We start from the raw sequence: 72089 nt of genomic DNA, 5'->3' as shown, positions 1-72089 counted from the left end.
CTATTAGTGGTTTTATACTAGATATATAAGTGACATTAGTCATAATTATAGGGGAAATTCTGCCCAAATTTCAGTAGGCCTAAGAGACTGGTTGAGACAGTTAAGGTTGTTAATGTGTTGCTCTTTGACCACATGAAGAGCTTTCTTACGTTTGAGGACGAACATTATTTTAAGGGAGGGAGAATGTAACAACCCGATATTTTTTTCGAGTGAATTTTAGAATTAACCTCTTTATTGTGGTTTGCTTAGTTTTAACCATTCACCTTCTGATGTAGGTAAGTAAGACATAAATATTTATATGTATACAGTTTAGATATTTATAGGTACAATAAGGTATGAGATGTATTATTACATATATATATATATATATATATATATATATATATATATATATATATATATATATATTGCGATCAGTGGGCTGAAGGAGTTGTTAGTTAAGTGCAATTGTTTAATTAATAATAAATGACTTGAGTAGTGGGCCAAGCCCATCACCCCTCTATTCACGTAATTTCCCTAGAAGTATGTGGAGAAACCTATTTATTTTACCTAGTCTACAGATTGGCTGGAAAAAAAAAATAAGAAGAAGAAGCAACTGCTATTTTATTTTACGTGAGGGGAAAGCCAGGAACATCAAAAGAATAGAATCCCCAACAATTTCAGGTACTACATTTAATTCCTTCCATAGCTTCACCTTTGTGATAACTAGTGTAACACCCCGCATCTTGGAACTAAGTCTAGGCTCATATCATTAAAGTTCTAGTGGGTTGATAGGCCTATTTCGGGCAGCGATAACTCCTTGATCCGTTGTGAATCTGGAAGAACTTCCTTGGTGAAAGTTGTAGCCCTATTAACTAGCTTTCCAACGGTATATTATGGAGATTAAACGGACATCTGTGCAAAGAGTTATGCCCATTTGACTGAGGCTTATTCGCTGGAAAATTCGTCTACGTTACGGTGACGTTACGGACCGTAACTCGTGTTACGGGCCGTAACAGTGAGCCGTAACATGGACAAAATTTCCAGAACCTCACTGGAAATTCACTCCAGGATACGGTCCCAAGATACGGTCCGTCCCTTCGTGTTACGGACCGTACCTTGTGTTACGGACCGTAACAGTAGACCGTAACACAGGGAAAATTTCCAGAAACTTTCTGGAAATTTTCATCAAGATACGACGCCACGTTACGGTCCGTACCCTGTGTTACGGGACCGTAACATGGGCGTGTTTTGGTCCGCAGTTGAGTTTCGGGTCAACTGACTTCGGGAGGTCATAACCCTATCGTAAGTTGAGAATTTGGGAAAACTCAAAGAATGAAAGTTGTAGAGAATTGAAATACCTTTCCAACCATAGGTTGTGAGTTCACAGGCGACGTCGGGGTAGGGAGATATGGACGTTTTAAGACAGAACAATCCCGACCCGTTTTCAAGTTGGGTCAACCCATTTTCCCATTGGTATATAAAGAAAATGATTACCCTAGCAGCCATTATTTCCCTCATTTTCAGATTTTTAGAGAGAGAAAAAGAAAGAGAGGAGATCTAGAGAGAAGAAGTGGAGAATCAACCAAGTTTAAGGCCCCGAATCCCAAAGTTCGTGAAGGATAATTTGTAGTACAAGTTGTGGTCGTCATTTTAAGCTAAAAATCGGACTTGGGGGTGTTGATTTCGTGGTGACTACCCAAAAGGTAATATTTCTACTCCCTATTCACTTGTAGTTGTGAATTGATGAATTCTTGGGAGGATAATAATTGGGTTTGTTGAAGATGATTATATGAATTATGCTAGAATTGTTGGATTGTTGACTTGGGATTGTTGTATTCATATGGTTGGTGAAAAAATGATGTTAATTACATCTAATGAGATTGTAGAATTAGTTAGAAGTAAAAGGATGGGGATTTGGTGAAGAAAACACCATTAATGAGGGTTATAAAGCTTCATGCCTATTAAGTGTTTGATAAAATGCTTAGATGAACAAAACATGGATATGGTTGCTAATATAGAATCCCTATGACTTGTATTGCTATAGATTGAAGTTGAAGGGATTGAAAGACATTGTGATACGCTCAAAAGCGGGAGGTTAAGGTATGTAGAACTTCCATCCACATGTGGGAATCTCTACGTTCTTCCCCATGATCCGTTTCGTAAAATCCATGAAGTTCAAATCCTAGGGCATTAAACCCAACATATTGGTAGCCCGTAATTATGTATTTATGTACATGAATTTTGTATCTATATTCGTTATTGTATTCCTAATTTTCCATTACGGTTATTAGGAATCCTAGCTAAATCCATGAATCATGAATTCTTCCTCATGCGTTCTCATTATGTTTATATGAAACTTTATGATTTCATTCGGCATGTTACAAGTATGTTTTCAAGACAAGTATATATATATGATTTCGAATTATTGTTATTTGCTCATGAACCAAAAATATGTTTTGTAAGACTATGACAAGTTATCTTATGAAACTATACAAGCAAGTTAAGATTCATGAAAACCATGTACAAGCAAGTTATGATTCATGAACACTATGTACAAGCAAGTTATGATTCATGATATACCATAGGCAGCAAGTGCCACTATTTTACATGTTCATGTTTTGGGAGTTGCATTAATTACCGAGGAGGGCTTCAGATAGCCTGAAACTACGTAGCCACCGTAGGATGAGGATCGCTCCACCCATGTCCCGACGATCTCTCATAATGACTGGATCCTTTCATATTTTTTCAAATCTCATGTTCCCTGGCAAGGACTGAGTGTTCTGCTGGCGGGACGCAAGCACCAGACCATGGATCGGTTATAAGTTATTGCTCTCCCTACTTATCATGTTTTACTAATGTTATATATATACATATGTACTCATGCTCATGTTCATGTCCAGGTTTTCAGTTTCAGTTCTTATCATGTTATTCCCTGTCCCATGTTATTTATTTCGGTTGCTTTACAGACCAGTACATTCAATGTGCTGACGTCCCCTTTTATTGCCCGGGGGCCAGCATTTCACGATGCAGGTACAAACTTACAGGACGACGCATCTGCTCATTAGGATCTGCACGTACCAGCTTATTGGTGAGCCCCATCTCATTCGGGGTTTACTTAATTGTTGTTTATGATTAGTTATGCATCTGAGGTATGCTGGGGGCCTTGTCCCAGTAAGTATGTATTCCAATCAGACTCATGATAGAGGTTTCATAGACTAGACGAGTCAGTTATGTCATGTCAGACATTTGGAGTCGTATAGCCATTTTGGCTCACTCATGTTTAAACAAGTATTTTATTAAGTATTATGACTTACCATGTTTTATAAAGGCTCATTATGCATTCATGTTATATTCCGCTTATGTTATGTATTATAATGATTCAGCAAGCCATGTGGTTCGCTCGGTCATATACAGTCAGGCATCGAGTGCCGTGTTACGTCCAGGCCATGGTTCGGGGCGTGACAACTAGTTTATAGTACTTATGGTGGTAGTTGATAATTAAGTAATGAACTTAGGGTATATTTAAGTTGTTTCCAGAGAAAACCAGAACGTGGAAACTTTTTTTTATTCTATGTTAATTTTCCCAATTGTCAAAATCTGCCAAATTAAGATGATTGAATAGTTGTTGTCAAATATATTTATTTATATATAGGAAGGCTATGTTTCATGAATGAACTAGGATGGGTAGTACAATTATTTCTTTATAGAATAATGCCAAGAATTCTTCTTTGGGGGACAATATGATTATGGGAGACATGACTGTACTTATTAGGCTTTGGGAATAGGAATATTTTTTTTATAGTGGGCAGTACCTTCCTAGATTATATTTCTATTTTGTACAGTAAATTCATTTGGCAGTAGGAACTATCGTTGAGTGGTATTATAGACTTGGACTTTATAATTTCGTGTGTTAATACATGATGGGTAATTTAGCAGAATCTCTATCATATGTTGCTGAGTATCATTTTTGAGGTTCTCTTTTTGTGTCGGTAAATAAGGGGTTAGTTGACTACTAGCAGGACAGTTAACAGACTTTGGACTAATTTGGACCCATTATTTACGTTATTAAATAGATTGAGGCTATTGGAGATCGTTTGAAGAGATTTTGGCGTTTGAAGAAAGGTTTGCGTTTCGATTAAAAGGCAAGTGAGGCTTAAACTCTTAGTTTACTTGCTTTTCATAAAAAGCATATGGTTTGTGTTGTATGTATGCATTTAAACCGTTTAGTTCGTGTGAGTGGGCAAGCATGATCTAAATTGGATAATTTCCAAGTTTCTAAAGTAATGACCGTATGAGTCCTTTAGCATAATTTCGCTTAAATAGATACTATTTATGTAAATGTAAAGTTTAGAAGTGGTATTGAATGGATGTATGTTCCACTTATCATATCTTCAGAGGGGCATATTTCCACAGGTCCCATTGATGTTCGGTGAGAGATAGATGCTAGAATTTTAAGTAACCCGGGTAAGATGGGGGTAAATAATGTCCTCTCCGGAAGACGGGGTAAGGCATAGACAAATACGTACTATGTCCCGTGAGCATACATTCAGAGTCAGTGTATTACATGTATTGAGCATACGGGGTAAGACATAGACAAATACGTACTATGTCCCGTGAGCATACATTCAGAGTCAGTGTATTACATGTATTGCTCGTCCGGGTAAGATGGGGTAAATAATGCCCTCTCCGGAAAACGGGGTAAGACATAGATAAATACGTACTATGTCCCGTGAGCATAGATTCAGATTTAGAGTATTTCGTGTTTTGCTTGGTTGTGCTTCATGATTTTAGCTTTAGCTTCAGTGTTTGTATATATTTAATATACTTGTACTGTGTAATTGCTTTTATGCATTATCAGGGATTTCAAAGACTTGCCCCAGGGGTAAGCTGAGAGTGTCGATGATCTTGCGGGGTCTTTTAGACTCACACTTGTTGATGTTGTATGTGTGCAGGTGTGGTTAACGGTGACCAGGTAGCCGATACTTGATTCATTCCAGCTTTGTTCAGTCCAGTTCAGTAGAGGTGAGCCACCATTAGATCATGGCGGCCTCTTCTTCTTTAGTTGACTTAGTAGTATTCCGAGCTTCGTCTCGTACTTTTCTATTCAGACTAGTAGTTCCATGACTTAGACATTTTATGGGGTTTATGGGCAAGACTCAGTATTTGTAATTCGCTTCCGCACTTTTCGTTATATTATGAGACTTTGCGTATTATTCATTTTATTCGTTAATTTTCGCATGATTTGCTTAGAGGGTTCGCCTTATGGGTAGAAGCTCGTCAGGTGTCCGGTCAAGGCCTGAGTGTCAGATTTGGGTCGTGACAGACTCCTTGTAGAGTAAAATGATATAGACTTTATAGTTAAATATAAAATGGGACCAATCGCATAATTTTGTAACTCATTTAACAAATAATTTGGCATATGGAATGCATGCAATTTTCCTAACATGTGTCAGCCATATTGGCTATTGCATGTTCTTAAGTTTAACCAATATAATCGGTGCAAGGTGGATAGTTTATTAATCACGTCAAAATTATGTAAGTTTGGGTTTTACATTTTCTTATCGGGAGGGTTAAATGGATATAAGACTTATTATCTTAAAATTAATTTTTAATATGACGGCATGCAAAATAGGTATTTTGTTTTTATTTTCTGAATCAAAAAGCAATAACTTTGATATGTTATTTCCATAAATTAGGTGATTAAAAAAAACAGTAAAGAAAATAGGACCTCTGGTAACAAAAACAAGAGAATGAAATGAAATACAAAGAAATTGTAAGATAACATACTAGATATTTCAAGCATATTAGGATAGAATATCATAACAAAAAATCAGTTCAAAACTTATTCAAATTGGTAAACAAACTTATTTCTCTTTCCAATTTCATATATATCCAGTGAAAATGTCAATGCAAGCTAAAGAGAACAATTATCCAATCTTATCTTTGCGCATATGAAATTGCTTTAGAAAGCGGGTTGAATTGATCATAGAAACAGGGCTAAGTTCGAGACTTTTTTTTTTTTTTTTTAAATTAAGCCACTTTCCTGGTGGGGTCAGGCAGACCCTACCATATATATTTATCAAAGTCAAATGCACAAAGAATGAGTTAAGACATAGCCCATTATTAAATTATCTCGAGTCCAATCTAATATCTGGACTAGTTGAGCGGGTCACTAATATCTGGACTACATTTGTCACCCCTACATAAAAGGATATTAGCAAGTTCACATTAGTAACTTTTTATCATACCGCAAAGAATTTGAATTATCATAATATTATAGTAGTAGCTACCTTTATCATATATAGTAGTAGCTACATTTATCATATATATATATAGAGAGAGAGAGTAACATAACGGTACACGCATGGTACTGATTTATTAGTGAATAACGAACTGCAAGGAAATCAAGCGTCCAGCTTATTTCAACATGAAAAGTAACATGGAAAAGCAAATGGAGACCAACAAAATAAACACAATAAGGAAACTTGAACAGACAATCATCGATCAGCAAGCTTCAAGTGTAACGTCAGCAGATTCAATAGACTAATTCGCCCCCTAACCAGGACTTAACAAGCCTCAAGCTTGATCTCCGCACTGTCAATGGAGATATCACCTTTCTTTGGAACCAGAGTCACCGCAATAGTATCTTCATCTTCTAGACCAATGTCCTCCAACAGTTTAGTGATGGCCAGCTGGAAAGTAACACTCGCAGCATGAGACCCGACTTTATGAACATGCATGTGGCAAGCTAGTATAGCTCCCCGCAAACTCTGCCTTGTCAAGCTCGTCTGCATTCACGTTCTTGTCCACGTTGAGGAACACATCGAACCTTCTATACTTTCTATCATGATATTGTATCTTGTTGAAGGTTAGCATCTCCTCTTGTTCATTTTTCTCCTGTTGAGTCCTTGACGAAGCCGGCCTATTAATGGAAAAGGAAATGGCTTTGTCCAGCTTCACAAGTGGAAATACCTGGCTGGCTGGTGGAAGTGAACTTGTATTCACTTTCCCTGTTGTGGACTTCCTTATTGGCTTAAAGTTACTCCATGGGGTGGGCATTGGCGCGTAATCATACCCCATCTTTTTAGTGTCCAAACAGTCTCGGACTCTCACACGGAAAGGGTTGCGGTTTTCGTCGTAGAAAAAGAACTCTGAGTTCAACCAATCTTTCTGTGTCAGGTCCCTTCTTTTGCCTCCTATTTGTTTCCACTCGTTCCACATCCGGTCCACATTGGCGTGGTGACAATAGAAAACCGGGTCCAAACCAGCTGAATAAAAATTACCCATGTTCTCACCGTGTTTCTGTCTAGGATTATCACCGGTCCAGATGTGGACAGGAGTATGAGGAATGTTTTCAATAGTTCCCATTCTTGGACTGGGGTCGGATCCCAGAGGGTAAGGCGCACCAAAAAACAGCAAGGGACATGGAGCATTAGTTATCATTTGACGTTACATTAGAGTTAAGTTGTTTGTCATCATCTGGAGTTGAGTTGTTTCGACCTCCTCACCAAAATGACCAAGATCGATTACGGTTCCGTTGTGGTGATTTTGGTTACGTTTCTCGTCGTAAATGGAAGAACCTTCACGATCGAACATGGGAGGCAAACGCATGCCCTTTGGATGGTCCCAGTTCCAATATGGCAAACCAAAAGTTGGGTCATTGATTAAAGAGCCCAAAATTCTCTCATAGAATTACAAGTACCATCGATGAAATGGGAAGAAAAGCCAAGAGAAGTGCACTTGCAACTCTTTGCCACCAACTCTGTAAGCACCGTTACAATAAGCACAATGGATATTGGCTTGTTGCTTGAACCCAAGTGGATCTGTTGGATTTATGTCAAGTTCCCTCATCCGTTTAGTGGCCAAATTGTACTTGGCAATATACTCTTCATCAGCAGCATGAGCAGGCGGACGGATGCGGAGCTTGGTCATAGAAGGGAACTTGTAATATGGAACTTTGTCCAAATCATCTGGCTTTGGAGGGCAACAACTGTATTCCACATCGTCTGTTTCATCTATATGGGCTATACTACAAGAGGTTAGATCAGAGTATAGGATTAGCAGTGGCTAATGGTACAGCATTGGCAACACCATAGAGACCTCCTAAACCAAGAAGCACATTTCTCCTATCAACTGAATTTGTTTCACCGTTTTGGTCATTGTTGGAGACCTTGCATGAGATTTTGAAGGTTTGCTTACGTTTCCCGTGCAAGAAAAGTTGAGAGGGCTTTGAAGTAGAAGCTAAAGAAAACTTTGTGGATGATGTAAAGGGAGTGTTGAGGGTTTACTATTGCATACACTTGCCATGGCTAATTAGTTTTGGTTGATGTATAATTCTTAATGTTTCACCTTGCCTTAAGTAATACTGAGGCTCACCTACCATTCGGGATGCGGTAGGTGGAGGATTAAGGCTAATAATTGAGGGGAATTTTTTAATTGTATATCATTGAGTTTTTAATCGTAGGAGATCTCTAGTAGTTGAATCTAATAAGTAGAGTACTTTCTTAAACAGAAAGATAATTTAATAATAATATTGGCGAAAATCTTTTTGACACTTCATTGAACACCAATATTAGTCAGGATTTACATGTGGTCCACCCTTTGGACATGGATAGCTTTGTTGTACCTCTACACATCGTGGATTTTCGCGTCGTTGTAAGCAAACTAACTTGAATTCGGAGAGGCCATGATACCACTATAAAGTCAAGGAAGACTTTTAATAAGTGTTAGACAAGTATTTAAAGGTTTCGGGATCAAGCAAATCGAAGAAATTAGGTTCGTTGAAAATTTAGAAAAACTTGGCAAAATGTTTTACGGAAATTTTGGTCCACCTTTTCAGGGGCATATCTCCTAGAATATGAGGAGGTACGGAATCCATAACCTATGTAAATTGCAGTTCCGCGAGTCCTCTTTCCAATGCAACTGACAGATTGCATTTCTGTGAAGTATGGAGGAAAATACGGCCCGCACAATAAAGTACGTCCCGTAATTTTTGGGCGTATTTTGCCAAAAATTTCCAGAACTTAAATTTTTGCCTCCCAAAGTACGTGACACTGTTCATCACGTACTTTGAAGTTCGTGATGAACAGTAACATGTACTATTCCCGAGATTTCCAGAAATTGAGGCGGTGGATTTTTTTTTTTCCCAACTTTTAAATACTCATTTCCACGACTTGGGCCTCAATTTTCACCCAAAATCAAACCCTAATTTCTCTCTAAGCTCCCCTTAACACCCATAAACACACCAAATCATTCTAAATCAAATCAAGAATAGATCAACCTTGAAAACCTGGTTTAATTTATGGAATTTGGGTGTTCTTGCTTTCACTTGGAGTTGTGGGGATTAAGTATTGGAGCAAGTTGTATGAGTTGAAATTCTTCAAATACAAGGTATGTTCTTCATCTCATCTCTTGTGTTAAATAGATGTGAAGGTTTAGCAAGTCTAAAAAGTGGAAAGAGTTATGGGAAAAAGTTCAAATATGAATATTGATGATATTTTGAGTGTAAATTAACTAGAGTTATAATTGTTAGCATAATATGAGTATAATCTTGTTATGCGGGGTAGTAACGATGTTGAGAAAGTGTTGTATACAAAAGTACAAGGGGTTGTATTGAATTTGGTTTTATGGATTGTTTATGGAAAGAAGTTTTAGGATGGAATTGAGTATTATTGACACCCAATTTTGTCCCACCTTTCCTCCGAAATATCTATTTACACTTCTAGTATTTTTGGGAAACTTCAAAAATAATTATTTATATTTTACTATAAGTATTAACTTTTATTAATACCGGCGTTTCATTATCCTGTTATAGTCACTACTGTTATTATCTTTTATTTTATTACCGTTACTACTACCACTGTTATTATTATCATCATTATTATTATTATTATTATTATTATTATTATTATTATTATTTTTATTATTACCAGTATTTTTATAATTCGCATTTTTATCATTTCAGCATTTTTACCAGCTTATGCACACGCATCGCATTTATTTTCGCGCAATTAAATAATAGCGTTTACTTACTGTTGAATTTCAAATATATTATCGCACGGCTATTACGACGTCATTTTATTTTTATCTGAGTACTAATAAATACATACTTTTATATTAGGGGATATTTTAGCACACTTAGTATATAATTAATTAAAATGGGTCTTTTATTTAAATTTAGAAGCCAAACTATTTCTTTTATTCAGCCCATATTTTAATTCATCAAACCAATCCCATAAAACCAACCCACAAATCATTTTAATATCCAGCCCAACATTCTATTCATCTACCCGACCAGCCCACATTTTAATTCACCCCAGCCCACATTTAAAATCGACCCAGTCCATTAAATCTTTTAACCCGACCCGGCCCAAGCCTCTTATTTCACCCAACCTAACCCTAAAACAAAACAGATCAACAGATCCGCCTCCCTCCCCTTTTCTCTCTCTTCCCGCTCCTCACTCCCTCTCTCTTCATCGACCAAAATGGCGATTCCACAGTCGCCTTTCACCGCCTCCAGGCCATGCATGGCCAAATTCAGTAATAAAATTAATGCCTGTACCCCCCCCCCCAATCCGGATTCAACCATGGAGAGAGGTTAAATGTTTGTTTTCTTCTTCGTCCTTTTCTGTTTTGCATCTGAAAAACATTAATGAATTTTGTTCGATCGTGAACCCATCGTTTTCTTATCAATCCCTTTTTGATTTTTTGAGTACGAGTTTTAATAGTTTTTGTTCTCTTCTTCAAGGTCTCTGACTGTTGTCATAGTAAAACCCTAACGTTGTTGACCGAAAACCCCCGCCCAAGATTTCAAAATCCCAGCCCAAACCCTAATTTGTACCCTATAAATAGTTTCTAGTTGAGTCGTTTAAGGGAGGTTTTTTCGAGTGGCAGAAATCCCCTTAAAAATAAGGACTCTGAAATCGCGAAAATTCCCCTAAAAAAAGAGTTTTGTTTAGCCGCCCTGAACCCCTAAAAAATATTAACCCACTGTTTTCTTAATATTCGAGAGTCGATTCATTTTTACTTCTCATTTTTTGCTCCTGTTATTGTTTCGTATCCGAGTCTACGCAAATTCGGAGATTTGAAGTGTTCGAGGGTATATCGAAACACCCCGCATCCTGTTTGCTGCACCCGAAGAAGGTGAACTTCTTCCCTTTAGTTATTTTATGTTCTGTTGGATCTTTATTTGTTGTCCCGTTATGGTTGCTGTTTGGTTTAATTTCCAGTTAATAGTGGTTTAAGCATAATTAATGTGCATTAGTTGCTATTTCTAGTATCTTTGTTAATAATGACTTAAGCACGATTAATAGACATTAATTGTTGTTATTAACAAACTTGTGATTGTTAGTAGTTTAACATGATTAGGTATTTTAAGCCACTTGTTTTACATTAGTTACTTGTTAATATTAACATCGTCCAGTTTAATATGCTTTTCATATGCTGCGTTAGTTTATTTCCTATCAATAGCGACTCGACATGATTAGGTTGTCTTTGCTCACTTTTTAGTTAATTGATGTGCCGTGAAATTAAGGCATATTCGATGCTAATTCCTTAAGCTTTTGTGACTCTTCAAGAACTTTTGTTGTTACTTTTTGTGTATTTATGTTGTTTTGTAGGATAAGATGCCCGGAGAGCATAACGGAGCATAATGGAGCAAAACGGAATAAAAATGGAACAAGAAGCACGTTCTGGCAGCTCATGCTAGTAGCACTTGCTGCAGCATGTTGAACATGCGAGCAGCATGTTGTGCAGCATGTGCTGACAGAGAAATTGGCACAACATGCTACGGTTTTGGCACAACATGCGACTCGCATGTTGCACCTGCGACACAACATGCGAGTAGCATGTTGTGCACGTAGGGCATTTTTGTCCAAATTTTGTTCCCGTTTTGGCACTTCTATAAATAGAATCCTAGGGCTTGTAAAACTCATCTTTTGCCATTTTCATACAAGTTTTGGAGACTAGGTTCCTACACCACACTTGGGGATTGAAGATTTGAAGTTTTGATAAGAAATTTCTTAACCCTTCACTCATTTCTTCAATTCCTTGCTTTGTATTGTATATCTAAGTGTGTAGAATTTTATTTCATAACTTTAATCTTGTTTATGAAAATATTCATTTGCAAAGTTGGATGAAACCTCTTGTTATGCTTATGTATTGAATGATCTTTATTGCTATTGAAATGGGTCTTTGTTGTTTTAATTAATCTTGTTCTTTAATGTTTCTTAAGGGATTAGCTAACCCTAAGACTCGCCCATTTACTCTGATTGAGCTCTGAAGAGGAAATCTAGGTTGGGAAAGATTAATTAACAAGAATTTGGGTCATTAAACCCATCTAATAACTTGAGCTAGGAATAGGAAAGTTACTTGAGATTCAATTGGTCGTGCTTGATATCACACTCTAAGGCTTGGAAAAGCTTAGAGTGAAATCCATTGATTTGGTTGGAAGACTTTCAATGAGATTGTAGAAACCATTATCTATTAACATAAACCCGCTCTTAGTTGTAAAATCGTAAAATACGTTGGATCGTTACTTGAGTGTAATCTCTTATTATCCATGCTTGTGGTCATTGATCATTTTACTTGCTTTCTAGGTTAGTTTACATTTCCGCATTAGTTATAATTTTTTCCAAAACCAAAATATTATCTATCGTTTGGCTTTAGCTTAGTTGGTGAAAGTTCCTTACTTTCTTAATCGCCTAGTATATTGTTCCCTGTGGGATCGACCCCGACTCATAGTTGGGTAAATTATATTGCGACGACCGTGTACACTTTCTCTTTGAGGAGTGGATTTGGACGTTACCAATTTTGGCGCCGTTGCTGGGGAACAATTTGGCGTATTTGAGTTAGTGTGGGATTTAAGCTTGCTTGCTTTGGTCCAAACTTGTGAATATTTATGTTGTTGTTTCGTTGCTTTATTTGATTTTTATATAAAAAAAATGGCATCATATAATGAAAATTGGTCGGATGGTAGTTTGTCATACTTTGATGACCCTTGTCTTTATTGTGGAGGACCACACTTATGGCAAAATTGTTTTAATTCTCCCGGGGGAAGATTGTGCGCACAATCCCAAACCTATGAGTGGAGTATTTGTGATAAGTGTGGTGGTCAAAATGGTCATTGGGATAATTGTGCTTATTTGTCCTTCCCTTCCCCGAACCCTCACTATAACTACTCTAGGTTTGATTTTGATAATAGTAGGGATATGGAAGTGGAAGAAGCCTCAAATGCTCAAAATGAGAGGATAATGCTCATGTTGGAGACCATCCTTGAAAAAGTGGAAAAACAGGACTTAGCGGTTAAGGACTTGAGGCAACGTCTTGATGACTTGAGGCAAGCAATTAATTGCAATGACAAAGCTATTCACACCTTGGAGGATCAAATGAAATTATTGGTTCAGACTCATAATGCTCAACAACTTGAGGGTGTTGAAAATAGACAAGAAAGTGGCCAAAACATGAATTTCTCCAAGGGTGGATTTTTACAAGCTTTGAATGACTCTCAACTTGAAGAAGGCCTTGACAAAGTGGAAATTATGAGCCAAGATTGGCTTATGACTCAAGCTCAACAACTTGAAGCCTATGGGGATCATCGTGAAGGCATTTCGAGGATGATGGAAGAATTTTTAAAAATCCATGTTGAGCAAAGTCAAGAGTTGAAGAAACTTGAAATTGCTATTCGTGACTTGAAAGCCGAATTGAATGCAAAAGTTGAGGTATGCAATACTCAACATCAAATAGTCATGGATAGTAGTTTTAAGTTGGTTTCCAATGAAAAAGTGGTCAATATTGATTTTCAAGAACTAATGATGAATTGCCAACTGACCAATCCAAAAATAATGCAAGATGCCGAGATTGAAGAAATGATACTAGAGTTGCATAAAAATGTTCATCAAATAATTTTTGAAGACTCTAGTTCATTTTTGGGTGAGGATGTCAAAATTCATACAAATTTAGAATTTGAGCGCGTTGGACCTCATTCTAGCCATTTTTCAATGTTGTGATTGGTGAATGATATGGAAGTTGAACCAACCAAGCCTATGGAGAATTTTGGAGATGAAAATCAAAGCGTTTTCATTTTGAAGTTTGCTATGCCAAGAAGACAAAATGGCATGCCTCACTTACGGGCCAAGAAGTGCAAAATGCGATACCCGAAAGTTGGCCTCCTTGTTTTTCTACCACCGCCCCATGAGTGTCATCATGATCTTGATTCAAAGTTGGGGCGCAAATTCATATCTTCTAAATGGAAGGAAAAGTGGTAAAGGTAACCGTCGTGCCGCGATGTTAGCTTAAGCGCTTGGTGGGAGGCAACTCATCGTTTTCAAAATTTTCTTTTTTAGAATAGCTTAGTAGATTATTTTTTACTAATCCACAAAGTTTTAGAATTTTTGGAGTGTTTTGAGCAGGTCAGGTTTTCAGAGCAGCCCCAAACCAGTAGTTGCTGCTGACATCACCTGCGATTCGCAGGTCATGCCTGCGTTTCGCAGGTGCTGACAGTACACAAAAAAAAAATCAGGTGACATCACTTGCGAACCGCAGGTCATGCCTGCGAGTCGTAGGTGCTGACAAAAAAATAAATAAAATTAATTGCCCTCAAACTATTTTATGCTTTGTTTTGATTATGTGCAGTGAGGACACTGCAATGTTTGTAGTTGGGGGTGGCATGTGGTAGCACATTATATTTTGGTTATGCATAAATTGTGCCCTTACTGGGCTTTTGTCTTATATATGGATATTGTGTGCCCTTGCCGGGTTTGTTTTGTGACTATTGGTATGGTTGTGAATAAACGTTGTTACAAATGGAACTTGCTCAAATTTTTGAAGATTTTTTTTTGTTGGCATGTTGTGGATTAGTCACTTTTATTAGTTTATTTTCTTTCTTAGCTTCTTTAATTAGTCTTGTATTTTAGGTGTAAGTGATCCTTTGAGGAAAAATTGTGAAAACTCTTGGCTTGTTTGGTACTAATAGAATTAGTCTCTTGCATGTGAAGCATTTAATTGAGCATACCCCTCCAAGTGGAATTTTAAGTGAAAAGAGAAGCAAGATGCATAGAAGGAATGATTTTTGTGACAACGTTTTGGCTCATTTTGTGACTCTTTACCTACTAGTTGAGTTTTACTTGGGATGATGAGATATTGCTCTATTTGTTTTTTCTTAGGAAGTAAAATTGATCCATGTTGACTAGTTTATATGCCATGTGTGGTGAGTGTTTGTTGAATAATTCTTGTGTTTACTTTTATCATCTAGAACTTGCCCGGTTAGTCGTTCAATGCTAATTTTGATTATGTTGGTTGGAGAGATGACCTTGGGCTATCTTTGTGATTTTTGAAAAAGCCTCTTTAGTCTTTCTAGCCTACCATTGCATAAATAATATCACTAGTAACCCCATTTGAGCCTATGACCTTTTATTTGATTGTCACATTACAAGCCTTTACCCTTTTTGATGAAAAGTCTCTCTTTTGAACCTTTCCCTCCTTGAACATGAAATTGTGAATTTGAGGCCAAAAGCCTAAGTTGGGGGTGTTAGTGTTGCTTGAGAGTGGTGAAGGTTAGTGTTGTGGAAAAGTCAAAAGAAAGGAAGAAAATTTGAAAAATACAAAAAGGTTGCAAACTTTATGTGCAAAAAAATGTCTCTTTGTGAAAAAAAAAATTAGAAATCAAGAAAATGGTTGCACAAAAAGAAGTTGGAATAATTGGGGAAACTAGCATGCAAAGGAAGGAGTGATGTTTTGAAATGAAGAGGAAAATGGATGAAAGGTTTTGTGTAGTGTTCAAGGAGGGCGTAGTCACTTGTATCCCAAATACTTATCTTACCCTTCCCTAAGCCTACATTACAAGCTTAAAAAGTCCCTATGTGATCTCCAACCGAATGTTATTGAGTTAGTGATGATTGAAAATAAGGGCAAACTTATGGTGTGATATTTGTTAGCACTAGAATTTCTTTGTTGAGTGTGAGTGACTTTTTATATTTGTCCCTTGCGTTGTTGCTGTGAATATAGTGGTTTTGGGACTTTCTTTCTTGTGAGGGCATATGGATTACGATATATTGGTGATGTTGAAAAATTCAAAGTTGAGTCAACTGAGCATATCTAGTAAGCTAGTGGTTTTGAGTCACTTATTGAGGCTTGAGTGTTGTTGCTTGATGGTTTTAAATCTCTATTGCATTCTTGAAATTATATTTTGAAATGAGGGAGTTCTTTGGTTGAAGCTTCACATGCTTGTAGCATAATTGTTGGTACCAAAGATTTTTGTTTTGGTTTGCTTGAGGACAAGCAAAGACTTTAAGTTGAGGGTGTTGATGTGCCGTGAAATTACGGCATATTCGATGCTAATTCCTCAAGCTTTTGTGACTCTTCAAGCACTTTTGTTGTTACTTTTTGTGTATTTATGTTGTTTTGTAGGATAAGATGCCCGGAGAGCATAACGGAGCATAATGGAGCAAAACAGAATAAAAATGGAACAAGAAGCACGTTCTGGCAGCACATGCTAGTAGCACTTGCTGCAGCATGTTGAACATGCGAGCAACATGTTGTGCAGCATGTGCTGACAGAGAAATTGGCACAACATGCGACTCGCATGTTGCACCTGCGACACAACATGCGAGTAGCATGTTGTGCACGCAGGGTATTTTTGTCCAAATTTTGTTCCCGTTTTGGCACTTCTATAAATAGAATCCTAGGGCTTGTAAAACTCATCTTTGGCCATTTTCATACAAGTTTTGGAGACTAGGTTCCTACACCACACTTGGGGATTGAAGATTTGAAGTTTTGATAAGAAATTTCTTAACCCTTTACCCATTTCTTCAATTCGTTGCTTTGTATTGTATATCTAAGTGTGTAGAATTTTATTCCATAACTTTAATCTTGTTTATGAAAATATTCATTTGCAAAGTTGGATGAAACCTCTTGTTATGCTTATGTATTGAATGATCTTTATTGCTATTGAAGTGGGTCTTTGTTGTTTTAATTAATCTTGTTCTATAATGTTTCTTAAGGGATTAGCTAACCCTAAGACTCACCCATTTACTTTAATTGAGCTCGGAAGAGGAAATCTAGATTGGGAAAGATTAATTAACAAGAATTTGGGTCATTAAAGCCATCTAATAACTTGAGCTAGGAATAGGAAAGTTACTTGAGATTCAATTAGTTTTGATTGATATCACACTCTAAGGCTTGGAAAAGCTTAGAGTGAAATTCATTGATTTGGTTGGAAGACTTTCTATGAGATTGTAGAAACCATTATTTATTAACATAAACCCGCTCTTAGTTGTAAAATCGTAAAATACGTTGGATCGTTACTTGAGTGTAATATCCTATTATCCATGCTTATGGCTTGCTTTCTAGGTTAGTTTATATTTCCGCATTAGTTATAATTTTCTCCAAAACCAAAATATTATCTATCGTTTGGCTTTAGCTTAGTTGGTGAAAGTTCATTACTTTCTTAATCGCCCAGTATCTTGTTCCTTGTGGGATCGACCCCGACTCATAGTTGGGTAAATTATATTGCGACGACCGTGTACACTTTCTCTTTGAGGAGTAGATTTGGACGTTACCATTAATGCCTTTTAGTATTAGCCTGATTAATGAACTTGTGTTAGCATGTGTTTGTTCAACTTAATGTTGGTAAGAGTACCATGATGGTTTTTGTGATGTGTTAACTTAGTTGATCATGCATTCTGAGATTCAAAATAGTAGTAAAATGTTTGCTAATTGTAATTCTCCATCCTCTCTTTTCAGTTTATATTTTTGCTATGGTTTTATTATGTTTGTGATATTTGGTTTGTAGTTTTAAGCTCCTGTTTCTATTTGTTTAAGTTAGTATCAACAATACAACAACAATAACAACAACAACAGTATACCCAGTTGAATGTATAAATTAGTATGGGGTTAGTTAACTAGATTCCATGGATGTTTAAGTTTTACATTGGCTATGGTACGAGTATGAAATATGAAAACAGTCCCTTTTCAATGGTCTACTTAATTAGTGATTCTAGGTAAGGGTTCTAGATTATCCTAAAGGGAAGGGGTTAGACATCCTTTAGAATCCATTAAATATGGTTATCGTCCAAACTTAGGTTAATTAATGCCAAAGATGTAAAATACAGCTTGCAAATGTTACTAAGGTTTTAAAGGAAAATATAATAATGCTATTTAAAATAAGACTTATAAATATTGCTAAGGCTTTAAATGAAAAATGCTATTTGAAACAAGACTTGTAAAAAATATAATAATTGGCATAAAAGGAGACTTCAAATGCCATTTAAAATAGAAACTTATAAATGTTGCTAAAGCTTTAAATAAAAATGCTATTTAGAATGAGATTGGTAGAAAATATGACAATCTGCATAAAAGGAAATTTCAAATGCCATTTAAAATAAAACTTATAAATGTTGCTAAGGTTTTAAATAATAATGCTATTTAAAATAAGATTTGCATAAAATATATAAGTAGAAGAAAATGTGGGTTTGTGCAGTGTTTTAATAAATATTTGAGATAACTCAAGTGGCAAGATAATAATTGATTTTTGCGTGTTAGTGGCGTTTTAAAATTCCTAAGATAATAAGAATATGATTCCTTTAACTCAAAATATGAATTTACGCTATTGAAAATCAATTATTCTAATATATTAAAAAAAAGAAATATTATAGATGTTATAAATGATTTTAACATAAAAAAGGGAATGAAATCTATGTGACTAATTGTGAGTTTCTCTCTTAAATTTACTACCCATTATACTAAAGCTAACCCATTAAATTCGCTAAGGTTCATCTAAATTAAGAAAATAAAACAAAATAAAGAGTTAGTCGCATGATACGAATTAAATGCACAAAATAAAATAAAGGAGCAAATTAAATGGGCTCAGCCCATTTTAGGACTGCTGCTATCTGCTGCTGTTGGGAATGGGCTCGGCCCATTTTTAAGACATGCTGCAAACGGTTCATGCCTATTGGGCTTTGGCCCAGAATTTTATGTTTTTCTATTCTTGCTGCGGACAGAGGGCTGGGCAGAGAGAGGAGTCATGTTGGGCTTTTATCCCAACGCCAAATGCGGAAGAAAACGAGTCGCTCGGACTCGTATGCGATAGTCATGCATAAAAACGAAAGAGAAGGATTAGCACATAATCAATAAATAAGACTAAGACGCATATGATGCGAGATTCAAAGAGACAGAAATCCACACGCCATCAGGAAAGAAAAGTAGGCAAAGAATACAAGTAGTAAGTCCAAACATCTACGTCCAATAGGGATACATATTCATACTAAACACTTAAACGAATATAGGTTGCAGATCAACAAAAAATGGGGAAGTGTATCTCATACGTACTAAGTATACAAACTCGTATAAACCTAAGGTGTATAGAGTTCCGAATTTACTTAGTATATTCTAGGTACCCTTTTATACACACTACTTATACTCAATCAAATCATTAGGCATGCTCACAAAAAAAAAATCAACAGAAGCACAGGACATCCAAGAAGAATATAGAAGCAATCTAAAAGGCATCCTAGAAATAGTATACCTCAAATATACAAGTCCCAGTATACCCGAGGGCACCACAAGGCTGTATACTTCAGGTATATCTGAGTATATCATCCTAATATCAAATTCCTAAAGTCATGTTTTGCAACAACAACAAAAACTAAAAGGATCCTAGCAATTCGAACTAGTACATAAACTCAACTGTTGAAAGATAAGGGTATAAACAAAATGCAGTGTCTTTATTTAGGCTCAAGTATTCACGATCTTATTTAGACATATTAAATTAGAGAAGGTGAAACCTATCTGTAAGCAACTGATGAACTCATATAACAGCTAAACGAAACAGAGGACTGAAAAGGGATTGTTTTCATATTTCATACTCGTACCATAGCCAATGTAAAAGTTAAACATCCATGGAATCTAATTAACTGACCCCATACTAATTTATACATTCAACTGGGTATACTGTTGTTGTTGTTGTTGTTGTTGTTGTTGTTATTGTTGTTGTATTGTTGATACTAACTTAAACAAACAGAAACAGGAGCTTAAAACTACAAACCTAATATCACAAACATAATAAAACCATAGCTAAAATATAAACTGAAAAAAGAGGATGGAGAATTACAATTAGCAAACATTTTACTACTATTTTGAATCTCAGAATGCATGATCAACTAAGTTAACACATCACAAAAACCATCATGGTACTCCTACCAACATTAAGCTGAACAAACACATGCTAACACAGGTTCATTAATCAGGCTAATACTAAAAGGCATTAACTAGACAGTGAGCAAAGACAACCTAATCATGTCGAGTCGCTATTGATAGGAAATAAACTAACGCAACATATGAAAAGCATATTAAACTGGACGATGTTAATATTAACAAGTAACTAATCTAAAACAAGTGGCTTAAAATACCTAATCATGTTGAACTACTAACAATCACAAGTTTGTTAATAACAACAACTAATGTCTATTAATCGTGCTTAAGTCATTATTAACAAAGATACTAGAAATAGCAACTAATGCACATTAATTATGCTTAAACCACTATTAACTGGAAATTAAACCAAACAGCAACCATAATAGGACAACAAATAAAGATCCAACAGAACATAAAATAACTAAAGGGAAGAAGTTCACCTTCTTCAGGTGCAGCAAACAGGATGCGGGGGGTTTCGATATACCCTCGAACACTTCAAATCTCCGAGTTTGCGTAGACTCGGATGCGAAACAGTAACAGGAGCAAAATATGAGAAGTAAAAATGAATCGACACTCGAATATTAAGAAAACAGTGGTAATATTTTTTAGGGGTTCAAGGCGGCTAAACAAAACTCCTTTTTAGAGGAATTTCCGCGATTCCAGAGTCCTTATTTTTTAGGGGATTTCTGTCACTCGAAAAAACCTCCCTTAAACGACTCAACTAGAAACTATTTATAGGGTTTAAATTAGGGTTTGGGCTGGGATTTTGAAATCTTGGGCGGGGTTTTTCGGTCAACAACGTTAGGGTTTTACTATGACAACAATCAGAGACCTTGAAGAAGAGAACAAAAACTATTAAAACTCGTACTCAAAAAATAAAAAAGGGACTGATAAGAAAACGATGGGTTCACGATCGAACAAAATTCATTAATGTTTTTCAGATGCAAAACAAAAAAGGACGAAGAAGAAAACAAACATTTAACCTCTCTCTATGGTTGAATCCGGATGGGGGGAGGGGGGGGGGGGGGTACAAGCATTAATTTTGTTACGAATTTGGCCATGCATGGCCTGGGGGCGGTGAAAGGCGACTGTGGAATCGCCATTTTGGTCGATGAAGAGAGAGGGAGTGAGGAGAGAGAGGAGTGGGAAGAGAGAGAAAAGGGGATGGAAGCGGATCCGTTGATCTATTTTGTTTTAGGGTTAGGTTGGGTGAAATAAGAGGCTTGGGCCGGGTCGGGTTAAACGATTTAATGGACTGGGTCGATTTTAAATGTGGACTGGGGTGAATTACAATGTGGGCTGGTCGGGTAGATGAATAGGGTGTTGGGTCGGGTAGATGAATAGAATGTTGGGTTGGGTATTAAAATGATTTGTGGGTTGGTTTTATGGGATTGGGCTGATGAATTAAAATATGGGCTGAATGAAAGAAATAATTTGGCTTCTAAATTTAAATAAAAGACCTATTTTAATTAATTATATACTAAGTGTGCTAAAATATCCCCTAATATAAAAGTATGTATTTATTAGTACTCAGATAAAAATAAAATGACGTCGTAATAGCCGTGCGATAATATATTTGAAATTCAACAGTAAGTAAACGCTATTATTTAATTGCGCAAAAATAAATGCGATGCGTGTGCATAAGCTGGTAAAAATGCTGAAATGATAAAAATGTGAATTATAAAAATACTGGTAATAATAATAATAATAATAATAATAATAATAATAACAGTGGTAGTAGTAACAGTAATAAAATAAAAGATAATAACAGTAGTGACTATAACAGGATAATGAAACGCCGGTATTAATAAAATTTAATACTTATAGTAAAATATAAATAATTATTTTTGAAGTTTCCCAAGAATACTAGAAGCGTAAATAGATATTTCCGAGGAAAGGTGGGACAAAATTGGGTGTCAACAACTTGTCTCTCTTTGACCGGTAATGATGAAAGAATTTTCGAGCAAAGACGTTGACTCAGTAGCTTATTTTGTCCCGGCTAAAGGATTTTGGAGGACTAAGGGTAAAGAAAATTTGAGAGGATTATGGCCGAACTCCGGTAACCGAGTTGCCTACATATCTCAGGTTGCACGAGAATCAGGTCGTGTGTAGTTTTGGGATAAACATTGACACCTTATGAATAACGAATCCCGATTGGTGCGAATCTTTGCAAATTATTGTCCCAGTGTTGAATTATGATGACACTGGGTATTACGGCAGAACTCGAGAATACTGAAAATTGAGTGTGCTGGAATGCAAACGGAATATTTGGAGACGAGTGTTCGAGGTAGATCCTTGACCCTTGTCGGGAAGTCTGATTATCCTTCCCAACAAATTGCCCCAATTCGCTGCCAAAGAAATAATTCCACGTTGCGCTAAAGCTCCTGCGAAACTTAAACTAGATAAAATAGTCAGTAAAAAAATAAATATCGAAAGTAAAGCGATGTAAAATAAACCCATAAAAAGCTGCAATGATTTAAATAAATGATAGCCTTTGCTGAGGCTAATGCAAATGAGGTTCTAGGCCGATGATTCATGGGAATTATGCCTTTTGCGATGATCAATGAGGCCTTAAACCGGGTATGAATATGGGCTATTTAAGCCGAATGATTTATGAGAAATGAGACTTTCTAAGTCGGCATAATGCGGTGCGTTTGCGAGCAATGATGCAGTGCCTTTGCAGGGCACTTGAATGCAATGCATGTGCGGGGCGTTTGCGAGCATTCGCAAGGCATTTGAAAGCGATGCATGTGCGGTGTGTCTGCGAGCATTCACAGGGCATTTGAAAGTAATAAAGCAATGCATGTGCTGTGCGTTTGCGAGCAATGATGTAGTGCCTTTGCAGGGCACTTGAATGCAATGCATGTGCGGTGCGTTTGCGAGCAATGATGCAGTGCCTTTGCAGGGGACTTGAATGCAATGCATGTGCGGTGCATTTGCGAGCATTCGCAAGACATTTGAAAGTAATAAAGCGATGCATGTGCGGTGCGTCTGCGAGCATTCACAGGGCATTTGAAAGTAATAATGCAATGCACGTGCGGTGCGTCTGCGAGCATTCGCAGGGCATTTGAATGTAATAATGCAATGCATGTGCGGTGCGTTTGGCGAGCATTCGCCTAGCATTTGAAGGTAATAATGCAGTGCATGTGCGGTGCGTTTGCGAGCATTCGCAGGGCATTTGAAAGTAAAAAATAAATACTTGTGCATTGATACATTCGAAAATCGTTTTGCAAGACTCAAGCATCAATTTATTGCAAATCTCGAAAATTATTGATATTTGAGAGGCATAATTGTTATAAAAAAGCTCAAACCGTTCGAAGCGCAACCCTTACAAGGCTGTAAACATTACAATATTTCAGCTTCCGCAATTTGGAAATCTGCATCCAAAGAAAATTTGTAAGTTTTTTTTTTTTTTTTTTGGGGGGGGGGGGGGGGGGGGGAGTTGATTCGCGTTGACTTTGAAACTTTGTCTGGACTTGTAACCTCCGCCCATTTCTACGTCTTGGCTAAATAAAACTATCTGATTAAAGGTCATATTATTTCAAAAAGAAGTACGTATAAAAATATGTATATAGTGATATATAATTTCTGCTGTACTTAGGACTGTGACACATTGTGAAACAAAGCGAGCGTCTTTTCTCCAAAGTCTTCCTTTTGCCTGATGACTCTGTTGGCCATATACTCTTTCATGTTTCTCGATGTCGCTTGCGATGATGCCATTAAAAATTGTCCCAGTTTCTGGCATAGGAGGATATTGTTTTGCGATGATACCCCTTAAATTTGTCCCAGTTTCTGGCATAGGAGGATGTTGAGCTTTTACAAATGACAAGACCGAGCCTTATATAGGCTGCCTACGTATCCCACTAAGGGAATCAGGTCAAGCGTAGTTCAAATTACAAGCAAAATAAAATTGGGGTTTTCTAATAATGTGACCGAGGCTCATGTAGGCTGCCTACGTATCACGCCGTAGGAATCGGGTCAGGCGTAGTTCATGTTTTAGAGACGAAAAGAAGTCCCTGAAAGAGTTTGACGATATTGAGTTCAGGTGTGAGGTACGGGTAGAAACGTAAGAATTTGACAAGGCAAAATACATTTACTGTAATGACTAGCATGGAGGATGTGTATGAATGTTGCTCTCATGTCAAGTTGTGGTGATATCGGACGTGAATTAATTTGACGGATTAAAAGATTAAGAAAACGGAAGCGGAAGCAAAAGTTGCTCCCATTTGATGAGAGGTGACTCCTGTTTATGTCTTGTACCTGTAGTCTTAACATGACTGGATAAAATGGTTAGTGCTCAACTATTACATATAAAGTATGATGAATAGTTAAACATGATGCAAACTCCCTTTAGACAATGAGAAGATGCCTTCAGACAATGAAAATGGTGTCTTTGGCTATGATGTCTTAGGGTCATAATACAAGAAATAAGATCCTTAGGCCATGAAATGGTGTCTTTAGGCCATGAAGATGATGCCCTTAGACAATGACGCCTTTGGATGATGATACACAAAGTAAATTTCTTAGGCCATGAAATGTTGTCTTTAGGCTATGAAAATGATGCCTTTAAACTATGATGCCCTTGGATGATGATGCATAAAAGTAAAGTCCTTTGACCATGAAATGGTGTCTTTGACGCCCTCAGATAGTTATAATTATGAGTAAAAAGAGTGTATTTGTTTTGAGGAGGCAGTTCTCAGCCTTAATGTAGAAACATCGAGAGGACGGTGCTCAATCCATGCAAAATATAGTAGAAGGCGGTGCTCAGCCTTATGTAGACTTCAAGAGGGCGGTGCTCAACCCATGCACATGTAGAAGGCAGTGCTAAGCCTTATGCAGAAACATCAAGAGAGAGGTGATCAGCCCATGCAACATGTAGAAGACAGTGCTTAGCCTTATGCAAAAACTTCAAGAGGGCGGTGCTCAGCTCATGCAACAGACAGAAGGCGGTGCTCAGCCCATGCAACAGATAGAAGGCGGTGCTCAGTCTCATGCAGAAACATCAAGAGGGCGGCGCTCAGCCCATGCAACATATAGAAGGCAGTGCTCAGCCTTATGCAGAAACATCAAGAGGGCGGTGCTCAGCCCATGCAACATATAGAAGGCGGTGCTTAGCCTCATGCAGAAACATCAAGAGGGCGGTGCTCAGCCCATGCCACAGATAGAAGGCAGTGCTCAGCCTTATGCAGAAACATCAAGAGGGTGGTGCTCAGCCCATGCAAAGATAGAAGGCGGTGCTCAGCCTTATGCAGAAACATCCAACGGACGGTACTTAGCCCATGCAACATATAAAAGGCGGTGCTCAGCCTTTTGCAGAAATTCCAAAGGGGCGGTGCGCAGCCCATGCAACATATAAAAGGCGGTGCTCAGCCTAATGCAGAAATTTCAAGAGGGAGGTGCTTAGCTCATGCAATAGATAGAAGGCGGTGCTCAGCCCATGCAACAGATAGAAGGCGATGCTCAGCCTCATGCAGAAACATCAAGAGAGCGGCGCTCAGCCCATGCAACATATAGAAGGCGGTGCTCAGCCTCATGCAGAAACATCAAGAGGGCGGTGCTTAGCCTCATGCAGAAACATCAAGAGGGCGGTGCTCAGCCCATGCCACAGATAGAAGGCAGTGCTCAGCCTTATGCAGAAACATCAAGAGGGCGGTGTTCAGCCCATGAAACATATAAAAGGCGGTGCTCAGCCTTTTACAGAAATTCCAAAGGGGCGGTGCACAACCCATGCAACATATAAAAGGCGGTGCTCAGCCTTATGCAGAAATTTCAAGAGGGGCGGTGCTCAGTTTTATGCAGAAATTCCAAGGTGGCGGTGCTTAGCCCATGCAATATATAGAAGGCAATGCTCAGCCTTATACAGAAATTTCAAATGGGCGGTGCTCAGTCCATGCAACATAGAGAAGGCGGTGTTCAACCTTATGCCGAGACTTCAAGTGGACGGTGCTCAGCCCATGCAACACATAAAGGCGGTGCTCAGCCACTTTTGATGCATGTCATTTGCAATATTTCTGATGATATAGAATGTTTGAGAGGTTGTACCTGTCATTCCATTTTCATGGCAAATATTGAGAAAATATATGGAGAATGATAGGTTTACTCATTTTCCTTGTTGATTTGAAGGATACGCGTTCAGATATCCGATTTCTTCCCTTTCATTCTTATTTTCGTTCCAACTTACCATAATACAGGATATACGAAGTACAAGGGGCGAACCAAGGAGAGGTACGCCGGATTTAACGGCTAAATCATACCAAAGGAGGTGACTAAGTTGAGATGACGAGAGGGCAAAAATATGGAGGGTGGCGGCTGAAGGAAAATGTTTAGGTTTTGGGTAAGTGGGGTAGTTTGGATAACCGGAGGCTGAGGAATATAGGGAGTGGTGAAAGGTAGCGGATTGGCTCGTTGGAAGTTAATTTGTTGGGGGTTGGCTTGTTGCGGGTCATTTTGTTGCGGGATGGTCTGTTGTATGTTGGTTTGTTGCGGGGTGGTTTGTTGCGGGATGGTTTGTTGCGAGATAAGGGGTGAATTGGTAGTGCCTGGGTTGACTGTGTGAAGCGGAGGGTTTGAGGGAGAGGTGATGTGGCGTGATTTTACACCACAATCGATGCTTTTTAACTATAAGTTTTACTTGTTTTTAAGCAAGTCTATGTCATTTTACGTAGTTTTTATCATGTTTCAGGTAATACGAGGTCCCTAGAGCCTAAGTGTGGAAAACAAGCAAAAAAGTTGCAAAACTGGAAATAACTGGAGGTTCTGGAAAAATTCGTGGAAAAATACTCTGCGCGTTCGCGGCTACGCGCGATATTAATTATACGCGTTCGCTCAGGTATCCCACGCGATCGCGCACACGCGCGATATTAAGTCCACGCGTTCGCGCTGAAAGTTCACGCGATCGCGCTGAAGGAAGCGAGTAGAGATGACGTCATCCACGCGATCGCGCAGACACATGGCGCGATCGCGTTGAAGGATTTTCTGCATTTTCGACCAGAACTCGGATTTTGATGATGTCTTCCATTCCAGTTCATATAAATAGAAAACTAGGGCAAAATATTAGAGATCTTTAGCTCAACACAAGTCCTTGGAGGCTAGGGTTTCACACCAACACATTGGAGGAGAAGATTGGAAGCACTTTAATGAGATATTCTTAATCATTTCTTCAATTTCTTGTTTGGTATTGAATATTTATGTGTGTAGTATTTCATTTCAATACTTGAACCTTGTTTATGCAAGTATATATTGTTTAAGTTTGGATTGAATCTCTTGTTTTGCTTATGTGTTGAATGATTTTATTCCTAATGAAGTGAGTTATTGTTTCTTTAATTAATCTCATTTTGAATGATTCTTAAGGGAGTAGCTAACCCTAAGACTTGCCCATTTATTTCGGTTTAAACTTGGAAGAGGCAAACTCGGGATTGGGAAAGATTAATTAACAAGAATTTGGGGCGTTAACCCTCATCTAATGGAAATCGACCTAGGAATAGGCGACACCACTTGTAGCCATATTCGGGTGTTCTTAATGCTCCTAATTGCTTTAGGGATATTCAATTAGGTAGTCTAGTTAGTATTCAGAAGAAGCTAATTTAGAGTCATTATCCGAGGCTAAGTAATATAAACTCACCATTATTTGTAAATCATGAAATACATTGGATCGTTACTTGAGCGTAGTTTCCCTTGTATCCATGCTTGTGGCCATTGATCATTTTACTTGCTTTCTAGGTTAGTTTACATTTTTGCATTAGTTATAATTTTCTCTCAAACAAAACCAAAATATTATTCATCGTTTGGCTTTAGCGTAGTTGGTGAAAATTCCTACTTTTCCTACTTGCCTACATATTGTTCTCTGTGGGATTCGACCCCGACTCATAGTTGGGTAAATATATTTGCATACGACCGTGCCCATTCTAATTAATAGGGTGGATTTGGACGTTATCAAGAGGGCTGAGGAGCGGGCGAGTCAACAGGTGAAAAAGATGGTGGAATTGTCGCGCTCGTTCTTTGTTCATAGTGAGGAGTGTTGAGGGTATTGGATAGGTTGGTGAGATTTCGCAGTCGCTCAATTTCACTTTTCATAATGGCTATTTGTTGCATCGGTTGGGCGATGAGTTCTTCATTCCTTCCTCCCGAAGCCTCGGGTTCGTCTCTTGGAACGGTGACGAGTCCCAAGCCAGTCTGTTCGGATGCCCCTGAATCATTCATATCGTTGGATGCTCGTGCTTTTGATCTTGTGAAGTATGGGTGGTCTGCTAGCTCACAGTCAACACGAATCAATCTTTGGGGGGGGGGGGGGGGGGGGGGGAATAAAAAAATAAAAGAAAACCTTCTAAAATGAAGAAAACTGCATTAGTATAGTGCGAGGATTGCTGATTTAACTATCGTAATGCGAACATTTGCAAATAACGTTGAAAGAAACACATATTGCATAGCACACAAATCATATAATAAAAGAGGAACATAGCGCGACCTATTATGCACGGGACCTCTTTTGTGCCAGAGGTAATCCTAACGCCAAATACTCGGGATTATGATAGAGTGATCCAAGCCATTTAATTGAGACATTTGAGTTTGAAAAATAAAAAGGCCAAATTTCATTGAAATAAAAGCGAGTACATTAATGAGACAATAAACCAAAATACATCAAAGATGGTATAATGTAAAGACAATCCTAAAACTCGGCCAACATTTTTTTTTTTTTGCATTTAATCATGCTGGCGGCTGAACTGAAGATAATGCCTCGTCACTGCTAGGCCCTGCTCCCGCATTCCCTTATATTTGCCATTTGAGCCCACATCTCGAGAATTTGGGAGACGAAACCCATCCTACACAAAAAGAAAAAGAAGTGATTTTCCAAACTCGATATGTCAAGATTAGGCTTGGATCCTTCTATCACTATCACGTTACACATAATATGCTTGCTGATCCTTCGGTCATGAAAACCCGTCGACGATTTGGTAGGTTTCCTAATTATGGAGTCGATACCTAGGACCGACCCACCTAAGGTTTATGCATGCATGACTAAATAAAATTGGTGGCAAAGCTCTATCTTAAGTTTTCTAAGATTTGGTTTACTAGACACAAGGTTCCCGAGTGGACTACTCGAGTGAGAAGGCTACGCGGTCACCGGAATTCGGACACCCCGCGCATATGCCAACTCTCCTAAATTTTTTTTGGATTTTTTGAAAAAATTTGCGGGTGCGCAAAACACACCTCGCGTATACGTGTGATAGTGTGAGTTTTCCAGAAATGGAGGAAATATGAACGGAATGCCAGTTTAAGGAAAGCAGTAACATAGAAAATTCCACATAATAAACAGCCACTTAAAAGCACATAAGAAAACGATAAAAGCAAAAATAGACAAAACACCCAAAACATCCAATTAATTAATTATTAACCTAAGTTGTTATGGTTAAGAACCTAAAATCCCCAGCGGAGTCGCAAAGCTGTTATACCCCATTTAAACGGGTTAAAGTGTAGTACAACAAATAGGAATCACCAATATGTTGTACTCTACTTTAACCAGTTTAAATGGGGTATAACAAGTTTAATTTGAATATAATCTTTTGATTATGGAATTGTTGATATTGTGATCTTGGAATCGTATGGAGGAAGTCGTTGGATCAAAGGAAATGCTGCCCAATTTTCATTAGCTCATTTATTAATTTAGTTTGACCATATGAGTGTTTCAATGACTTACTTTTAGCGCGAATCATCTTGAATGTAGAATTGTGAGCTTAGAGGGGAAGCGGTTAGTCGATAAAGTTAAAGAGATGCAAAGGTATGTAAGGCTAGTCCCCCTTTCTTTCAAAAGGCATGACTCGTTTATTACTATCTCTATTTACAATTTCCATGACTTTCCTTCAGTCCAAAAGTTACAAGTCTATGATTATTAAGAGTCTTCTTATGAGCCAGAGATGGGATATGTTCTATGATAATGATGATGATTCCATAGTTGTTAAACTACATACGACACTCATAATGCTCCTAAGTCCAGAAACACTAGAGGTTCACAATTTCCATGAATCTTGCGATATAATCGATAATGATCCTTATGATGGTAATTCTTACGTTATGACTCCACACACGATTTTCATATTGCCCTTACTCCTAAAATGTTAGATTTCCATGACTCTTAAGACCCACATGATGAAGTTGATGAGTGTTCTTCATGACAATGATTACGATGATAATTCCCCTCCTAGAGATACCCAGAGCCTAAAGTTTTAAATGTCCTCGTGAGATGACTGAGCTTACTATATAAGTTTTGACTATATTCATGATAGTTGGCCCTGTCTTATACTATTGTTTCTTCAAAAGTGAGACTTGATAGTGATGATGATCATGATAGTGATAATGAAGTGAGATAGAATAATGATGATGATTTCAATTCTAGAAAGGCCCAAGGTTTAAGGTTCTTAACGTTCTCATGATATCATTGAGCTTGCCGCAAGATAGTATTAATTGTTATTGATTTCATCTTATGTGATTGTTCCTTCAAGGTGATATAGAGGCGTAATCCCCGTATTGCGAATTCATTTAAGATGTCTAAAATATCCTACTCCTAAGAAAAGCTAGAATTTATGACTTCCAAGACTCTTAAGATAATGCTGATAAAATACTTCTGTAGTGATGGCAATGATGATGATGAGATATACCGAGCCTTGTTATGGCCGGGTACGGATGACTTGTATATGTTGTCGAGCCAATATGGCCGAATACGGATATTGTCGAGCCAATATGGCCGAATACGGATACTGTCGACCAATATGGCCGAATACGGATACTGTCGAGCCAATATGGCCGAATACGGATACTGTCGACCAATATGGCCGAATACGGATACTGTCGAGCTACCATGTGACCGAATACAGATAATGTCTAATGTGTAAGAGTGGATACGGTATCGTTACATGTAGATGCATGTGCATTCCACGATTCTTGAGGAAGGTAAAGTAAGTATGACGAACACCTCAAAAGGTATACTTTGGCTTTTATTTCATGTTACCCTTCACGTTTTATTTATGTTACTACTCATGCCTTACATACTCAGTACATATTTCGTACTGACGTCCTTTTTCTGTGGACGCTGTGTTCATGCCCACAGGTAGACAGGGAGGTGATCCAGATTCGTAGGAGCTATCAGCAAACCTTGAGAGCACTCCATTGTTCCGGATGTGCCATTGATTATTATTTTGTGTATATATATCTTGGGCACGACGAGGTCCTGTCCCGTCCATATGTCTAGTACTCTAGTAGAGGCTCGTAGATACGTATGTGTGGGTAGTATGGCCTCACGATTTCCCATTTGTATATATGTATGTGTTATTTTGATAGCCAAAGAGCTTATGTATATAAAGGTAATTATGTTTCAAGCGAAAAATGATTTCCCTATGAATAGAAGCATGAGATTAATGAATGAAAACAGGATGAGTATGATGAATAGTAAAATGAGCGGTGCTCGATGGTTATCTGAGATTATTGGAAAGGCATATAAAGATAATTAAGTGATCGTCGATCTTGTGGATCGAAATAGCATCAATATTATATTATTTACCAAATATTCACTCAAATGGTCTTCATCTCTTGAATATTGGAAGCAAAAAATATTAGGGTCCTTTTATTAAGTACGTACTTGCTATAATTGGTTTCATCAACAATCATAAATTTTAATGGACCTTTACTGAAACCCGTAATGCAAGGTCATAGATTTCTGGATTATTTGATAAAAAAATTACAATTCAAAAGTTGAAACGGGAGGAGAGAGAAAGGGAGGAGATAAAGGTAAATGCTTGATTAATATATATTCCACTTAAGACTGAAAAGAAAAACATAGTCCTGTCCTCCACTAATTCAAAAGTTAACCCTGTATATGTTTAGTCACTATATGACTATTGTAGTACTTCCGAGTACCTAGAACTTAGTTGGTTAAGCTTAACTTTACAAATAATAGTGAATAATAAAACCTTGTGTAATTAAGTACTCCATGCTAAAATTACGATAATATAAATAGCCGCTCCTATGCCAATTCAAGGTCAATTGGTTTTGCAAGTCTTTACAAATTTATTTTTAATTTTATGATCTTTTATAAAAGATTTTAGCTTTTTAATATAAGAAATTTGAAAATGACACAGGCAAGAAATTTGAAGTAGTCATTTTTCTTCTATTTAAATTTGTAAGTGGCCATTTCCTTATCAGTTCAAAACTGAATATTTTAATTAAGTTGTTAACGTACATAGCGGTGACTCATCAATTTCATAATGAGGTTCATGAATCACGAGCTACATATATGATCGTGCAATGGGAAGCGATTAGCGGATCATGAAAGCCCCCAGCACATAAATCCATTTTATAATTTTTCTTTATTAGTTGAGGATAATGTTAAGATTAAATATTCATTTCAAAAGTACTGTACTCTCCTCCTTGATTTTGAAAGTTTAATAAATAATAGAAAAAAAGTGATAAAAAAAAGATTTAATGAAACTATCTAAAATAAATTTGGTAGAATTACTTTTTGTTAGTCTTTTGGTTTTTCCTTTTCATTTTATATTTTCGATAAGATTTCATGTGAAACCTTTTTAATTAAGAAACTAAATACTTTCTAGATGTCATAAGAAAATTCTTCTCTTTTTGATTTGATAAAGTTGAATCGCGTGATCTTAAATCAAAACGTGATTCAGATTTTTAACATCTTTCGTCCCATTATCTCAAATTATTAGCTGACCTCGGGCACAGGAATAATGTAAAGATTTTTATTTAATTATTTTATAATAATTTGTGAAGAATATGATCGAATTCTCTAATATGGTAAGTAATTCAAGTTTAAAGAAGTGTACAAATTTAAACTCATTCTAAGTTTTACCCTTTTATTAAGATTAAGATATTTGAATATATAATGTTGTTCATAAAGAATGAGTTAGTTTTCAACATCTGAATATATATAATTTATTTCTATTTAAAAAACTAAAAAGTGCAGAATTTTAAAAACTAATACAAATGAAATAGTATACCAACACAATAATAAAGAAAATCTTAATTTATACTATATAATATTGTAATTTATGAAACGAAACATGCTTTAATTAAAACCAACGGCTACTGCAGTTAGTGGTGCTTGTCGTTGACGGTGTCAATTGTAAAGTGGTGGGTGCATGATTTTGCGTTGGCGACCAGAGGTGATATATGTGTGGTAATAGCTAACCGTAATGATGATTATCGAAGGTAAATGGCGGTAGGGATTTGTGGTGGTGTATGTATAGTATGATGGAAGAGGGTGGGGGTAGTAATAATTGGTCATGGGGGCTAATAGTAAAGGTGATTGACTAGTGGTTGATTGTACACTAGAAGTCAGTGGTGGTTGTTGGTAGTTGTAATGACCAAAATACTGATAAAACATAAATCTTTAGAGTAATCATTCTTGTAATTTTAAGATTATGCAAACCTAATAAGAGCAAATAAATAATTAAATAAGAAAAAAACAGAAAAACTGCACTTAATGAACTAGATAGAAACAATCAGATGGTCCAAGTCCTTTCCTCTTCTTTTTTCCCCCTTTTTGTTCATAATCACTGATTCAGTCCAAATATTTCAGAAAAAAACAAAAAAAAACTAGACAAACACGTTCAAGTATTTTATCAAATAAACCTTACGTTGGTGTAAAAAAATATAAACTTTAGGTTCTCAAGAGACTGATATGAAAGAAAGTGAAAAAGATGGAAGGTTTTGCGCAAGTTAAGTCAAACTATGAAGGTAAAAGTGACATTCGTAATTCTTAGTTTAGACACATATTCAACTATCCAAGTTTAGGAAATTTCCTACAAAAGTCGGTTTTGTTTCATTTAAGACAATAAAGTCACTCATATATCACCACTTTCCCTAAAAAAAAGTTAATTCCCTAAAAGATCGCCCATGTTTTGACAATTATCTCCTAATATCACTTTTGTTTCTTTTAGGATTAGAATATCACTCGATTAAATAATTTTATCAGAATAACCTCCAAACTAGTTGAACGAGAGTTCCAATGGTCCCATTTACTTCAAATTTCCAAGTGCTAGCTATAGGGACGTAGTCTATTAGATTATTTTGTGAAATATTGAAACTATAAAGTAATTTGAAATCTCATATTGTCTCTGTTCGCACAAACTTGCTACTTGAAAAAATCAATATTTAAGGTGAGAAGACAAGGATCTTTATGTCGCTTGAATTATAGTATTAGTTGCAAAATTACTTTCTTTTGTGGCAAAATACAGTTCCAAGAATCGATAGTAGAAAAAAATGGAGGTAAAGAGCAACTATTATTTCTCATGTGATCATTTACTTTTTTATTTTTTATTTTTAAAATATGTTCATTTACATATTTTCATGTATCTTGTGCTGCATTTTACAACTTTGTAGTTTGGAGCAAAACGGGGATGACGGGAAGTGATCTTGAGAAGAATATATTCTTCTTCTCCAATTTTTAATTCCTTTTAGTAAGCTTGAATGACAAAATGAATCCCAGCCATTTTCTAATATTCTTTGCTCTTTTGGGACTGATGGTATGATATCCAAAAAGTGAACATAAAGTTGCTGACAGAGAAAAAAAAAAGTTTCTGGAGGGGATCCTTCGTCCACCTACCACCATTTCTCTACATATAAAATAATTGAGCTGGTCCTGTGGGTAGGTAGACAGTGGTTTTGGTATTCCTAATTCATCTATTGTGGATCATGATTAACTTTAATTTGTACACGGCACTATGAAAAAGTGATTATCATAGTTTTATAAACAACAGTGAAAAAAAATATTTCTATGATAAGAAGAATGAAAGAAAATAAGAAGAATGAAAGAAAATCATAGCACTACTTGAAATTATACATGACGATTCTAAAGTTAAATTATTTTTAAAATATAAAAATACATCATTTTTTAAAGATAACTAAAAAAAAAATACGGTACATAAACTAAGAAAAAAAACAAAGTACGTATATTTTTGTAGTTTCAATAACTGGGCTAAAATAATCGCTAGGCCCAAAAATGGGATTCTGCGTCCCAGGCCACGTATTTATAATTTGGTAAAAGTACAAGTATAGTTTTAAACAAACTCTTTTAGGTTAAGTTTTAAATATATTTAGGGAAGATATAATATACAATTAAAATTGTGGATTGTAAAAATATTCCGGAAGCAAATATATAGAAGTAATTAATTATCTTAATCATGATTAGGGCTTTACTTTAATTTATTAAATCTCAGTCATTCATTTTAAATTATGACACGTGTCTCCAATATAATCTAAACAAGAATTCGGGAAAATGATGAGAACAGAAATGAAGAGGAGCCGAATCCATAATATTGTTAGGCCTAAACTATTTTCAATGTGATAATATCCAAACACACACACACACACTTTCTAATTACAAAATAAGCTACTGTACAGTATTTGTTTTGTTATTAAATCTTCACTTAATAATAGAATATAAGCTTTACATTACTCTAATTGGCAGATTTGTTTATAAGTTAAACTAATAATTTTCCTCACTCTTATTGCACGATAATTAAGAATAACAACAATCCGCCTCGTGCTTCACATTTAATTTGTCTTTGCATCATTACCAATTGTGTATAAATAATGGTCGAAACCCTTCATAGCAAAGCACTCATCCCAACAATGGCTTCTTCTTCTACTATACCTTTGTGCACCACCACTACACCCTCTTCTTCTTCATCCTTCTTTGCAAAACCCTCTCAGCTTTTCCTCCAAGGAAGGAATAAGCAAAGTTTCAAGGTTTCATGCAATGCCAACAACACTGGCGAGCATGACAAAAACCTTGATGGTGTTGATAGGAGAAATGTGCTTCTTGGTTTAGGAGGGCTCTATGGTGCTGCTAATCTTGCACCATTAACCGCCACTGCTTCTCCTATACCAGCCCCTGATCTCAAATCTTGTAGTAGAGCCTCGATAAATTTTCCTACAGATCCACCTATACCAGTACCCTATCTTTGTTGCCCCCCTAAGCCAGATGACATGGACAGCGTTCCATATTACAAGTTCCCTTCTATGACCAAACTCCGTATGCGTCCGCCTGCTCATGCGGTTGATGAGGAGTACATAGCCAAGTACCAGTTAGCCACTAGTCGAATGAGGGCACTAGATAAAGACCCTTTTGACCCTCTTGGGTTCAAGCAACAAGCCAATATCCATTGTGCTTATTGCAACGGTGCTTACATGATTGGTGACAAAAAGTTACAAGTTCACTTCTCTTGGCTTTTCTTCCCATTCCATAGATGGTACTTGTATTTCTACGAGAGAATCTTGGGATCTCTCATTAATGATCCAACTTTCGCTTTACCATATTGGAACTGGGACCATCCAAAGGGCATGCGTTTGCCTCCCATGTTCGATGTTCCAGGCTCTTCCCTTTACGACGAAAGGCGTAACCCACACGTCCGTAACGGAACCATAATCGATCTTGGTTCTTTCGGCGAGGAAACCAAAACCACTCAACTCCAGACGATGACGAATAACTTAACTCTGATGTATCGTCAAATGATAACTAACGCTCCATGCCCGCTGCTCTTCTTTGGTAAGCCTTACCGTCTGGGAAGTGATATTGACCCAGGGGCGGGAACCATTGAAAACATCCCTCACACTCCTGTCCACATTTGGACTGGTACAGTGCGAGGTTCAGATTTGGGTAATGGCGTCGAGTCAAACGGTGAGAATATGGGTAATTTCTACTCAGCTGGTTTGGACCCGGTTTTCTTTTGCCACCACGGCAATGTGGACCGGATGTGGAATGAATGGAAAGCAATAGGAGGGAAACGAAGGGATTTGGCAGACAAAGATTGGTTGAACTCGGAGTTCTTTTTCTACGATGAAAACCGCAACCCATGGCGTGTGAAAGTGCGAGACTGTTTGGACTCCAAGAAGATGGGATACGATTACGCACCAATGCCCACCCCATGGCGTAACTTTAAACCAAAAAAGACCACATCAGGGAAAGTGCCTACAGGTTCACTTCCACCAGCCAGCAAGGTATTCCCACTCGCGAAAATGGACAGAGCCATTTCCTTTTCCATCAATAGGCCAGCTTCATCGAGGACTCCACAGGAGAAAAATGAACAAGAGGAGATGCTGACATTCAGTCATGTCAAGCATAATAAGTTGGAGTATATAAGGTTTGATGTGTTCCTCAACACAGACAAGACGGTGAATGCGGATGAGCTTGACAAGGCAGAGTTTGGAGGAAGCTACACCAGCTTGCCACACGTTCATGCAGATCATAATTCCTCTGATAACGGTGTTTCTTTCCAGCTGGCCATCACTGAACTGTTGGAGGACATTGGATTGGAAGATGAAGAAACTATTGCGGTAACTATGGTTCCAAAGAAAGGTGGCGAATTTGTTGCCATTGAAGGTGTGGAGATCAAGCTTGAGGATTGTTAAGTCCCGCTTTGGTGACTATGGTGCCAAAAATTTCAGCGTGTGTTTAGTTTTCATTTCTCTGTTAAAATAACAACTGGATTGCTGATTGACTTTCCAGTTGTTGCTAGATCTGGAATAAATGTTTGTCTCCATGCAAATTTCTATGTGATTCTCATCTTTATGTCGGCTTAATTTCATTTGGTGTTGTCAAAGATCTATGGTGAAACAAGACGAGGTAACAACATAGCATGTATAATGAAACAAAATCTAATCACTGAATGGCATATTTAATCTAATGGAGTATGATATTTTACAACTTAATTAGCCTAAATGATTGCTTTAATATTAGCACTCAATTCTACTTTATGAGTACTCCTTGCGCCTCTCCCCTTCTGCTCTTAGATATGCATGAACTAGTGATGCTACAATTTTCGTGCTTTTAGTCAAAATATATAAGGAGGAGGGGTTACATTCCTCAGATTGATAGCACATCTATTAGCTTCCATCATAGGCACTCCAAGCAAAATTGTTGCAACTTGAAGGCCTTTCAAGTGTCATACTCTGACGGGTCGTTTGGTTGTAAACAAGTTATCTAGAATTACTTATCTTGGATTAGTTATTTCATCCTCCTCATAGGGATAAAAAGAAATCTACAATCCTACTATATTATCCCAACCAAACGTGAGATAAACTCATCTCAATTTAATCCCGGAATTATTTATCTCTTATCCCTCGTACCAAACGAGCCCTAACATATAGAACATAGTATGATAACATAAAAGAGAGAAATTTAGAGATCTCCTTTCAAATTTTGCTTCGTAACTCTAGAACGGTGTGACAAGAAATTGTTCTAACAACGGATTGATGAAATTAGTGATCAATTCCGGTGATAAGGCTTCCAATATTTTTTACAACTAATATACAAAAACCATATGAAAAAACAAGAAGCACTACAGAAAATAGTGAAGATTAAGCCATTAAGGGTATGTTTGGTTTGAAGGAAACAATTTTCTAATTATCCATATTTGATTACATTAAATGTTTAGGAAAATATTATATTAACCGAGACATTTTCTCTCAATTTGTTGAAAATTACTCACCCCAGTGGAAGTCATTTTCCAGGTCAATGGAGCTAGCACCGGCCAGATTCTTTGCCCCTCTCCCTATTTCCCAACATAATTCCCCACCTACGATCTTTCTCTGCACATAATTGAAAAATATATTTATAACGTAGAAAGTGAATATCTATAATTTTAATAACCAAAAGTGAAAGATATTACTATAATATATAAGAAGAAACAGAAAAAAAATCATAACACTACATGAAACAAAATTAGTACTCCATCGTCCCAAAAATATTGTCTTAGTTTGACTGGGCATGCAGTTTAAGAAAGAAATAAAGACTTTTGAATGTGTAGTAAAATACAAGTTTTAAATAATTGTGTGGCTATGAATCTTTTTTTAAAGTTATATTGTATCTAAATATAGAAATGTGTCATTTTTTGGGACAAACAAATAAGAAAAGTAAGACAATCTTTTTGGTACGGAAGGAATACTATATATAAACGCGAATCCGAAAGAGTTGTCATCCTCACAGGGGCACAACAGTAATTTTATAAGGCTTAATGCATATGTGGCCCCCCTAAACTTGCACCTTTTTTTCATTTTGGCACCTAAACTAAGCGTTGTTCCTATTGAACCCCTGAACTCGTCCTCAAGTGTGTCTATCTGTTACACCCTATAGTTTTGTATGTTGAGATTCAAGCTACCTTTCAGGAGGTATGTGAGATTATATGTGTTTATCTTATGGTTATGAGGTTTTACGTTCATATAATAAGCTATGGAAGGATTGGAGGACAACTGATTTAAGGAAATTAAGTTTGTGGGAACTTTGGAGAAAATATGAAGGGTAATTTTGGCCCAACTTGGAGAAAGAATATCTTTTAGTATATGAAAAGTTTTAAAGCAAAGTACAAGCCTAAATTGAAGTTCAGGAAGTCTAGTTTCCAACGCAAAAAACCGCACGTCGATTGGACATCGGAATCAAACGTTATGAGCATTTTAATACAGACTGTCCGAGCAGAGGATTTACTCTGCGCAAATGCGCCCCAAGGTGGCGCGAACGCGCAGAGCAAATTCTAGGTCGGTGTAGACCGACTCTAGAACATTATATAAGGGGGTTTACCCCTTCATTTTTCATCCAAACACCCCCAAACCTCTCCAAAACATTCTGGAGAGTTCCCCCAACTTCCGTTCATCAAATTTTACCGCGAATTAAGTGAAATCTCCGAATTTAGGGCCGGACAGCGCATAGTTGTGATTATAAAATCGTATTGCGACAAAACTTGGCTTGGATTCATGGTGTAATTGAAGATATTGCAGTTCTAGCGGGTGAAAGGTATGAATCTTTCCTTATAAATATTGATTTAAGCTTATTTACGGAGGAAAAGTTATTAAATGATCGTATAACGAACTTATGGATTGAGAAATTTGATAAAACATCGTGTGGGATGTTTATGGAATATATTAGTATTGATAATATTGTTGTTGATGTTGGTATTGTTGTTGTTGGTGGTGGTTGCTGGACTGTGATTTCGGGCTAGGCACATAAACATGGGAGATGCTACCTGAAGTTCGACAGATTCTAAAAGGATTTTAATTAAGGGCTTAAGACAAGTGTATGATGGTGAGCCTAACAATAGTATGAATGATTTTATATGTAGATTGCAAGACAGGCGGTAGGTTGGAAAGTCAAAAAGTAAGCTTCCAGGTATGTTAAGGCTAGTCTCTTTCTTTCAAAAGCATGATTCCTATGTAATGATTCCTGTTACACCTCGGAATTTCGAGTTGTTGCGGGGGAAATAGACTAACGCAAATTAAGGTATATATGGTGTCCCTACAAGTAAGAAGGGATACTTAATGATCCTAATTAAGATTCCAAAGACATTTGAGGAGAGAGAAGAAAGCTTGTTGGAGAAAGTTAAGGTAGAGAGTGTCTTACCCCATGTACAAATGTACCAGCAGGTATTCCTGGTAATTTACAGGACTATAAGTGGAGCAGATCAAATCGACGAAATCTGAACTGAATCAGAAAAATTCTGTAGACACCAGTCACTGTCAATGGGCCGTCGACATGACGACGGACCGTCACTGTGCACCGTTAACACATTTCAGCAAACTGGAATCAGCAGGCGCGACTGAACGGGACAAGGCGACGAATCCTCGACACGTCAAACCTTCGACCCAACCGTCAACATGTTTCTGCAATCAGGGATCTACAGGCGTAAGTCGACGAAGCAAGTCGACGGGTCATCGACCCGCTCGTCGAACCGCTTCTCTGGAACCTTCCAGTTTCAGTTATAAATAGACGACCCTTGTCTATAATTTTCGGATTTCACTTTCTCTCTAAGTCTTGGAAGCTCTAGAATATTCCTCACACCATATTATCATATATCCAAGGGAAATCAAGGATTAAACACCAAGAATTAGCAAATCAAGTGGGTGGATGCTCACTAAGGTTGGTGGAGATCAAGAAGTTCTTTTGTATTGAACTGGGGTTTTTCTCCAAGTGAAGTATCGTCACCCAAAGTCCATTCCTACATCATCAGAGTTGAGTTTTATGTTCAATTCATGTTATTAAGAACATTGAGTGGTTGAAATATTTGGATTATGGAAGGAAGAAGAATATGGAGTGAAAATATGGAAATAGTGATATTCTTGAATAATTTTTAATTTGAAGAATCTATTCATTATGACATTATAGATTTTCTATTTGGGAGTTGTCTTATTTTATGGAGGAAGTTGTCGAAACAAAGGAAATGTCGCCAAATCTTTATTAGCTCGTAGTTGCTTTAGCTTAAGCTTAAGTATGTTTCCAGTTGTCTAATCTTAGTACAAATCCTCTTGAAGGTAGAATCGCGAGCTTGAAAGGCAATCAATTAGACGATAGAGTTAAAAAGATATAAAGGTATGTAAGGCTATTCCCCTTCTTTCAAAGGCATTACTCTTACATTGTGATTTCTTCCCTATGTTTCCATGACTTTCTTACATCCCTAAAGATGAAAGTGAAAGATCTTTAAGAGCTCCTTATGAGATAGAGGTATATTCTATGAGAATGTTGATGATAATGATGCTTTCATAAGCCTGATAATCCTATGTTTATGATTTCATTGATGTTATGCCTTGTTATTGCCTCACCTCATGATACTAGTTCTTTCAAGGCGAGGCATAGCGATGACGATGTTCCATAATGTAATTGGAGGTTCCCGACCTTACGTCACTCTGATAAAGTAATAGCTTTTATTTGAGCTCCCATGCATGCTTTAGTTTATGTACATGTAAGATTACATCGCGCCTATACGGCGGGCAGTACCACTATGGTGAGCGTAGTGGGCGGCTTATGGATGATCACACCGTGTCTATACGGCACGGGCAGCACCACTAGTGGGCAACGTGAGATGGTTACCCCGGATACAGGCTAATGATGTTATTGATTCAGACAGTTTGTGTATGAATGTGTGATATGTTTTAAAGGTAAAGGTGAGCATGCACGATTCCACCTCGAGAGGCAAGCAATAATAGTTATCTTTTCTTCTTATGCTTTCTATATTTCCTTATTATGTTACCATATATGCCTTAGATACTCAGTACACTGCTCTTAGTGACGTCCTTTCTTTTATGGAAACTGTGTTCATGCCCACAGGTAGGCATGGAGACGGTGCCGACACTTAGGAGCCTGTTCAGCGAGTTTGCAGGAGCACTCCACTACTCCGGAGTCGCCATTTCTTGGTATATGCTTTTGTGTACATGTTGGGGCATGGCGGGGTCCTATCCCATCCTTACGATTCCAGTATTCTAGTTAGAGGCTCGTAGATACTTATGTGTGGGTTGTAGATGCTATGTGACTCCTTCATCGTATGTTCTGTACATCATTTTAGTAGCCTCGTGGGCTTATGCATATATACATGTTTTGGGGAGATATTTGGAGGTTGTTTCATGATAAGTCTTGTGTCGAGAGCACTGTATGCCCAGATTGAGTATGATAGATGGTATGATGAGTGGTGCTCGGTAGTCAGCTCCGGATACCCGTCATGGCCCACTAGTTGGGTCGTGACAATTCCATACATATTCTTCATAACCTTCTTACTTCCAAAAGTTAGAAGTTCATGATTCTTAAAGGCTCTTGATGATGTTAAAGGTGAGATATTTTCTATGATGACCATGATGATGATGATTTCATTTCTAGAAATTCCAAAGCTTATGATTTTAAGGCTACTATGAGATTATCGAGTTATTTCATGCATTTCTTGATTCCATTCATTGATGTTGATCTCACCTTATGATTTTGTTCCTTCAATGTGAGATGTGTTCATGATGATGGTTCCCTAATAATAATCTAACAAGTTTAGGAACAGGTTCTTAAGGGATGTTTTATAGGACATGAATAGAGTGCTAGCAGAGGATCTCTAATGAGGTATTTAATGTTCAAAGAGAGGTTTATGTTGTATCTTAGGATTTGGTTATAATCTAGTCAAGCGGAAAGAAGTACTAATGGCCTGAGTTATGCTTATAAGTCTTATGGGATTATGTAGGTTAAGCGATGACCATGAGAAGTGCATAGAGATTTCTTGTAGAAGCTTGGTTATGGTGTCGATTATAACTACCATTGGTCTACGACCAATAGGGAAATTATTACCACCGTGCTACGGCCGGTTGGGCAGTTACCACTAACCAGTCGGGCAGTTGCGCTCTACCGTGAGGCGTTAATCGGAGGGGCAGTTACCACCGTGCTACGGCCGGTCGGGCAGTTACCACTGATCAGTTGGGCAGTTAGCTCCAGGACGATAAGTAAATTAGAGACACAGTATGATACATAGATGTAGTTAAGGATATGAGAGTATAAAGAGATATGCGTACTAGATTCTCATTAGTAAGCCAGATGTGCCAAGTTGATTCTTATCCTTCTTTTTTGTAGAATATGTTTATTATGTTACATTTACGCCTTACATACTCGGCACATTATTCGTACTGACGTCCTTTATTTTATGGACGCTGCGTTCATGCCCGCAGGTGTAGATAGACGGGACGAGGATCTTCCACAGTAGGCTGCTTTCAGGTACTAGTTTTGATTGGTCGGCTCCACTTCTTCTTGGAGCATTGCCGAATCTAGGTTGTATATGTATTTTGTGTTAAGGGTATGTCGGGGGCCCTGTCCTAACTTATGTACTTCAGTCATGTTCTTAGAGGCTTTGCAGACAGATTCTTGTGTACAACTCAGTTATGTTTTGTTAGTGGACATGTTGACGTCGCAGGCCCATTGTACATATACATGTGCATGATATTATATTCATAGTTGACCTTCTTGGCCTTTTTTGCCATATGAGACATAGATGACGCAAGTACAGTTTGGTTTGCTCGGCCTCAGTAGGGTGTCGGGTGCCAATCACGCCTCACCAAGGTTGGGGTGTGACACTATCAAACACAATTCGACTTATATAGCATATATGATGAGTTTTTTTTCTCTTGCGCGTGAATGTCAATCTCATCCTACGTGTAAAATTCAACCAATTAAACCCCCCCCCCCTCCCCCCACCCATTTTAATTATACACATTAGATATTAAGCCTCGTAAAAATCCTTTTCAATTATCTCCCATATTATTCTCCTTTTCAATTTTTGCTTTTAACAAAAATCACAAGCCAAAAGATAACTAATGGAAGCGTTATTGAGAAAAAAAAGGTTACTTTTAGGGCCAGAAACAAAAGGTACTTTTGTGGCTAGAAAAAATTTCAGCTTTTGGTGTGCCTATATAAAACACACGGCAGCAAAATCATGTGAGAATTTTAAAAGATGAGCAAAGGTAACGTGAGAATAATATGGGAAATAATTAAAAAGGATTTTTAGGAGACTTAATATCTGATGTGTATAATTAAAATGGGTGAGGTATTTTAATTGGTTGAATTTTCCACGTATGATGCGATTGACATTCACGCGCAAGGCTAGAAAAAATGAAACTCATCATATATGCTATGTAAGTTGGATTGTGTTTGATAGACACACTTGAGGACAAGTTCAGGAATTCAATAGGAACACCGTTTAGTTGAAGTGCCAAAATGAAAAAAAAGTGCAAGTTTAGGGGGCGCATATGCATTAAGCCTTTTGATAAATTGACATTAGCTACACGTGACTTCCTTTCTTGTCTATTTCAAATTTTGCACTCATTCTTTTTTTTTAGCTTCATTCGTACGTGGACCTTTATTATTAGTGTATGTTGATATTGTTGTACTCCTTGGTATCAATTTATGTGCTATAATTCAAATTTTGAGAGTCAAATAATTTAATTTTGATTGTGAATTCAGACATATGATCTTTAAATTTTTTGAGATAAATTTTACATATTCAGAAACTAAGTAAAAAGTACTATAAGACATAACAATTGACAGTTCAAAATACTTAAAACATATGTGAAAAAATTACGATCAAAGAAAGATTTGTTTGAATTTCGAAATCTGAAAGGTGCCACATAAATTGCGACGGAAGGAGTAAATTTTGTGAATCTTTTCTTTCCCTTAAACTCTCTAGTTCATATTATATGGTATTTTAATTTTTACATTTAATAGAAAATAAATAATTTTTTACATAATCAAGAAGCTATTAGTAGTTTTCTTAAATTGATACTATTTAATTAAGGGTAATTTAGTGAAAATACATTTTTCTTTCTAGGAGTAAGTTATTTCTTAAGAAGAAGTGTCAAAGCTAAAAATACCCTATAATATGGATCGGAGGGAGTATTGAATTACACTTTACATTATATGTCTTTATACATTTTGGTAAAATTTAGGCAACTTTGGAGCCACATTTTCGTATTCAACTAGAGCATTTATTAGATCTTACTAATTGCTCTTCTGTTTTAATTTATGTGAAAATTTTAGTTTTTTGAGTGTAAATTTGATTAAAATTTGAAAGCTTAAATCATCACTTTAACTAGCATAAACTCTTCCCAAATGATATATCATGAGTGAAATTAGAACTTACTAAATATTAAAAAAAAAAGAACTATTTCTATCTATAAATAAGGAAATTATATGCTCATAAATCCATAAAAATGTTACATTTCTTTTATTTCAATTTATGTTTTCAGTAAGTTGTAACTATTTTATATAATATATTTTAAATCATATTACTTTACAGAATGTCGAGTCATTTGTATCTTTTTGGTATTTGCTAATTCTCCTGCCAAACCTCTTTCCTCACAAACAATTTTTTATTTAGAAATTATCTGATTAAGTGACTAAAAAACTTTAATACTTATGAAGACTTACCAAATACATGTTTAACGTGTCACTGAATTATACTTCATCCGGATAAAAAAGAGTGTCCACTTAATTATTTTCAGACCCCTTAAGAAAATACTAACTTCTAGACAAAACTAGATAATTTGACTAAACTGCCCCTAATTAAATAGGTATTGGGATTTGATCACATAACACTTAATAGTGACAAATCTGAAAAAATAAGGTTAATTCTTTCTTGATTTGATAAGTGGACACTTTTTTTTACTCAAGAAAAAAAGGCTAAGTGGACACTCCTTTTGATCCGGAGGAAGTATTAATTATGGAATAAGAATATATGATACAAATTATACTTTATAATTAAAATATTATAAAAATTATACTTCTTTAATTAAAATATTATAATTTGTATACATTGGGTTTGACCCCGGACTTAGCACGAGTCTCATGTAACTGGTACACTATAATAAAAGGAAAAAAATATATAGTGCCTTTTCTTAACAAGAATGGAGGATATTTTTATGATATTGTTAGGGGAATTGTTTTTCTCCTTAATATCAAATAGTGCAATATATTTTGCTCACTAGCCAAATACTAAAAAATATTTTTGAAAAATACTATTTACTCATGACTAACCAAACATTAAAAATAAATTAAAACTGTTTAATACGTGAATTTACTATTTCATCATATTATGCAGTATATTATGTTGGGTTTACGAGCTGCGCCGTACTTAAACAGCAGTTAGGCATGAACTGGCGATTTGAATAGATCTTCTATTTCTTAACATGCATAAAATCACAACTGTGGTTAGTATTAAATTATTGTAAATAGCCAATTAATTTTATAAGAACCCTACTTTTGGATCATCTAGATGGATGTTTCCTGTCTTCGTTTACATGCTCTCGAGAACAGTCCAAAGGACGTGAAATAGATTTGCAAAAGGACAGCTGTAAAGAATAATTAAACAGCACATATGCTGAACGTACGTGTAATCATTGTACCTGGGCATACGTGATGGGTCTTTACTCATTGATTGGATTTTTGTAGGAATTAAAACTCCCTATTTTTTATGTGGCGCTCTTTTATTTTTGAGATTCAAACTCAAACTTTAATTGATATTATAAAATAAATTTTTCTATCATTTTGACATGAGAAGAAATGCAATTTATAATATTTTTTGTATAACTTTAAATATTTGAATTTTAACTTTGAAACATTGAATTAATTTAATTTAATTTAACTTAAAAAAATAGTCAATTTGCCTTTCGTGAGGCGATAAAAGAGAGTAATATTACATGTATAGATATTATGCTTTATATTACTAAAAATAATACTGCAATAGTATCAAGCGGACTAAGGAATTTGTATCGCGAATAAGTAGTTAATTAAAAAAAAAATTAGAACTATCCCAAATTGGTTTTGCAAAAAACAGCTCCATGTCTGCATATATGATTGTGTTCTAGAAAGTGGTGGTTAGACCAATATTGTTACATGGGGCAGAATGTTGGCCAGTCAAGAACGTTCACGTTCAGAAGATAAAGATAGCAGAGATGCGAATGCTCAGATGAATGTGTGGTCATACTAGGAGGGATAGGATTAGGAATGAAGATATACGGGAAGAGGTCGGTGTGGCCTCTCTGGTGTATAAAATAAATCATTTAAGTAAAATAAAAGATACAAACATGGTATTGTGACTTATTTAGTCTAGTCAATATCTAGATTGACCTCATATTATACATATGATGGACTGAGTTTATATTAGTATCTATAGATGTCCTCGTTTAAAGTTATGATATATGATATCTAAGGTCACATGTTCAGTATTCAAAGAATGTTTTAGGTCTTTAGATGTCACGGCCTAATTATTTATGTCTTGATGGCACCACAGTTCTAGCACGACCATGATCAACAATAGATGTTATGATTTTGCTCTGTGTCACTGTACAAATCCTGCAATCCCAACCCGTCCACTCGTTTTGTTTTTACTCTGGTAGTGGCCTCAACATTGGGCACAATTTATCAACAATTTTTTAATCTATTGGTAAAATATACAATAGACAATTGCTAAAGGAATGTTGAAATTCGTGGTGGATCTTGAGAATCCTCTATTTCGATGCTGAAAATTATTTAAGTAATAGATTCGCGAGATAATGCGGAAATCATCGTTATGGACCCACGATTGGCATCAAATTATAAAGAGTAAAAATCACTCCATGATCAATTATGGATTAAAGCTAATAATGATGTAGGAAACGTAAAGAACGACATTAAAATGGCGAATATTAAAGTAAAAGGAATAATAAAGCATATTTGTATTATTGATAACTAACTACATATAGAATAGTATAGCGTCCTTGTGATGCAAGAATAAGATAGACAGGACCGTGTATGTAATGTAGCCAAATATGTTGACTAGCTAGTCCTTCAGAGCAAGTTAAAAGAAAAAAACATAGTGCTATTTTGTAAAAGTACAAGCGTAAGACCAGTAAAGAAAAATGTAGTTAAATGTGTTGTTTTATGTCCTGTATGATAGTGTTTGATGCCTCTCTAACCGATTGTTTGTCTTGTATTTATAGTTGTGGGGGTGCTTGGTGTTCACCGGCTAACTTGTAGGTATTCAACTAGTCTGTTAAATGAAGCTACTTATTGGGGTCGATATATGCTCCTCTGATCTCACGAAGGCTGTTAATTGTGGATATTGTTGAAGATCAAGAAGCTTAAACAATTAATGGAATAATTAATTTATCTCAATTCTACTTTAATTTGGTTAAATTTCAAATTATATTTGAAATTGATTTTAAAATTGCAATAAAGTGGCCACAATTTAAATATGGAAAAGTGTCAAATATACCCTTCGTTATATTTTGGGTCCAAATATACCCCTACTGTTAAACTTTGGGTCTAAATATACCTCTCCTCCGTTAAAGTTGTCTAAGGTGGACATCCAATCCTACATGGCAATGACACTTGACAAGGTGGATGCCATGTGATACGCCACCTCAGCACCCCAAACCCATTTTACCCTTCCCCTCTGTTTGTTCTTCCCCCACTAAAATTTTCTTCCTCTCCACACCATCACTACCATAACCGCCACCAATTAGAGCTCTGAAAAAAAAATGTCCTTCCAATTATGCACCAGGTTATCAAAACGTTAGAACATGAAATTTAGTGGCACTAATCTTTAATTTTTGGACCAATCAAGCCAAGCTAAGCAAAAATAACTTCAATGATGGTTTAATGAAATTAGTTGGATAAAATGCCATCCCATCCCAGAAATATCAGGAGTTGAAGCTGAACCACTAAGGAGAAGATGGGTGCCGAAAGCGTTAGATATCATATTTGAATTCTTACGAAATTGAAGTTGTTTTTAGCTAAAGATTGTTGGGTATTATGTTGTCGGGGGATTCGAGCTTCGAAAGAGTAACAAATGGTAATGGTGGTGGAGAGGAAGGACATTTTAGTGGTGGAAGAATAAATAGAGGACGGGGCAAATGAGTTAGAGGTGCTGAGGTGGCATGCCACGTGGCATCCAACTCATCAAATGTCATTGACACGTAAGATTGGATGTCCACCTCGGACAACGTTAACAGAGGAGGAGTATATTTAGACCCAATATATAACGGCAGGGAAATATTTGGACCCAAAGTATAATTAAGGGTAATATTTGACCCTTTTTTAATAGTACGGGGGTATATTTGGCCCTTTTCCGATTTAAATATGATTATAACCATATTTTAAATTCCCAAATTTTGATAAATTCTTGAAACATCATGTCCTTCCTTATTCCTTCGCCCGCTTTGCTTTTTTCATAAGTATCATAGCCTTTTCGTAAATATTTGCTATCAGTAGACACTCGAGCATCGATAACTTATCACCATAAATAATCGTAGAAAAAGATCATTTATATTTAGCTACGAATTCTTTTCGTCATCAATAGTTAAATCATTCAACTACAAATTTAAAATCGTCGTTATTTAAAACATTGCATATTTTGTGACAAAACATTGTTGTCACTAAGTCACATGCTGATTAAAGACAATAAATTGTTCGTCACTAATTGTTTACATTATTAGTGACAAAAATTAATGTCACAATTAAACATAAAACTTTGTAGTTATATCTTACAACACTTAACTAAAAACTCTAATTTGTCGCTATTATAAAAGCATAATTTTTGTGACGAGATTCTTTTCGTGTTCAAAATTTAACTAATTTTAAGACACATAATGATTTGTCACAAATTGGGTACATTATTATTGACAAAATAATTTGTCACTGAAAACACAAAATTCGTGGCTAATTTAACTCAATAAATGGCGCCAACTGATTTTTTGGTGGGAAACTTAGTGGACAAAACTTTGCTACGAAATTCAGTGTTTTGTCACTAAAAGTATGTGGCTGATATATTTAATCACAAAATGTATTTTTTGTCACAAAAAGTGAACAATTAGTGTCGAATTTTATATTGGCTAATAATTTCGTAGCTAAATATCACATTTGTTGTATATCATCAAATAACTCTTTTAGCTCTAAAACTTTTATGTATCAAATTGTGATATATAACTGCATTACTGAATTGTTCGAACATATATATTTAGAATATGCAACATTCATCATCTATTTTTAAAGGTATTCAAAGGGTTTATACAGATTTTGAGCTCAATTCATTGTTTTAAATTAAAGATGCATTGGATGCTTTGGGTTATCTTTAATTTGCTATTAAGTTAATTTCTGATGAGCTTGCACTCAAATTCATAAGTTTGTACTCAAGTCAACATGTAAATTCTATAATCACATTAATATGATGTACCAGATTTAATTTGTATACATGAGGAATCTAAACATATATCTTATTACACATGAGGAATGAACTGCACCACATTTGTTACAAATTCTACTTTATATAGAGGCATGCAAAGAAGTTTATAACAAATTAAATTACTAAGCAAGTTAACAGGTTTAATACAGAGATGGATCTAAGATTTGAACCAACAAAAATACCGACAAAAATAAAGTGCATTATCCCTTCCGACAACCTCGCACCCACTAATTATGTTCACCATCTCAGACGAAAAAACCTCATGCAGTAAAAATTCTGCACAAAAAGCAGATGGATTTCGATTTCACCCAACAGATGGAGAATTGATGAAATATCTTTTACTCCATGTGTTAGGAATACCTTATTCTAATTTTGTTCCAATTAAATACGAAGATCCTTATTCTAAAGAGCCATGGGTTATTTTTAATGGTAAAAAAGAGAAGACTTTGTATTTTTTCACTGAGTTGAAGAAAAAAAAGTCAGAAAATACAAGGTATGTTAGAAGTGTTGGAAAAGGTTCATGGAAATCACAAGACAAAGGGAAAAAAGTGTGTAGTGAAAGAGGTTCACTTTTGGGATACAAAAGAAGTTTAAGGTACCAAAATTCAGGTTCACCACAAGATGGACAGTGGCTAATGAAGGAATATTCACTTTGTGAAACTGTCAAGAGCTACTTGCGTCAACGTTCTCGTAGTTATAACAAAGATAATTACGTACTTTGCCGAATCAAAAGAAAGGCTGCAAAAGATGATCCAATTGCCCAAAAAGAGACAATTGAAGTTGAAGAGCTAGATGAAATTATTGATCCTCCTCATGGCTCTCCTTATTTATCAAACGATGCAACAAAATTGCGTCTTGCCAATGGAAACTACAACCTTTAGTTTCATGAAAAGGCTACTAACCACCAGTTTAGCTGGTCTTTTTGTTATATCTTAGCTAGAAGTAGAAATTAGATACATACTATAGTTTTGTGTGTATATATATTTATACAGCACCGATTTGTGCAAATATACACAATTTCACTAGTGATGAAATATATTGTTTGGAGTCAAAAAAAAAAAAAAAAAAATCTAAGATTTGAAGCTTATAGATTCAAAATTCTAATCCGTTAAAGTTATTAAATTCTAAATTAATAATTTTAACATATCTAATGAATTTTTAATATAACTACAGAATCTAGACTAAAGCTATTAAATTTGGTCAAATAACTGGAAGGCCGAGGGTTTATCTAATAACCCAAATTACTAATTAATTATATTATATGTATATACAAAACTTATTAGTGTTTATTAGAGTGTATCATCTGTTTTGAATTCAAATTGTAGTCTATCTAGAACTCTATTGTTGTAGCTTATCCATTGTAACAAAAGGATTACTCTTCCTTTAGAATAGGTATTAGATAAGGATTTCAAAATTTTATATTTATCTTCAAAGATGTACACAATCTATATAAACTAGAATAAGAATAGCAGAAGCAAAATCTACTCTTATTTTCCCAAACTCTTTCTCATTCTTAATCTTCATATGGTATCAGATTTACCCATCGATCCTATGGCCACTTCTCAAAATTCCAACAACCTGCTGTGTCCCTTGCAAAACAGTCCAGTTCTTCCACCACTATTCAACTACCAAATCTTTCTCTCAAACTTGACCGAAACAACTATTGTCTTTGGAAAGAAAATACCTTGGACATACTCAAAGCATTTTCGCTTGATTCCTTTGTTCTCGGTTATAATCCTCCTCCAGAAACCATTACTGTCACTTCTACTTCAATCACTACCGCTACAAATCCACCCTCTAATACAGATTCCTCTCTCCCCCCCCCCCCCCCCCCCAAGCAGAATCAGTAGTTACTTCTAACTCTGCCTACGAGGAATGGCGACGTAGCGATCTTCTTATTCTCGTTTGGCTTCGTCAAATAATTTCTGATCCTCTTCTTGGTCACCTAACTCGAGCCACCTCTTCCTATGATGCTTGGACCAAAATCGAGCGCATGTTTCAGTCACAGACACGCGCCCGACTTATGCAACTAAAATCCCAACTTCAAAACCTTCCTAAAGGCAATCTTTCCATCACTGAGTACTTTGAGAAGAAGCGCGCAATTGCTGACTCTCTAGTAGAAAGCTTGTACTTTGTACAAGATGATGACTTCATCTCATTTGTTCATAATGGCCTTGATTCTTCATTTAGCATTTTCAAGGCTGCATTCAATATGCGTTCCGGTCCTATCACTCCGGAAGAACTGTTTGGACTCCTCCTTCAAGAAGAGGAACGTTTAGCCGAAGAACTTCGCTCTACCACTGTTAACACTCACTTTGGCTCTGCTCCTTCTCTGAGCATCATCTATCCCCTCATCCGAGCATACTAATCATACAAACTTACCCTCTACTACATCCCCTACAACCCCTCCACAAATAGATCCTTTACCATCTACTAACCCACTTGAACATCTACCATCATCCACTGGTTCCTCTTACCCGACCACAGCTCCTTCCTATTTTCGCTCCTCAGACACCTCTCGCCATCCCATGGTTGTTCGAAGTAAAACTAATTCATTGAAACCAAAAGCTCTTATAACATCTCGCCATTCTCTTCCTCCTGATCCCTCTCACATTCCCGAACCTACAACCTATCACCAAGCCTCCAAATTTCCTGAATGGCACCATGCTATGCAGACATAATTTTTAGCTCTTATGCGAAACAGGACATGGACATTGGTTCCCCCACCATCTAACTCTAACATTGTTGGTTGTAAATGGGTCTACAGGATTAAGAGGAAAGTTGATGGATCAATTGAGCGTTACAAAGCTCGCATTGTAGCTTAAGGTTTTCACCAAGAGGAGGGTGTTGATTACTTTGATACTTTCAGTCCCGTTGTTAAGCCCACAACTATCCGGCTTATCTTATCTTTAGCTGTGAAAAATAAGTGGCCCATTCGACAACTTGACATTAACAATGCATTCTTAAATGGCGATCTCTCTGAACAAGTGTTTATGGAGCAACCAAAAGGTTTTGTTGATCCTCACCGGTCGCACTTTGTATGCAAACTGAACAAGGCCTTATATGGCCTCAAACAAGCACTGCGTGCTTGGTTCAACAAGTTAAAGGTTTTTCTCATCGGCCTTAGCTTCCGCTCTTGTTTATTTGACACCTCCCTTTTTGTGCAGCAAGCTTCTGAGCATACAACATATATTCTTGTTCATGTGGATGATCTTATTATAACTGGCAGCAATAGTAATTTCATTACTACATTCATTCGCTCTCTTGATCAACAGTTCTCCCTCAAAGATCTTGGCTCCTTAAATTATTTTCTTGGTATTGAAGTATCTCCAACATCAAAAGGGATTCTTTTATCTCAAGGCAAGTACATTCGTGACTTACTTCGCCGAACCAACATGGCTGATGCTAAACCAATTTCTAGTCTGGCTGAACCTGGATCTAGACTTACTCTTTCTGGTGATCCCTTGCCTGATGCTCATTTATAAGTAGTGTTGTTGGTGCCCTTCAATATGTTACCATCAGTAGGCCAGAAATATCCTACGCAGTCAATCGAGCATGTCATACTTCGATATCTAAAAGGATCCATTAATGATGGTCTCCTACTACGACCTATCTCTGATTCTAGCCTTGTGGCTTTCTCGGATGCTGGTTGGATCTCTGACCTTGATGATAGTCGCTCCCAACATGGTTTTGCACTATTTTATGGCGGTAACTTGATCAGTTGGTCTTCCTGAAAACAAAAAGCAGTAGCCTGCTCAAGCACTGAAGCCGAGTATCGTGCTTCAGCCTTTGCAACTACTGAATTAATTTGGGTGCAGCAACTTATCAGTGAGCTACGTGCTCCTCTCACTTCACCTCCCATAGTTTTTTGTGATAATCTCAGTGCACAGTTTTTATCTCGGAATCCTGTTATCCATCAACGGTCAAAGCATATCCGTCTTGATTATCACTTTGTACGTGAGAAGGTTGAAGATCAATCTTTAGTGGTTCGCGATGTTTCATCTCAAAATCAAATAGCAGATATTTTTACTAAAGCTGTTGGAACAACTCGATTCCTCAACCTTCGATCCAAGCTCATGGTTCGATCCCGAACATGATCTTGTAGAGGGGCTATTAGAGTGTATCATCTGTTTTGAATTCACATTGTAGTCTATCTAGAACTCTATTGTTGTAGCTTATCCATTGTAACAAAAAGATTACTCTTCCTTTAGAATAGGTATTAGATAAGGATTTCAAAATTTTATATTTATCTTCAAAGATGTACACAATCTATATAAACTAGAATAAGAATAGCAGAAGCAAAATCTGCTCTTATTTTCCCAAACTCTTTCTCATTCTTAGTCTTCGTAGTTTTCAAAAAGGTCAGTATGTTGTCAATTCGATATGTAGCGACAGCCCATATGGACATGGTTCTCGAAAAGAATAGAAGCTTACTCTATCAGCGTGCAACTACCCTTTTTCAACTTTTCTTTTCTCCTTTACAAATGGTGATTTCACTTTTTGGTGATTTTACTTTTCTTATGCAAGTGCAAGGTGGCAAACCATTTTCAACGGCAAAATTCAAAAAAGGGTAAAAGTTGATAACTGCTTCGTACAATCATTTTAATTAATGATACCTCTTTTCCTATCTAAATTTAATAAAGTGTAAGGTTTTGTTAAATTGTTAAATTTATTAGGACCCGTTTTCCATACATATTTCAAAGATTTTGAAATAATTTTTGGAGATTATTTTAAATAAATATTTATTTATTAACTTAATTCATTACTTTAATTTTAAATTGAAAATATAAATTCTGGAGTTTGAAAAATAATTTTAGGAAATTTTCCAAGTTTTCTCAAATTTTACTCACATAACAATCTTTTTTGTTGTGTTCAAAACACAATATAACTTCAAATACTAGTATCTTTTTTATTTTTTTATTTTTACAAATATCAGCTAGTTCATGTCCAAATACCTACTACAATACTTTTTTTTTTTTTTTTTTTGTTGGAACCCCCAGAAAATCTCGTGGCCACTACCCTTGAGATGCACATTGAATAACCTCACTATGCAATAGCTCGCAAATCAAATATCAACTACTTAACATCATGTTTCAAAAGCCTGTTTGGCAAAGCTGCCAAAATTTATTTATTTTGAAAATTAGAAAAAAATACTTCTAGAGTGTATTAGTTTGTGTTTGGTTAATCACTTTGAGAAAAACTTTTTGTTATCATTATTAGAGTAGCAATTTATACTTGACCAAAGTTCTATAAGTATTTCTTGGAAAAAGTTATTTATGCTACTATTCAAGATTTTTTTAAAAAAATTCTTTTTTAGCTAAATACTTTTTTTCTCTAAATAAGTACTTTTGACTCCACATAAGCTTGACCAAACAACGATTAATCGAAAATGTAGAAGTGAAAGAAAAGTCACTACTAGTTAACTTAGCATGGCTATCTTTTCTTTCCACCAAACATTTCTGCTATTGACAAAAACTACGAAAAAGGTGAGTCCGCGACTTTTCTAGCACAAAAAAAAAAGTTGAACCAAATTAGTACAAAAAAAAACACATTAATAGGTTTTACGCACGAATTTCGTGCGTGAAAGGACCAAACTGCACAAATGCAACTTGGGCCTTTCATGCACTAATTTCGTGCGTGAAAGGACCAACTTGCAAAAATGCAACCTGGGCCTTTCACGCACGAATTCAGGAGGCCTAACATCTTAAAGTGTCAGGAAAATTAACCTTTCACGCACAAAAACTATGTGCGAAAGGCTTTTATCCTTTCACGCACTAATTTCGTGCGTGAAAAGGCCTCCCTCCCCCAACACCTTGATTTGACAATGCATTATTTGACCGTTTTAACACGACTTGTATTGCGCACCATTTTAATGCGCAGTGTAACACCACGCATGACAATTTCAGGAATCTATGACACATAAAACCTTGATTTGACAATACGTTGCTGCATTATTTGACCGCTTTAACACGACTTGTATTGCGCACCATTTTAATGCGCATTGTAAGTATTGATTTGACAACACACCACGCATGATAATTTCAGGAATCTATGACACATAAAGCCTTGATTTGACAATACGTTGCTGCATTATTTGACCATTTTAACGCGACTTGTATTGCACACCATTTTAATGCGCAATGTAACACCACGCATGACAATTTCAGGAATCTATGACACATAAAGCCTTGATTTGACAATACATTGCTGCATTATTTGACCGTTTTAACACGACTTGTATTGCGCACCATTTTAATGCGCAATCTAAGTGTTGATCGTACCACCACCGATGGCTGAAAACCCAACTTCTGAAAGCCCAGTTCCGTGGCATTCTAACAATATCCCTTATCTTGACAGCCTGCAGGGTCGTGATGATGCATTTGTCTTCACAAGAGAAGATGATGATGGTCGCCAAAAAACCTGGATTGAACCAAAGGATCTCAACAAAGATCGATGCTACCTTGCAAAGGGAATGTTGTTCGCATCCAAAAAGGCGTTGCAACGGGCTGTCAAAATTTATTGTTTTAAGGACATGAGGGAGTTTAAGGTTGATCAGTCAAACACAAAGATATGGAGACTAGTTTGTAAACGACGGTATCAAGGCTGTGAGTGGTTGCTTTGGGGAATTGTTAAGCCTGATGGTATGTGGGCTATCACAAAATTCCGCGAAAGACACATTTGTGATATGGAAGAAAATCGAGTAGATCATTATAATTTAGATACAAACATGATTGTTCAAGTATTACTTAAAGACGTTGCTGAAACGCCAAGGTATCCTACCTAGTACATTATATGTCTTATATCGATTAAAAGATCATTACTAAATGTTGTTTGTTTACCATGAATAGGATGGACTTGATGGACTTCTTCTCGAGGTATCTTTTCAACACACATCTCAAGAACATTATCCCAATTCATTGGGCCTTTCGATACAATAAATAGAAATCCCCAAGGGCGCCATATTCTAGGAGCCCAAACTATGTGATTGAATAAATCCTCCTGCGGGTCAAGGGCTCCTTCTCCCTCCCCTTCTTCAAACTCCGATTCATATTTTTCATAGAGAAATCTCTGATCAAGGATAGAACAAGAGCCCTTTTGCATGAATACTAAATCACGATATTCTTCCGGCGATCCCAAATAATCACTCAAAGATTCATCATCGTTGATATTGTGCATGCCATAACGCACTACACCGTTTGATATTGAGATTGTCTTTGGAGATTGGCATACTTCTTTTCAATCGCTGCCAAGGTATATGGCAGCTCTACAACATTTTTATAATGGTACTGTTGTAGAGTGGCGGCTTATAGAGGGTAAAATCTTCAACTTCGTATTTTGGACATTCAAACCATGCATTGATGGTTTTGCTCACTGTTGACCAGTGATATCCATAGATGGTACGCATGTATATGGTGCCTACGACATCAAGCTACTAATTGCAATAGGAATGGATGTCAATGGGTTACTATTTCCTCTTGCTTTCGCAATTGCCGCTAACGAGAGCAACGACACATGGAGGATCTTTTTGACCCATTTGAAAACTCATGTTATTAAGGATCGTACCGGCATATGCGTGTTGTCTGATCGTGATAAAGGCATATTGCACAATATGGTTAATTTACCGGGGTGGCAGCCTCCCTTTGTTTACCATCGCTATTGTTTAAGGCACTTGAAGGTAAATTTGCAATCAACGTTTCACAATGGCACTCTAAACAAATTGATGTGGGGGGCTGCGATGGAGCATCAACAACGAAAATGGGCTGCAAAAATGGATCTGATCAGGGCAGTGAGTGAACCCGCATATGTTTGGTTGATGAAGCTCGAAGTTGAAAAATGGACGCTTCATGCTGATGGAGGCAAAAGATGGGGCATGCTCACAACAAACAGCTCAGAGTCTTTCAATGGCTTGCTGAAATCTGCTCGAGGACTACCTGTCACCGCAATGGTGAGAATGACTTTCAAGCAGGTTGTGGAGCGATTTGTTGTTAGGACAAGGCAGGCTAGAGCGATATTAGCCGACGGCGGGACATGGATGCCAAAGCCCTTAAAAAATATGGAGCATTATAGAAAAAAAGTGAGCATCACCAAATGACCGAGTATGACCCAATTCAACATGTGTATGAAGTTAGGATGGGTTATCGCAACGGTAAGGGTGGAAACGTGCATACCGTTTATGAGGCAACAAGAACATGCACTTGCGGTAAGTGGCAAACATACCACATGCCGTGTTCTCATGCTGTCGAGTGCTTCGAGAGAATGAGAAAAACGATAACAAGTTATGTGGCGGGGGAATACAAGGTCCACAGTTACCTTAGAGCATATTCCGGCCAATTCCACCCACTTGGTAATGAAGCTTATTGGCCAAACGAGCCGTTTTCGATGGTTGCTAACAAGGATTACATCAGGAAATTGGGCATTAACTCACGGAGTCGTAGACCCAATCAAATGGATGTTAGTGAAAGCACTTATTCTCGCAAGTGCTGTACATGTAAGCAATATGGCCATGACAAGCGTTCGTGTGGGCAACAAGGTCGTGGTAGTACAAGCACGTCTCGAAGTAATAGAGCCTCTAGAACTTGAAGATTGTATTATTATTGTAATTTATTATTGTATTGCTTTGAATTAGTATTGTAATTAAATGGAATGAATTATTTTTTAATTAGTATAAACTTCTCATAATGGATGAATTATTATTAAATCAAATATTTATATTTGTACATTCAAATATAATAAAACACTTAAATCAAAACCCTATAAATATGACAAGTTTCAAAACTTACTTCGGGGCACTTTAGAACCCCTAAAACGACGATCCAAACGTTTAGGTGGACTTGATGTAATGAGCCGACATTATTGTACGTAAAAAAAGATATTAAGTTTTATATAAAATATTGATATTTTGGGGTTTTGAAACATGACTAATTTTTGCCCAAAGTATGAAAAAAAATGTGATTTGAAAGGTAACACCAAAAAAAAAAAAAAACAGAAGAGCTGCTTCACGCACGAATTTCGTGCGTGAAACCTATTAATGTGTTTTTTTTTTTTTTATACTAGTTTGGTTCAAATCTTTTTTATGCTAGAAAAGTCGCGGATTCCGAAAAAGGTTGTCGGTGACCTCGCAAAACATGTGGTGAAATTTGATATGGATAGGGCACAATAATTTAGCCGGTTGAACCGTAACTCTAAGATATTTTTTTGCAAAAATAATCTTGTCTGAAAGTGAATGTCACTTTAAATAATTATGCCTTTTTCAGTCATACCTCTACAGTCGACGCACATGTAATCCATTCTCTTTTCAGATTTATATATTCCAGCCAGACCAGAGAAGTGTACTAGTGTTCAAGTTCTTTTCAATTTTGATGCAAATTAGTCCAAAAGAATTTCACAAATGAACAAAATCACAAGCTTTACTTTTTTCCTTGAGTTGATTGCAAGTCCCCACACAAGGGGTAGACAAATAATTTCTACTATATCTTGTTTTCCTACAACCTTAGTTGCAAATTGAATAAATAAAATAAATAAATAAGAGTCTTGCTAACATGCTACATGAAGGTAGTATGTTAGCATCCTCCCCATTTATCTTTTCATGAAATGCCCCTACTTTTTCTTACAAACTCATTAAAATTGTGGGCTTTTTTGTCATTTCAATAGAAAATTCTACAAATTCATTTCCCTCCTCTAACTCGTTTCCCTCCCATTGTGAGCGACAACCAACAATAAGATAACACCAAATAAAAAATTAAAGATTCCTTCAAATCAAGTTTGGTATCCAACTGAAAGTTAATTAGAATTGTGGTTAAGATAACACCAAATAAAAAATTAAAGATTCCTTTCAAATCAAGTTTGGTATCCAACTGACAGTTAATTAGAACTGTGGTTAGGTAATTGTGATTCTCTTGATCTGTGGAAAAGAGAATCAAGAAGGGATTAATTTGCTGCACTATTTGAAAGTAAAAATTTCTACCTTCTTTAACCTAACTGTTGCAGGGAAAGAAGTTGCGGGAGTTGGTCTAATTCTCCTTGCATAATTCCCCAATTCACCTAAATGAACTAACTTTAATTTTTATGATTTGAATCTTCATTCCCTTTTTCCCATCCATTCCATTTCATTGTCAAATTTCAATTACTTTTGTTTCTGAACATCTATTTATCGTTATACAAGTTAAAATGATGAAAATCAGAGATAAGAAAACTTCAGCGACCAAATCGAGTTCTTGAAGTTCAAATATGAAAGCTTTTGGGAATTTTGGGTTGAAATGACAAAAAGGTCCCCATTTTTAATGAGCTGGTAAGAAAAAGTAAGGACATTTCAAGAAAAGATAAAATGGAAAGGATGCTAACATACTGCCTTCATGTAGTATGTTAGCAAGAACCAAAAATAAAAAGATGAAAAAAATATTCCCCTAAGACTTTGTAATTTTTTGTAGAAAATGGTCAAATGACTTCTCTTAAAGCCCTTTTCTTTAACAATCTATATACTTCGTGCGTTTTAATTTATGTGAAATAGTTTTATTAAGTATAAATAAGGGAAGAAATACTTTTGGAAATTTTTGATATTGAACATACCTTGAGATTTATATAGCTATAAAACATGTTAATAAGGATAAAATGAGAAATTTAAAATTTAATTTATTTTGCATACATATTTTATAAATGTGTCATTAATCATAGAACAAACTAACTTAAGAAAATAAATTATGAAGCGGAAGTATACTTTATTGTTATTATCACATCAAATAAAACAGTGGAAGTATACTTTATTGTTATTATCCTTTTCAGCAAAAATGGTTATTTTCCTATTATGTTTTTTAAAACCTTTCCGTAAACTTCTTCAACATGCTTTCCTCAAAAGATTTCTTAAATGACGTAGAATGACAACATGATCTACATGAGAAGATTGATTTGACATTACCTTCGTTAAATGTTTGAATTTCCATTATTAGGTTCCTAAAAAGTGGCAGATTTTTTTGTTGAACACCAATCAAATTCGTCCTTTATGTTTAACTTGAATGAATGTGACGACTCGAGATGTTAGAACAATGATATGCTCAGGCACCTCCTTTGGATTTAATGAAGTAGCAAGGCAAGCATGGGTGCTCATACAAAAACTTTAGGCAAAAGTCATGGATCGCCCCCTAAATTTTATCACATTTTTCTCATGGCTATCTAAATCGGGGGTTGTACCTATTGACTATCTAAACTACCCTGAATTTATATCACATAAGCACCTTTTGGCCTTTTTTTAATTACACTTGGGCGCGTGTATATACGCGCCGATGACGTGCACTTTAGCTCCATTTAACGCCTCCCACGTGGAAAATAAAATCCACGTGATTTTTTTTTTAAAAAAAAAACGGATTCCTAATGTAAATGGGCCTACCACTAACCTAATTCCCATTTTTACTCTTTTCTCTCTCCCCACCCATCTCTCTCACCGCGACATCATCGACGGTGAGCATCACCGTCGATTAAAGGTGTTTTGAGGATAATATCTTACGTGTAAGTATCTTAAACCTTTGTATCTCTCTAGATTAGTTGTTAATCGTGTTCATAATGGTTGTTTAAGCTTGCTAGGGTTTTACTTTTTGAGATTAGTTTAGTTTTTTTGGTGTTTGTTTAATATTCCGTCCCTTTCCGTTACTATATTTGTAGTGTAGTAGTCGTTTCTTGGTGGTGAGTGGGATTAGAAAGTTAGTATATTCCGTCTCTTTCTGTTCCCTTTCCGTTACTATATTTGTAGAAAGTTAGGTTTTTAATTTCCAGATTTGGGGTTATGTGTTTGAGAATATTCCCTGCTCCATTTCTGTAAAATATGCCTTAAAAGTGTGCCCTTTTGGTAATTTTGCTGAAATTAAATCATTTTATGATTTTTCTTTTCAGGTTTACCTTACTAATTGACCATGGAGGAGGTCATATTTACACACATTCACTACGGTGGGACCTTTGTAGAAAATCCTTACCCTAATTACCATTCCTTTTTAGTGCCAATCATCAGGTATATCGAGAAAAAATACTTTTCCCTAATGGAATTGCTTTATTATACTAGAGAATTAGGCTATTTATCAGTTGATGATTTTTTTTACCAAGATGCAAATACTAGAGAATTCAATTTATTGAGTCTGACACATCTACTGGACCTAATAAAAGACCTAAAAAATGAGGACCCCTTTCATGTATATGCCCTTCATTCATTGGATACTGCCTTGGCTGAAACTGATGGGCCTGTTGGTCTCTTAAAAGGCCCAGAAGTTTCTTCTAGTCCAACTAGGTCATCAAAAGGGGTTGGGGCTGCTGATAACTTAGATAAAGAGAGTGTTGGGGCTGCTGTTGATAACCTAGATCACGAGGGTGTTTGGTCTGCTTATGATAGCCTAGATCAGGAGGGTGTTGGGGTTACTCCTGAGTTTGTATATGGGGCTGCTAGTGACAAGTTAAGTGAAGAAGCATCTAATATATCTGATTGTGTGAGTAGTGATTCAGATCTAGGAGAAATACCACCAGAAGATGGGTCAGATATAGATGAGGAGTTGAAAGCTATTAGACAAGAAAGAAGAAGTAAACAAATAAAGAAAAAAAAGGCTGCTGCAACTCGAGAAATTCCAGTTGGAGAGGCTGGTGGTATAGATAGAGGGTTTGAGGATATTGGGAAAAATAAGTCTAAAAACTATGCCGGGAAATTGGGTGGAGATGAGGAATATATTGATAGCTCTGACTGTTGGAGTGAAAATAGTGAAGAACAGCTTGATATAGATGCTGTAAGGGGGGTAGATTTACCTTCTAGAAGGAAAAGCAAAACATTTAGGTATGATGAAGATTGTGAGGTGGCTGTTTTTGAGCTTGGAATGGTCTTTGATGGTGTAACACAATTTAGAAAGGCTCTAGCAGACTATGCTGTAGAATATAGGAGGCAATTGAAGGTAAGACCAAATGATAGCCATAAGGTGAGGGCTAAGTGTAAAAATACCAAGTGTAAGTGGGTGTTGGCAGCTAAGCTTGATAGGGACACAGGTGATTTTAAGGTGATTACCTATCATCCCATTCACAAGTGTATTCCTTTGAACAAAAACAAGATGTGCACTTCTAAGCTAATAGCAAGGAAGTTCAAGGACATAATTGTTTCTCAACCTTACATAAGGATATGGGAAATTCAGGAATTGGTAAGGGACAAGCTTGGTCTTTATGTTGGTAGGACTGTTTGCCACAGGGAAAAACAGAGGGTTATGATAGAAAATATGGGTGACTGGATTCTGGAATTTTCCAGATTATGTGACTATGCTGACATGATCAAGCAAACCAATCCAGGAAGTAGTTGTTGGGTTAAAATTGATAAGGAGACTGAACCTGGGAAAAACTTTTTTGTGTACTTCTATGTGTGCTTCCAGGCATTTAAGCAAGGCTGGTTGAATGGGTGCAGAAAAATAATAGGATTCAATGGTTGTTTTCTGAAAGGAGCTTGTAAGGGTGAGATATTGGTAGCTGTGGGCAAGAATGGGAACAACCAAATGTATCCTATTTCCTGGGCAGTGGTGGATACAACGACTAAACATAGCTGGAATTGGTTCATAAAGTACTTGATTGCTGATCTGAATTTGGGAAATGGTGAAGGGTTGACTGTAATGTCAGACATACAAAAGGTACCATTTCTGTTCCATTTAATTAAAATTTCAGTTTAGTAGAGGACATTCCAGTATGTTTAACTATTTTTTTTTTGGTACTTTGCACACTTTTGGAAGGGACTTATTCCTGTCTTATTGGAGCTGCTGCCAAATGCTGAGACAAGGAGATGTGCTAGACATGTTTGGAGTAATTGGCACAAAGAGTGGAGAGGAGAAGAAAGAAGGAAGCAGTTTTGGAGATGCTCTAAGGCTAGCTTTGAAGTCAAGTTTAAAGAGGAGATGGATAAAATGACCAAATTGGGTAAGCCCAAGATAATGGAGGATCTTATGCATTATGAGCCTTTTACTTTTTGTAGGGCATATTTCAAGTTTCATTCCAAGTGTGATGTTATGGAAAATAACATGTGTGAGACTTTTAATTCTTGGATCTTAACTTCTAGACATAAATCTATTATCACCATGTTAGAGGAAATTAGGCATAAAATGATGAATAGGCATGTAGACATGATCAAATTTGCTGAAACTTAGATTGATGATATTGCCCCTATGGCAAGAAGAATATTGGAAGAGAACAAGGAGTTGTCTAATAGGTGTCATGTTCAATGGAATGGGGTTCATGGTTTTGAAATTAGAGATGGTGGGTTCACATTTGTTGTCCACTTGGATAAGAAATATTGTGACTGTAGGCTGTGGATGTTAAGGGGTGTTCCTTGCCCTCATGCTGTTTGTGCTTATTATTATTTGAATCAAGATCCTGATGCACATGTAGAGCATTGGTATAGGAAGGAAACATTTCTTAAGGCTTATAGTCACTTCATCCAACCTATTACCAATATGAGGATGTGGCCTGAGACTACAAACCCATCAATAGAGCCTCCAGTGCCAAGAAAAATGCCTGGGAGACCAAAGAAGAAAGAATGAAGGATAAAGATGAGCCAAAGCAATATGGAAAGCTGTCAAAGAAGGGTGTGAAGATGACTTGTTCATTGTGCAAACAAGTTGGCCATAATAAAACTGTATGTGGAAGAAGAGTAAGTACAATTGAATTTGTCATATTCTTAACTTTAGTTTGTTACATATAAGTCTCTAATTTTCATCCCATTGTTTCTGTTTGGTAGCATGGAATGAGTGGTCCTTCTCAACCAATACCCTCAACTGAAAGGCAAGGAAGTCAATCTCAACTAACTCCACCAACTCAATCCAGCTCTGTTTGTAGTGACACAAGTTCTGTGCCAAGAGATGCCCAAACTGTTGTTCCAACACCAGTAGTAAGTATATATTGTAAAAGTTATTTACATCTTCATTTAAATTGTACAATTTATTCACTTTGGATCATTTATATTTTTAATTGTGTAATATAGTCTAGAACGAAGAGTCCTGCATATCTAACTGCTAGTTCACAATCAAGCTCAATTTGTGGTGACACAAGGGTTGTGCCAGTAGCTCCACAAAAGAGGGCTCAAGTTGGAGCTGGCAGGGGAAGGGGCAGAAAAAAATTCACAAATGCAAGAGGGGTACCATTTGTGAGTGCAAGAGAAGACTCTTCTTCAGTCAATTGCCACCATTATCAGGCCACAAAAGGGCATATACTACTGCTGGTTTTGCTGCAGCTACTGGAAATAAAAGTAGGCCTACAACTGGTTTTGGTGTATACTCTAATCCTGTTACTGGAGCACAAGTCTTTAATGTAATTTCACTTTATGATTTGCCTTTATCTTTGTTCAACACAATTTACTAATGTTTCACATTTTAATTGAAGCCTGGTACAACAAGTGAGAGGGTTCTACATGGTGCAACAAACTTAAAGAGTGCTTCACCAACAAATATTGATATTGGTTATAAAGCTCGTGGACTGAAATGGCAAGGAAAAGATGCAATGACCACATCACAACTATCTCGATTGAGAGCCAACAAGAGAAACCAAAAGGCTGCATCAGAAGCATACGGATCTTCAGCAGAAGGAAGCTCCAACAAGTAGTTAATGTAGGAAATTTGTCACATTTAGGATATTTGAAACAATGTCTTTAGTGTATGTAAACTGCAGCAGTGCTGTCTAGCTAGACTTATTATTATGCATTACTGTTGTGCCAATGACATTAGCAATGGTACCTTTTGATTTGTGCTAATCAAATTTGTGCCAATACTACTCTTCAATTTATGCCACTGAGTCAAACATGCACGGGGCAGATCAATAGGATTGGAATATAGGCAGCCGTGGCAGTTGTGCCATTTCAAGACAATAAATTTTCTCAAAATACTCAACAACCAAATAAATGGGACGGTTAGAGTCAGATACAACCGATTAGCCCATAAATCAAACACCACATCGGGTGAATTCACCCCATCCAACCTCATCCAATCCACTTAATCTTCCATTTCAATTATCTATAAAACCCACTAACTTCATCCCCATTCTCTTCATCCTATTCAAATTATCCCATTTACTTGTTAAAACAAGTTCATTCAACCTCAAAAATGTTGGCATATTTCGAGAAGAAATTAACACGGCCATACGTAGAAAGTGATGATTTCGTACGTTTAGTTTAGCATCCATGTTTCATTTGTTATTTTTATTGCAATAGTTTAGTAACTTTTCATGTTTTTTTTGCAGGTGCTTCCTACTAATATTCTTGATGTTCTACCAACCAAAATAACTCATGTCGTTGTTGCTTATGGAGAAAAACATTACACTATGACCTACAAAATTGGAAAACACGCGCGCCTCTGTCTCGGGTGGAAAGACTTTCTGGAATTTGAGAAATTGACGGAGGGAGATACACTATGTATTTGGGTCTGCGAGTGTAAGTGTCGGGAGGGCATAGGATTCGATGTTCAAAAGAAGGAAGAGGAAGAGGAAGAGGAAGAGGTCATAGTTGTTGACTAGGTCTCTATTTTCTTTTCTATGTATGATGCTAGCATTTTAATGAACAATTGCTATGTTTCTTTGCTGATTTATATTCATGTCATATTTGCGACTAATTCACAACGCCAAACACAAGCCAAGTAATTCACAAAATCTAATAACCAAAACATTACTACAAACATAGAAGAAAATCTTTGTAGGAACATTACAAACAGTAACTAGGAAACAATTAGACAACCCAAAGATAATTTTTGCAAGTAAAAAACATAGAACAACAACGACAAGCCTGTTGAATTTGTCTTTTGCACAGTCCCTCTCTTCCTTAATTTCCTTCAATTTTTGTTTCAATGAATCATACTTGCCTCCAAGTTCCTTCATTTTATATTTCAATGTATCCCTCTCTTCTTCAACCTCTTTAAGCTTCTCCTTCAAAAGCTCAACCTCTGGAGATGGATCGATCCATTTAAAATAGTCACATCCACCCTTATCCTACATAAAAGTAAAAGAAAATTATGAACACAACAAATCCGAAAAAATGGCCGAAAATCAAATTTCCAAATATCAAAATTTTAAAATAGGTACTCACTTTTGGCATCTTGCAACCAAAGAATCTACGACCTGGGTTATTAACTGTTCTCGAAGTTCTTACATTACAAGAATTACCACAAGTACAAATAGCATTTTCATCTATAATCCCTGAATTTTGTGACATTGCTATGAAGAAGAGAGAACCAAGACAGAAATAAGAGACAATACAACCAGCAACAACTATAAATCGAGAGACAAGGACGAAAAAAATTGAACTGAAACAAGAGAGAGAAACGGGGGAGAAAGGAGGAGAAAGGGGAGAGAGAAACGGCTGAGAAAGGAGGAGAAAAGAGAGATTTTTGAATTTTTGGAATTGGGGTTTTAAATTTGGGGTTATTAAAAAAAAAAAAAAGGGGGTACAATGGAGTTGCCATATAAGCAACAACACAACCCTTCACGCGCCCATTTCGCGTGCAGCACACACGAGCTGCCATGTAGGCAAAAGGTGCTTATATGGTATAAATTCAGGGTGGTTTAGGTAGTCAATAGGTACAACCCCCGGTTTAGGTTTCATGAGGAAAATGTGGTAAAGTTTAGGGGATTATCTATGACTTTTGCCAAAACTTTTTCATGGGTGAGGCATAAATATGACATGGTGTGTGAGGAATAATTTTATTATAATTATATTGTGAGCCTCACCACTTTATGCTCTTTCTACTCTTCTTTTCTTCTTCACGTTTTTTTGTCATTTCTCTCTCCTCTTTCCTATTTTTTGTCATTTTCTTTTTTTATCATCAACTTTAAAATTAATTCTATTATATGCGGATCAATTTTTTTAAGATATTCTTCCATTTTTTTCAATTTTTCTTAAAAAATTAGTTAAACTCCATACAAGTTTAAAAGAAAATAATTTTCTTAAAAAATTAGTTAAAAAATTAGTTAAACTCCATACAAGTTTAAAAGAAAATAATTGACACTCCAAAAAAAATTTAGTATAAAAACTAATAACCAAAATTAAATGTAGGATAGTTTTAAAAGTAAAAACACCTTAGAAAATTTATTGGAATTCTTTTTTTCCTTTTTATTTTGGTATATATTATTCAAGTTGCAACATTCTGTACCCGAGAAATTCAATGTTCTAAGTGTCATCAAAGTAGACCCTGAATTTAGTAGTGTGCAAAAATCGATTTAACCGATAAACTGAACTAAAAAAAGAAGTTATTGGTTTAGCAATCTATTTGGTTAATGATTTTTTAAGTTTTATGGACTACCAGCTCGATTTCAAATTTTAAGTTCTATTAACAGGAAATTTATTGGAATTATCTTTTTTTTTTCCTTTTTTTTTGTATATATTCAATTCAAAGTTGCTACATAAGAATTTTCTTTTAGTATATATTCAATTCAAAGTTACTACATTCTACACTCGAGAAATTCAAAGTCCTAAGTGTCATGAAAGTAGACCATGAATTTAGGGGTGTGCAAAAATCGGTTTAATCGATAAACTGAACAGGAAACACGTTATTGGTTTAGCAATCTATTTGGTTAATGATTTTTTAAATTTTATCGGACTACCAGCTTGATTTCAATTTTTAAGTTCTATGAACGGTTAAACCGATAACCCAATAAGGACATAGGTTCAAACACGTTACTGGTTCAATTTACCGGTTAAACCAATTGTCTTCGAACACAATTGGTTTGGCCTCCTACATCTTTCACAAAGAAAATATCACTGAAACATGCTTATTAAAGGTAATTTTAGTAAGATTTTATGTCCTTATTGGGTTATCTGTTTAACTGTTGATAGAACTTAAAATTTGAAATTGAGTCGGTAGTCCATAAAACTTAAAAAAATCATTAACCAAATAGATTGCTAAACAAATAACTTTGTTTTGGTTCAGTTTATCGATTAAACCAATTTTTGCACACCACTAAATTCAGGGTCTACTTTGATGACACTTAGAACTTTGAATTTCTCGGGTACAGAATGTTGCAACTTTGAATAATATATACCAAAAGAAAAAGGAAAAAAAGAATTCCAATAAATTTCCTAAGGTATTTTTACTTTTAAAAGTATCCTACATTCATTTTTGGCTATCAATTTTTACATTTTTTTAATGGAGTGCCAATTATTTTCTTTTAAACTTGTACGGAGTTTAACTGATTTTTAAGAAAAAATTGAAAAGCTAAATAATAAAATGGAAGAATACCTTAAAAAATTGATCAGCGTATAATAGAATCTGTTTTAAAATTGATGAAAAAAAATAAGAAAGACGAGAGAGAAATGACAAAAAACATGAAAGAAGAAAAGAAGAGGAGGAAGAGCATAAAGTGGTGGGGCCACAATATAATTGTAATAAAATACTCTCTCACACACCATGTCATATTTATGCCTCACCCATTGTAAAGTTTTTCGGAGCTTGTACATCTTTCACCTATATTTTGAATTAGGGTAATGCTAAATGTGTAGAATTTTATGGGCAAAAAATATAAAAAGTCGTTATTGTCCTTATTAGTTTTTAGCTCCAAATACCCTTCTTTTCCCTCCAATAAGTTTCCCTTAAAAAAAGTACTAGTAATTACTCTGCATGCTCACCTTTTATCTTCCCAATACATTATATCTAAATTATTTATAATTACAAATAGTTAGCCTTAAAAGTCAATTGAAAATTCTTATTTATATTTGAATTATTTTTGAATTATTTATATTTTTAAAATTTATTTACTAATTTGAATTATGATAATTTATTTATTACACTATGAAATAATATAATACACGTCATATATATTTTAAATTATGAAATAATATAATACACATCACATATATTTTAAAATAACTTTTATGCATTTTACATACTCATCATCTTCTGTACATTTTACCAGTAAACAATTTACCTATAACTCACATTTTTGCATACATGTTCCTATATATTTTAAATTTAAGCAACTGGCTCTCTTACATTATGAATTTATAATGCTATACTTTAAAAGTAAATAATTGACTCCTCTACACACACACTCTCTTAAATATTGAATGATTAACCATCTCATATTTGAAGTTTTGTTTTACTTATACTAAGAATTATGTTAATTGAGTTAAATATTTTTAATTAAAAATAATATATTCAAATTGTATCTTCACTTTAAGTTACACAGGGGTGGAATTAAAAGAGACCTTTGAGTTATTTATTCAAGGAACAAGGACAGAAGTTCTAAAAATTGAGTAAAAAGGTCTCTTTCTTATTGAGGATAAGCTCATTTAAAAGATAAGTTTTGATATACCCCTAAGTTTTTTAATTTACACAAAGGCCCAAATATAAAAGCATTTTTTACCAGAAAAAAATAAAACCTTGTAAAAAAAATTCTTCTTCCTCCTCTACAGAACCTGCACCATTCCTTTTTTTCTTCCTCCTCTGTGCAACCGCACGCCACTTCTATCTCACCATCTTTCTTTTGCATCTGAATTGGTGGGGATTCTTTTTTAATTATTTAAATTAATGTAGATTTATCTTTATTGTCTGGTTCTTGAAATTGTTTGTCAATTCAATGGGGATATTACTTCAAAAAAGATATTATGTGCATTCTAGTGATTTAACATAAGTAGAAAAATTATTTTAACATTCTTCATCTGTATGTTTTTTAGCTGTGGTAGTTTCAACTAAGGTATTTGAAAAACTACAAAGTTATTTACACAAAGAACCAACATATATCAGTTTCATGTATAAACAACTTATCAATTGCTTAAACAATTTTAAGGTTGTTTAAACAAACTTATAGTTGTTTTAATAAAATATTTGTTTACACAAAGAACCTGCACGTACAGGCTCCATATATTATAAACAATCACAATGTTGTTTAAACAACTTTTTGTAGTTGTTTACACAAACAACCTGCAGAATACCTTCTGATTGTTTACACAAAATACTTTGTTCATGTGTAATGACAACATTATAAATTGGTTTGGGGATGACTTTGGATGAGTAATTTATTATATTTTTCAATATTATACTCTAGAATATGCAGAATTTATTTACACAAAGAACCAACATATATCAGTTTCATGTATAAACAACTTATCAATTGCTTAAACAATTTTAAGGTTGTTTAAACAAACTTATAGTTGTTTTAATAAAATATTTGTTTACACAAAGAACCTGCACGTACAGGCTCCATATATTATAAACAATCACAATGTTGTTTAAACAACTTTTTGTAGTTGTTTACACAAATAACCTGCAGAATACCTTCTGATTGTTTACACAAAATACTTTGTTCATGTGTAATGACAACATTATAAATTGGTTTGGGGATGACTTTGGATGAGTAATTTATTATATTTTGTATATGCAGGCACATTCCATTTGGTGCCATTGAAATTTTTTTGGAGATTTTTTCTGAGCTTTT

At 36.0% G+C, this 72089-nt stretch overlaps 3 protein-coding genes and 1 pseudogene across 3 annotated transcripts; 3 read left to right on the top strand and 1 right to left on the bottom strand.

Annotated features, from left to right (window-relative positions):
• Positions 1–6328: 6328 nt before the first annotated feature.
• LOC132635541 (polyphenol oxidase E, chloroplastic-like) lies at positions 6329–8289 on the bottom strand (annotated as a pseudogene).
• A 27502-nt stretch (positions 8290–35791) lies between these two features.
• Positions 35792–37761, top strand: LOC132635540 (polyphenol oxidase E, chloroplastic-like). Its single transcript, XM_060351973.1, has one exon. The coding sequence runs from the start codon at positions 35812–35814 to the stop codon at positions 37588–37590; it is 1779 nt and encodes a 592-aa protein (XP_060207956.1). The 5' UTR covers positions 35792–35811; the 3' UTR covers positions 37591–37761.
• Positions 37762–50914: 13153 nt separating this feature from the next.
• LOC132637277 (NAC domain containing protein 50-like) lies at positions 50915–51562 on the top strand. Its single transcript, XM_060354390.1, has one exon. It carries the CDS (start codon positions 50915–50917, stop codon positions 51560–51562), a length of 648 nt encoding a protein of 215 aa, XP_060210373.1.
• Positions 51563–64843: 13281 nt separating this feature from the next.
• Positions 64844–65218, top strand: LOC132637276 (uncharacterized). The gene has a single exon (XM_060354388.1). It carries the CDS (start codon positions 64844–64846, stop codon positions 65216–65218), a length of 375 nt encoding a protein of 124 aa, XP_060210371.1.
• Positions 65219–72089: the final 6871 nt, after the last annotated feature.

Source organism: Lycium barbarum, chromosome 4 (genome assembly GCF_019175385.1).
Source record: "Lycium barbarum isolate Lr01 chromosome 4, ASM1917538v2, whole genome shotgun sequence".
Taxonomy (NCBI): Eukaryota; Viridiplantae; Streptophyta; class Magnoliopsida; order Solanales; family Solanaceae; genus Lycium; species Lycium barbarum.
Note: the sequence above shows the minus strand (reverse complement) of the source record. Positions and strands in the feature narration are given on the sequence as shown.

Bases quoted from the DNA above. Each gene is read 5' to 3' on its own strand.
- LOC132635540 (XM_060351973.1), top strand. From the start codon at position 35,812: ATGGCTTCTTCTTCTACTATACCTTTGTGCACCACCACTACACCCTCT.
- LOC132637277 (XM_060354390.1), top strand. From the start codon at position 50,915: ATGTTCACCATCTCAGACGAAAAAACCTCATGCAGTAAAAATTCTGCA.
- LOC132637276 (XM_060354388.1), top strand. From the start codon at position 64,844: ATGGCAAGAAGAATATTGGAAGAGAACAAGGAGTTGTCTAATAGGTGT.